Source organism: Gobio gobio, assembly GCF_949357685.1.
Source record: "Gobio gobio genome assembly, chromosome: 24".
NCBI lineage: Eukaryota > Metazoa > Chordata > Actinopteri > Cypriniformes > Gobionidae > Gobio > Gobio gobio.
In genome coordinates, this window is record NC_137120.1 from 24365515 (window position 1) to 24430087 (window position 64573).

A 64573-nucleotide genomic window follows, 5' to 3' on the forward strand; every position below is an offset into this window, starting at 1 on the left:
ATCTGGGAATGGTAAGTAGGCCTCCATGGATCCATCAAAGAGCTTTTTAAATTCTTTTGACTACCCATGAAAATTACTTCCAGAATCTTCAGGCCTTTGTTCTCCACCACATCTGATTGAAAAGTATGGTGGAATCTAAAATAGGTTCATTTTTGGATGGTTAAAGTGTAGTTAGTTGAACAACGCTAAATGTTTTAATATAGGCTACGTTGATTGAATAACGGAGCTCACATGTTGGGTTACTTGGTTTTGTAAGGCCCATTAATTAACGCAGCAACTGCCACATGTGAAGGCGATGCTATTTTATTAACAGAGTTTGTGTCACCAACAGAACATATCACATACGGTATTCACATAACTCACGTGCATACTTGCTACATGCACAGAGGGGGAAGTTCGTTCTTAAAGAGCCAGACACTTTTAGAGCACAGCATATTATAATACACAAATCACACTGTAATGCTGTACAGATCATTTATCACAATGATCTATACTTTGTTTATTGTATGTATAATGTAAATATATCCATTGAGTATATATTTTCTTACTATACACCATATTGTATCTATATTCTCTAGCTTTTGAGCACAAAAGTGTATTCCTGTGATAGTGGTTGCTAAGACCTGAAGAACTGTATACTTTATCATTCTAAAGTTTGGGACAATTACGTTTTTTTTTTTTTTTCATAAATTAATACTTTTCAGCAAGGATAAATAAATTGATCAAAAGTGTCAGAAAATACATGTTTAAAAAGTGAAAATTTTGTCCTCAAACTTCAAAAGAAGGAATGGGCAAGTGTAAGGATTCGAGCATGTTTGACAAGGTCAGTATCTATCAAAAGTGGTCCAAGGAAGGAACAGTGGTAAAACGGCGACGGGGTCATGGCCAAGGCTCATTGAACTCAATCGAGCATCTGTGGGATATGCTGAACAAACAAGTTCGATCCATGGAGGCCCCACCTCGCAACTTACAGGACTTAAAGGATCTGCTGCTAACGTCTTGGTGCCAGATACCACAGCACACCTCCAGGGGTCTAGTGAAGTCCATGCCTCTATGGGTCAGGGCTGTTTTGGCAGCAAAAGGAGGACCAACATAATGTTATGCCTGATCGGTATAGAGGAGGTCGAACAACGGGCTGTCTGGTGCAGTCATAACCTGCAGCTGAACACACTCAAAACAGTGGAGATGATTAATGTGGACTTCAGGAGAAACATCCCATTACTCACCACACTCACCTAGTGTCTGTGAATATTAAACCGCAAAAAGACTATTTAAATATGAATCCTGCGTGTCTCTGTGTGAATGACTGCCGCGTGTTTCCATCTCTGCCGTCTCATATGAGGACATGAACGCACGAACGATCTCCAGAGCCACTGAGAGTCACTTTAAGAGCATTTTACCGTGTCATTTGAGAAAAACTACCGTCATATCATAAACACAGAAACTCAAAGGAACGGCAACCCGTCAAAATAAAAGTCCGGTTTATCTTGACAAATACATCACTGTTGTACAGTAGAATTTCGATACGTCTCAATTAATAATACTAACACAAATGTAATAATAATAATCAAAACTTTATTTTTAAAGTAATAAAAAAAATGTTTTAATTTTAACCATAAAGCTCAGTTGTGCAGCACTTTGTTTGACAAAAAAAGTTTAATTATATTAAAAGATAAATTCAATTAATGTCTCATATCATTTGATTACCAGAAAATACACAGCTCATAATTTGTGGGAAATTTTTTCATAGAAATGAAATTAAAAAGAAAAAAATTATATGGTTGTTTCTATTAATTAAATTTAAGTACCTAGTAGCTTACTATCTAGTAGCCTAAATATTACATTATACAAACATTACAGACAATGGCAGACAGAGACCAGGGAAGCTCTGGCATAATGTCAATAACACTTCTATAAATTACTTACAGGTTATTTACAGTTATTGATATAAATCCCTAAAGTACCGAAAAAAGGTACCGTTGGGTACCGGTACCGAATTTCGGGTACCGGTACCGATTAAAATGTGAACGGTACCCAACCCTAACTACAACGGTCAGTCCAGACTGCAGAGAGGATTATTGGTGCCTCCCTTGCCACCCTCAAGGATCTGTACTCTTCCAGAGTAAGGAAAAGGGCAGAAAAATTCATCACAGACTCTTCACCCCAGCCACAAACTATTCGAAATGTTGCCGTCCAGACAACGCCTCAGATCACAGGAACAGTTTCTTCCCACATTTCCCTCTTGAACAGTTAAATGCCTTCGAGTTCAATACCCCACTTTTTGTTAAATTAATTTAGTCCTATTTATTCATATTATTATTCACAATACTATAAATATGTTCATCATCTGTAAATGATTCTGACTAAACCTACACTGTTAAAAAAGTGTAATTTTACAAGTAATTGTCAGTTTTTTTAGAGAAAAAGTCCATCCTGTCCATAAAGTCCATACATTTTGTCATGATGACTTGCTGCCTCATAAAACATACAAAATCTTAATGGAACACATGAAAATGGGCTTAAATCTCTTGAAGGGATAGTTTCCCCCCAAAAAAATATATTTTTTGTCATCATTTGCTCACCCTCATGTTGTTCCAAACATGTATGGGTTTCTTTCTTTGGTTACTGCCAACTGTCTGGACCCAAATTCTACAAAATATCGTTTTTTTGTGTCCAACGGAAGAAAGTACCTCATTCAGGTTTGGAACAACAAAGGTGAGTAAATTATGACAAAATTTTCTTTTTGGGTGAACTGTCCCTTTAATGAGGGTTTGGCTTTAAAGCTTTGGCAGCCTCTGCTGGTAAATATTCTAACTACACCATGTGGACAAAGATAAAGAAAAAAGCTAACAGATAGCTCTTTCCAGGTATTATAGACATCCTTAAAATCTCTTTGTGTATCAGCAAGTTTGACATGCTTAGTCTGTCTTGTAATATAAAAAACTTGCCGAATATAAGACAATGAAATATCCAGTCAGAGGGCGATCTTCCACCGCCTATGTCACAGAACACCTATTTTTATTTACATCTGTACAACTGGGTGTCAAAGCCTGGAAAGCCATCATCTGTTCATTCAAAGTCAGCATTACACAGAAGTTGTATTACAACCCGAATTCCAGAAATGTTGGGACGCTTCATGTCTGCCACAGTTCGAGCTCTGCTTACCTTAGATCTAGGCATTTTGTGGCTGTTCTCACCTCCACATGTTCCTTTCTGAAAATGATCACACCTATTTTTTTTAAAGCATTTTGCAGAAGTGTGAATATGATTACAGAAATGAGGGGATTTCATGGCACTTTAATTCAATAAGAAACATGGTTGAACATGGCGCATTAGCATTAGGCTAGCTGAAATATTTATGGCCTTGTGTTGCTGTGAAACATCCAATACTTAAAATATTAACAAATATCATAAAATATCACACACTTGTTGAGAACTCTGAAGCACAAATGTTAACATCACAGAAGACAAAGAGGAAAAACTCTTCACTGGGCTAAGGTGCAGACCACTTGTCTATATGTGCAACACCTTTTCTGAAGCAAGCCACACATCATTGGACAACCAGCGTTTCAGTTTTCTTTTCTGTGCTTGATCAACCGCTATGAAGTCAGTACGTATGAGGTCTGCTGTACGCTTGTGTTTATTATTTTGGCAGTTGTAATGTAACATAGTTGCTATGGACTGGACCGGGATGAATATTTGTGTGCAGCATGGAAGAGTCTGCCTCAGTATGCTGAAAGAACAATGAGGAAAAGCATATCAGAGAGAGAGAGAGAGAGAGAGAGAGAGAGAGAGAGAGAGAGAGAGAGAGAGAGAGAGAGAGAGAGAGAGAGAGAGAGAGAGAGAGAGAGAGAGATAGAGAGATAGAGAGATAGATAGATAGATAGATAGATAGATAGATAGATAGATAGATAGATAGATAGATAGATAGATAGATAGATAGATAACATAATGTACCTGTAATTGATTTGGATCTGGATGCTTTTGTAAAGCTTGTGTCAGCTGTACATCAGTATCATGAAGTTGTTGTTCTGCAGACCTTCTAACAGCACAAACCTTCAAAAGTGCTGAGAATTGAATAAAATCAATAACTTTAAATAATGTATGCTTATTCAATTAAACACTTACAGCATTAGGACCTATTTTAACAATCTGAGCGCATGGTCTGAAGCGCAGGGCGTGTCCGAATCCACTTTTGCTAGTTTAACGAATGGACAAAATGGTCTACGCATCAAGCGCATGGTCCAAAACGGTTGTACCTATTCTTTTAACGATTAATGGGTGTGTTTTGGGCTCAGCGTGTAGTAAACCAATCAGAGTCTCATCTCCCATTCCATTTAAAAGCCAATTGTACTTGCACCATGGCAGATTCGCTATTTGCATGGTGGAATATACACACCCTCAACCTGACAGAGTCAGTTTAAATACATGTGTATTGCCACGAATGGTCAAATAATTGAGCAATTTCGTTCATCATTACTGAAAATAGGTAATTCTGATACATGCAATGACTATCCATTATGACATGTAGGCATTTTTATCTTTATGTTCACAATAATAATCTTTTACATTGTAATCCTTTTAATTTTTAATATTTAAAAATGTTTATGTGCTGCTGCACATCCCTGTGTGTGTAATAAGCAGAGTGTACGCACGTTGTGCACCTGCCTATAAGCACATATTACTAACACGCCTTTTAAATAACACAAAAAATACTGTGCTATTGACTTTAGACCAGCTTTTTGTTGGTCAATTGTGCAGTTGTTTTCAGTTCCTCAAAAAAGCAATGCGCCAACAATGCGCCTGAACACACTTCGTTTTTCAGACCAGCACACCCTGAAACTAGCAAAAAACATTATGTTGATATTTTCACAGATGGAACACTGTAATTTTAACATTAACATTTTTTGGACAATATTAGCAATATAATGTTTCATATCTATTGATATTTGTATAGTGAATGCTTATTTCCTCTATATATTTTATTTAATTATAGATTACCTTTGCCATCATCCAACTCTCACTTAAAGTTAATCTATAAAAATTATTTATGTTCACTGTTAAAAGTAATTTTTAGCAAATCCATTTTAATCCATTTTTCATACTGTACATTATAATGTTGTGAGTGATGCCTAAATTTACTTTTCAAAATGATTGAAATATAAATATAGAATTTTAATATGGGCCATTTATCTGTTATCACTCATAACATGAAAATGTATAATTGGCTTATTGGTATCAGTGCGTCTCTGTATTTAATTTTACTTACACTGATGAAAACTCACCTATGACCACAACGACCAAAACAGCATTGAACAGAGCAGATATGAGGGTAAGAGTCTGCCATGGTGTCTGATTCTGCTGAATGTACTTCACCATCGTCTGATTCTGCTGAATGATCTTCACCATCGTCTGATTCTGCTGAAACTGCACGACTGTATGATTCTGGCTCTCAGTTAGTGAAGTTGGTTCTGTAAAGAAAGAATTCAGATATAATGTGCTAATAATCTCTAAATAATCACTGTTCTGAACAATATGAATAAAAAAGTGTACTCACCAATGATGTGTAGTCTGATGCCATTGCTGAATTGTGGTTCTGTGTCTGTGCTCATACAGTAATAAACTCCTAACTCGTCAATAGTGACATTATTTATGAGCAGATGATGTTTAGAGTCCACTAAAGTCACTGAATATTTGTGTGTGAATGTTTTATTGTAATAATAAGGTATTGGTTTTGAGAAAGAGCGCAATATCACAGACGATCCTGGGAGTTTCAGTAAAAACCAAATAACCTCTTTTTTATCAAGATCACAGTTTATGGTCACATTTTCCCCCAAATCTGTTAGTTGATCTGGTAAAGTCTGTGCTGCTTGACACCATGCGAGTAGATCTACAAGATAAAAATCAAAGAATCGCATACATTTTTAAGTATCCTCTTCACTGCCAGTAAGCAACTGTACACACATTTTAATTCTTTGTCATCTTTATCATTATCATGCAGCTATTTTTAAGTTTTTATGTATCGAGATAAATTAATCTAGTGCAGTGTGTCTAAACATTTGACTGGATGTGTACATGAAATAAAGTTACATGAATAAAGCACATGAAAAGCTATCCAAAATGCTCAAAGATACTCACAGAGATAAAGTTGAATTATCTTCATGTTGAAGTTGTAAATAAAAACTTGAATATGAAACCGACAGCGATGAACTCCAGTACAGAGCAAAGAGACGGAAAGTTCAACCACATCAAGCACAGGAAGTCAGGTTTTTTTCATCCTTCATATGAACTTCATAAGTGACTGAGTGGGCAATGTATTTTGGTGGAATTATGAGCCACAAAAAAAATAATTTTGAATTGAGGCAAAGAAGAATGAATAAAACATTGCAGTTAATATCGAAGCATCCAGCCCCTTGATAGCATACATCCTGAAGACGTCTATTTGATGAGCAAATTTTCATCTGGAAGAATTTTTTTTAGCATTTGCTCATCTGCACTTTGTCTCTGAGGCCATGTCCACACAAATACGTTTTAATTTGAAAATGCATATTTTTCTCTCTGTTTTGGCCTTCTGTCCACACTAAGACGATACATTTGAAAACGCTGTCTTCGCATCATAGTGTGGATAGTGAAGACGGAGGTATTTGAAAACGATGACGCTTGTGACGCATATTTGAATAGATATGTATGTTTATACCGCTATTGTGCCAGTTATGTGCTATTCACTTTCACACAGTTGCTAAAATATGTTACTTTGCACACTTCATATCACAGTCCTGCAAGGATAACAGAAAATACTTGCATTTGCTGTCCTGTGGCAAAACACGAGTGGAGTTGCGTTTTAGACCAAACATACAGTAATAATCAGTAACGCATCAGTAAATGGTGAGATATTTTGCTAAATAAAATGATCCTGCCAGAAGAACTGTTTGATAACTTTATGATGTCTGTATATCATCTCAGTGAGCTTTTATGAGGTTTTACGCATGCGCAGTAAGTTGAATTTGACGTTTACTGACGTTTCAGTGTGAATGAGAAACTTTTGGAAAATGTGAGTGTGGACGGAGAGCATTTTGAAATGAAAACTCCGGATTAATGTAAGCCATAAGCCATAAGAAACATAGTTGAACATGGCGCATTAGCATTAGGCTAGCTGAAATATTTATGGCCTTGTGTTGCTGTGAAACATCCAATGCTTAAAATATAAACAAATATCATAAAATATCACACACTTGTTGAGAACTCTGAAGCACAAATGTTAACATCACAGAAGACAAAGAGGAAAAACTCTTCACTGGGTTAAGGTGCAGAACACTTGTCTATATGTGCAACACCTTTTCTGAAGCAAGCCACACATCATTGGACAACCGGCATTTCAGTTTTCTGTTCTGTGCTTGATCAACCACTATGAAGTCAGTATGAGGTCTGCTGTACACTTGTGTTTATTATTTTGGCAGTTGTAATGTAACATAGTTGCTATGGACTGGACCGGGATGAATATTTGCATACAGCATGGAAGAGTCTGCCTCAGTATGCTGAAAGAACAATGAGGAAAAGCATATCAGAGAGAGAGAGAGAGAGAGAGAGAGAGAGAGAGAGAGAGAGAGAGAGATAGATAGATAGATAGATAGATAGATAGATAGATAGATAGATAGATAGATAGATAGATAGATAGATAGATAGATAGATAGATAGATAGATAGATAGATAGATAGATAGATAGATAGATAGATAGATAGATAGATAGATAGATAGATAGATAGATAGATAGATAGATAGATAGATAGATAGATAGATAGATAGATAGATAGATAGATAGATAGATAGATAGATAGATAGATAGATAGTGTCGTGGCAAATCTCGAAGTACCAAGTGTCCCCTCAGATCAGTCAGTGAAGAAGAAAATCTCTCAGAGGCGAAGTTCCAGGTTTCAGAAGGTTAACTTTATTGTCAGAACAACAAAGTGAGATGCCAGCTGAACATCTGAAGCTTTTGGGGTAAAACATCACTTTATGTACCTTTTTCTTATCGCTATGGATCCAATGGGCACTTTTAAGCTTATCTCTAGCTTTTGGCTCCACCTTAGGTTTTGCCACCATTATAATTAAGCCATACATTATGTTTCTAATGGTGGAAAGTCCCATGCTTTCCACTTTTTTAAAAACCATCTTTTTACTCAACATTACATGGTTTCCATACAGACATACATATTTCAGGTGGTTTCCATGCATACATACAAGTGGTTTACATTAAGGACCTTCTTATCTGATGACCTTTTTCCCTTTATGCACTTAAGACTATTCACCTGCTTCCATTATAAGCATGGTGATGCAAAAATGTAATCATTATACCATGAAACATGCTTGTGAATTTTCCCAACACATCCCCCCTTTGGGACTTCAAGCAAGTCCCATACCTATGCCCTCTGGTTAAGTCCTGTCCCCACAACTTCAGTTTTTTCCTTTATCCATATCCTGGCTGAATCCAGCCACCCATCTTTTCCAATAACTTCCCTCATGTGGACAAGACTTAACTGGAGTGTGAGGCCAAACGTCTCCCCCCTTTTTTGGCTAGAGAGGAGTAAAAGACCTCACCTCCCTACCTAATAGACCTAGCAGGGGATGACAACCATTCACCAATTTTCAGTGCATTACTACAGTTTGATTATTATATCAGTGTATCACTACTTCAGTAGATTAATTTTCCAGTGACTCATACTATTAATCAGTAGATTATACGTCTTTTTCGTTGCCAGAGGAACTCACAGACGCTTCCGGTGGCCTGGAGCGCTATCTGGGTTGCTCCATCGCTGCCAAGTGTACTCAGCTTTGCTTCGAGTGCTAGGTGTTGGGGCTGACAGCGGGTTTTTAAACCACCAGTAGAGTCTAGCCCAGTTGCTAAGCACTGTTGTGCTCGTCGATCCTCTTCTTCTTTGGCTTTTTCATAAGACTTCACATTATTTCATCAATCACAGTTTATCAATATCTTTGGATTATATGCTTATATGAAGAAAAACTTTCTTAACATTCCCTTAAATTCTGGCTTTGTGCCACGTTCACAAACAGAGCCCTGTTTCCTTCAATCATTCCCTTCATTCGTAAAATAAAGTGAATACCATATGAGTATAAATATGAGTACATAACATAAAGAAATAGATTGTACTGGAAAGGGGGCCTTAAAATGCATCCTAGTCTACCTGCCTACTCTATCCTTTTTCTGATCACTTTCTATTTTCCCAAAATAAAATACACAGTGGGGCTAGCTCCCTAACCCTTCAAAAACATAGTATTAAACATCAACATAAAATTGAAAAATAAAAGCGGCTCCCCTTTCCTTAACTTCATGATGGGCCCATTACAGGAAGTCATCCAGCTCATCTATTTCCGGCCTATGGGGTACACTCCGGAACTGGCTCCAATGTCCACCCCTGATCTCTTTACCGATATATTGATCATCTGTTTGGCTGCAGCATTGGACATCATTGTTCTGAGGAAAGGCATAACACAACAAAACAACAAAACAAAAATTCCAACTGCTATTGCTGCAATTACTCCCACCTTCATTAACCACTCTTGCCATGTCCCCAGCAACGAATCAAACCATTGTCCCATGGCTTTTTTGGCTGCCTGCATTCTCAGTGACTTCCTTTCTGAGGGCCTTCAGTTTCTTCATGGCTCTAGTAAAGGATCCATTAGGTGCTGTATTACTTGGAACATAAGTACAACAGTTAGCTTCAAATACTATACAAACACCCCCTTTCTCCTGCGAATGACCAATTTGATGTTTGTCTGTTTTGCCATGTCATTTTGCTTATAGGTCCCCAACTGTTCTCCCTAGGCTATCTATGTGTCTTCAGCGTGGTTGATGATCTTCTCTTGATCACATTAAATGTAATTCATAATTTTTATCACCAAATTATCCACATAAATATACTCAAAACCTGATTTTACTTAATCTCTAACTTAAATTCATTTGGTATTTCCCTTGGGTGACCACTCAAAATCGATGTACACACATCTGACATTGTTTTGGATACAAATGTTACATTCGGCAAAAAAAAATCATCGGTTCTGGTTTTATTCTTCTAACCACTTTCCCCCCTTGCGCAATGGTCAACTATGCGCATCTAAAATTAAGATAGTAAAAAGTGTTGCTGATGTCCTCATGTGCCCTTTTATATCTCATTTGTCTATCGATCAAAAGTTGAAGTGGTCTGTTTGCCTTCTAATTGATTTATCAATATGGCCTTATTTTTATGTTCAATTGTCCATAGACAACTCTGATGACAAAAGCTACTGAACATATGCAATGTGGCATTCCCCTTGCGACAGTGTCTACTTTTTGGGGAATAATACTGCTGGGTAATATCAGTTGCCATGTGGTTGTGTTAAACACAGCTGATGTATCCCCCAAATTTTTCAGTTTCTAATAGAACAAATGATCTGGTTGCTCTGGACATATCGCAATTTTGTATTTTCTCAAATCTAATTTGCCATTAATTTGTTCATTTAATTAATTAAGTAATTATTTTTACTTATGAGACGCCTTTTTATGACTGTAGATCTCAACATTATCTCAAATTCATGACCAATAATATTAACTTCACGTAATCCCTGGTAATGACAGTATTTGTGACATTATGAGTTTGAAATTTGATTACTATTTTAGATCTAGCCCTAAAAATTAACTAATGACCAAGATGGAGTGACCACTCCATATCTGATTGAGTGCTCAGTATTATACTTATATTTATCATATCAAGCTTATCAGTTCTGTCTTGAAAGCAGATCCCAAAATCTCTCTCTTTATTTGACATCATCAATGATCTAATGATGTGTTTGCCCCTAATTGGTTAATACAATAGTCCCTAACTGCATGTACTAAGTCCAGTCCCAGTTGTAAGCAGATAGAGAGTGTTAGCTTTACAGAATACAGAGAACTGCTGTTGGACCAGTGAATAATCAAATCCTACTATTGCCAATCAGTAAAATCTGAAGCGGTCTCTGTAGTGATCATTGAAAAGGTATCACCTGTGCTCAGGATGAAGTCCTGCTTTGGATCAGCGATCAGTCTGAACTGGTTGGGCTGCTGTTTGAGTGTTTCCCTCTTCATCCGATGCATTTGGTCTGATGGCGTTCACGGGCCTGGTGTCATGGTGTGACAGTGGTTTGACTCTGGATGCTGTTGTCCTTTTGCCTCTCCACAGTCTGACTTTTGATCAAGCCATGGAGGATGCAGTTTGCATAATGACAGCATGTTTTCTTCCTCATTTCTGCATTGACTCAGTCTTTGTCCATACTAGCCCCTCAGAAGTTTCAACTTTCTTTTTCAGCGAGGATGAATGCCTATCAATGCCTCCTTTTCTCTCTGCAGCCATGTCCTTCACTTATTGCACAGTCCAGTTGCTTTCATTTAGTATGTCAAGGCAGCTGCCCCAGACGTCATCTGGTGTCATCCTGAAACTGAACACTCAGAGATCCGCATTAATCAGATTTATTTTTATAAATTCTACAACCATCTCTTTTAATCGTCTCTTAATCTCAGATGTATCATCTGGTTGATAACAACAGTTTCCCCATGCTATTTTAATAAAGCAAGTTCTTCTTTGCAGAAAAGAGCAAGCATTTTTCTTCTTTGCAGAATGCAGGAAACAGCAGCTTTTCAGTCTGTCTGGGGTGCCTTATATTCAGTCTCATATATACTGTAATGTTTTATCTCTCGTTATATTGATTCCTATACTCTCTCAAACCCTGTTAGGATTAAATCAATGACTCTCATTATTGTAAAATGTGTATATCATGTCTGTTAAAAATGTCTGTTTAGCTTGGTCACCCAATCTTGCTCATCCAACACAATGCAAAAGTTATTTTAATTAACATAATCAAAAATCTCTGAATATCTGCAATGGATACAATTTTATTTCTCCCAGGGATAACGAGATAAAAACTTCAGACTTTCAAAATTGTATTTTCATATAACAGGTCAATGTATAATACAGTCATAGTTCCTACATCTAGCTTGTCTCTCTCTCCATATATTTTGCAATACAATACTGTCACATTATAACAACGCTCTCCCATATGTTTTGCTATTGTAACTGCGCTTATTTCCAGATGAGAAATGTACAGTTTTCTAGAATCTTGCTGATGTTTATTTAGTCATTCCGCAACCCTGCAGTCTGAACCACTGTTGGTGATCCACCCTTACAGCACTGTGGGCATGTGACTGTTACTTATGTGTGACTAGCTTGACATTAAAACTCATCTTGGCGAGTATTCATATAAGCACATTAGGTTATATCATTTTAGTTTTTAAAATATAATTTATTTATTTTACATCCTTAAATCAATATTATGTCTCATATAATATTTGCATGATTTAATAGGTTTAATAGGTTAATCAATTTGTCTTCAGTGTCAAGCAGCCCTACCTCCTCCTTCTACTGTTCCTGTTATGACAGACATTTGCTCCTCCAAAGTGTCATAGGGTGGTGCATCTTTCTGTTTTATTTCTCTTTTTGTCATTATATCTCACTTTTACATCTTCCAATTTTTAAATATGTTTCTTAAATATTTCTCCCTCTCTCTCTTTTATATAAACTAGGTCTGTACTTGTTGTTCTTCCCTTTTTGCTTTTCCCTTCTCACTCTTTTGACCTTTATAATTTTTACCAATGCCAGGGTCATATATTGTCTGACCTCATAAAAACATAAAAATTCTATCAGAGGACTTTATTTTTCAATTTGTCATAAATTTGTAACTTTAGTGAGTTTTCTCAATTGTTCTTCCTTCTTTTCCTCTGTTAATTCTCTTTTTTGTCCCTTTTTGTCTATATTATCTTATTCTGTACACTTTGTGTTTTCTCACTCATTTATAATTATCAATTTACACAATATCCTGCTGTTGCATAATGCCAATGCTCATATGGCAATTTGGTTAAAATTAAACTAAGTTTTCCTGTTTCTCTATTCAAATATGGTCTCCAGCGTGGGGCAATAAAAATTAATATAACCTTTCATTCTACTAAAACATCTTCAAAATTTGACAGATCTTCTAATTCCTAAAGACACATCTCTTCCAGCAGCACCTCACCAATCAAGAATAGCACTTATCATTCTATTCATTCTCTGTCTGTCTAATTTAATTAATAAAAAAAAAAAATAAAAAAAAAACTGTCCTGTGTGTTCTGAGCTAGATTAACTGAGACTTGCTACAGCACTTGCATTCTGTTGCCCTTGACTGTTCTAGTTGCTTCTTTTGCTCTCATTTGTAAGTCGCTTTGGATAAAAGTGTCTGCTAAATGACTAAATGTAAATGTAAATGTAATTCCCAGCCTCTTCTTCTCATTTGATTATGCTCGTGGTCATTCATAAGCATATATGTTGGTATTCCAGCCATGCCACACATACAATACAATTTATTTAACTCCTTTCCCTCTCATCTATTAGCTGCTTCTCAATCTCCAACAACTCACCCTTCTCTCTGCCCCTCTCCTTGCCTGTCTGCAAGCACACAGGGCCCTCTGCTAAAAATACTCACTCACACAGCCTGGGAGTTCCCTCCCCACAGTCACACACACACAAGCATGTCTTTTTCCGCACACACTTCAGATCAGATGCTCCTTCACTCTACGCGCGCACATATACACACACATACATGCCTTTTTCTGCGCACACTTTAGATCAAAATGTTTATTCACTCCACATTCACACATATACATTCATTCAGGCCCGGGCCAACATTCACACTTTTTCACCCCTTTTGTGTATTTTCTGATGACTTCTGAGAAGAGCGAGACTGTCTTTAATTTTGTTTTTCACTATCGGAGGTTGTGTCTCTCCGTCCGGATCACACCACTTACAGCTTGGAGAATGCCCAAACAGATGGCACGGACAACTTTTTGGACTATTTTTAGTTTTTATTGGACTTTTCACCAGACTTATCTTATTCTGTACACTTTGTGTTTTCTCACTCATTTATAATTATCAATTTACACAATATCCTGCTGTTGCATAATGCCAATGCTCATATGGCAATTTGGTTAAAATTAAACTGAGTTTTCCTGTTTCTCTATTCAAATATGGTCTCCAGCGTGGGGCACTAAAAATCAATATAACTGTCTGCCCGTTATTTAATGGTGACCTTCTACTCATGGTCGCAACCACTGATAATATGGCTGGATCTGTTGCTATTACTTGTTCAATTTGTTTCCCTTTATCTCTTCCCAAAAGCCTCAGACAATACTGTACTCCCACCGGAGCAAACAGATAGTTTTTATTCCACACAGTATCTGCTCTTCCTAATCCCTGTTCTTCCACTGTAATTGGGACAACTCTTTTCCAAGGTATGCAAACACTTTCAGTCATTTATTTTCCACCTGTCCTTATATGAAACTAATTCTATTCTACTTTATACAGTGCAATTTACAATTTTACAAGGCCTTTTTAATACTTCCACCTGCTAGCTTTTCAATATAGTTCTCAAATAAACACAAATTTTATGCCGGCTTCTTTCCACACAGCCTCCTTTTAGGCTACACACACACACACACTCTATAAATAGTGCACCTCTTGTGCTGGCCTCTCCCTGGGCCGCATGCACCTCTTGTGCATATAACGCGTCTCCCTGCGCGAGCGCCTCTTGCGCTTGGCCTCTCCCTGGGCCGCCTCTCTCTGGGCAGTTGCACCTCTTGTGCTGGCCTCTCCCTGGGCCTGATTAAATACAAAAACTCTGCGCGCTTTTCTGAGACCTGGAAATTACACCTTTTTATCAACAACAATGCGTACTTTTTAGTCTTACCCCAATTTATTCGTTTTGGCAAGGCTTTTAGGCAGACTCCCTAGGCAGCAGCTCACCAGGGACCACACAAAACAAAATATAAGCAAATTTGCTTACCTTGTTTTTATGGCGCCCTTTTGTTTTGTGAGGCCTCCTGCCAATCCGCCCACCACAGGATCTGCCCGCCTTTCCCGAATCCTGCCGACAACGCCAATTATGTCGTGGCAAATTTCGAAGTAAAAAGTGTCCCCTCAGATCAGTCAGTGACGAAGAAAATCTCTCAGAGGCGAAGTTCCAGGTTTCAGAAGGTTAACTTTATTGTCAGAACAACAAAGTGAGATGCCAGCTGAACATCTGAAGCTTTTGGGGTAAAACATCACTTTATGTACCTTTTTCTTATCGCTATGGAACCAATGGGCACTTTTAAGCTTATCTCTAGCTTTTGGCTCCACCTTAGGTTTCGCCACCATTATAATTAAGCCATACATTATGTTTCTAATGGTGGAAAGTCCCATGCTTTCCATTTTTTTTAAAACCATCTTTTTACTCAACATTCCATGGTTTCCATACAGACATACATATTTCAGGTGGTTTCCATGCATACATATAAGTGGTTTACATTAAGGACCTTCTTATCTGATGACCTTTTTCCCTTTATGCACTTAAGACTACCATTCACCTGCTTCCATTATAAGCATGGTGATGCAAAAATTTAATCATTAAACCATGAAATGTGCTTGTGAATTTTCCCAACGATAGATAGATAGATAGATAGATAGATAGATAGATAGATAGATAGATAGATAGATAGATAGATAGATAGATAGATAGATAGATAGATAGATAGATAGATAGATAGATAGATAGATAGATAGATAGATAGATAGATAGATAGATAGATAGATAGATAGATAGATAGATAGATAGATAGATAGATAGATAGATAGATAGATAGATAGATAGATAGATAGATAGATAGATAGATAGATAGATAGATAGATAGATAGATAGATAGATAGATAGATAGATAGATAGATAGATAGATAGTACCTGTAATCAGAGCCGGATTAAATAAATGGACTACACTAGGCAGGCTGCATTTTTTTGGGCCCCCTGCCATCGATGTTATTTATGAATTGAAATCTGAAAGTCACCAAAGTTACTAATAAAAGTTAATTCACATTTTACATAGCCTAGTCTTTGTTAACAAATTGGTTGTGTTGTATATTAAACAGTCTATCAGACTATTTTTTGATATTCATTATTTATACGTCATTACACGGCTCTATTAAATGCTTTTAAATTATCCTCATCCATTGGGAGTGTCATTGTTAAGGCAGTAGTACCAGTAAATAACCAATAGGTTTCAGTAAACTATGTAAACAGAGCAAATAAGTTTATCTTATTTGCTCTGTTTACATTTAATCAACACATTTAATTAAGATTTTCTGCTAAATACAATAGCTTACAACATTTATAAATGTTGTAATTAAGATTTTCTGCAAAATGCAATAGCTTACAACATTTATAAATGTTGTAATTAAGAACAAGAAGGCAAACATGACCCCTTCACATTCATCAAGACCATTTAGAAACTGTCTAACAATAAATAATAATAAATATAAGGATGGAGGATTTAAACTATGGAAAACTAAAGGTATTCAGACTATTAAAGACTTGTATATGGATGGAATACTTCTTACATTTCAAGAATTGTGTGATAAACACCAGATTCCCTCAAAACATTTTTTTTTAATATTCACAGCTTAAAAGTTTTATGTCTTCCAGGTCTACAGATATTGTGTACATTCCCAAACTGTCATTAATTGAGGAAATAATTGAAAAAAGAGGTGAAAAGGGCCAATTGTCAAAATATTATAATTTAATAATGTCTAACTCTAAAGAGTCTGCTGTAGACAAATTAAGCGCATGGAGGAAAGACATTCAAGAAGAAATAGAGGAATTTGAATGGACTGAAGCATGTTTAAAGGCGCAAAAACAAATCATAAACACACGGCTTAAATTATTACAGTATAAATGGTTGACAAGGGTTTATATAACACCTGAAAAACTCTATCATATGTCTAGCAATATTCCTGATGTACAAAATGCCAAAATTATAAAGGAACTATAATTCACTGTCTATGGGAATGTTCTGATATACAGAAGTTCTGGAAGGATGTCATAAACGGTTTGTCAAAACGGTTTAATCTTAAAATACCACATTGTGCCAAACTTTGTGTACTGGGAATATATCCTACAGGTTTCTCACAACACACTAGACTATTGTACTTTGGATTGTTATGCCAGAAGAGCCATTGCTATGAATTGGAAGAGCATGGAAGCACCTTCTATAAAACAATGGATAAAAGAACTTTCAGAGTGCATTGGACTGGAAAGGCTGACTTATATCTCCAAGGGTAAAATAAAGGACTTTGTACAATTATGGGAGCCATACATGATTATTATATCATATGTAAAGTAGGGCCATGCCATTATTCTTTTTATTGATTTATTTCTTTTTTTTACATTTGTTTTTATCTCTTATAATCATTTTGAATTAGATTTTCTTGTAACTTAAAACTTGACACGGAAATGTTGTTTTACTTATTTTACAGCCCCCCGCTGTCTCTTCTTTTGTTCCTCTTCATTTTTTTTCTTTTTACGTTTTGCCGCACCCGAAAGCATCTTGAATGTTAGCCTACTCAAAACACACCTGCCTGCTAGCTTTGTTGTCCCGCTCTGACCTGATTATAATAAATACAGTCATGGGCTGGCGTTAATGTGACGTAATGTAACAGTCTATGGTTAAGATAAACATCGTCACTATTTTTAGTTAATTAATAAATATTGAAATAAATTGTAGATAGGACATTTGTACATTTTATTTTTATTTTATTATTATTATTATTTTTGTCCCTCTGTCTGGGCTCCATCCCGCCAATCGGGCCCTAGGCACGTGCCTAGTTTGCCTTTGCGTTAATCCGGCTCTGCCTGTAATTGATTTGGATCTAGATGCTTTGTAAATCTTGTGTCAGCTGTACATCAGTATCATGAAGTTGTTGTTCTGCAGACCTTCTAACAGCACAAACCTTCAAAAGTCCTGAGAATTGAATAAAATCAATAACTTTAAATAATGTATGTTTATTCAATTAAACACTTACAGCATTGGGCCCTATTTTAACAATCTGAGCGCATGGTCTGAAGCGCAGGGCGTGTCCGAATCCACTTTTGCTAATTTAACGAATGGAAAAAATGGTCTGCGCACCAGGCGCATGGTCCAAAATGGTTGTACCTATTCTGTTAAAGGGGGGGTGAAATGCTGTTTCATGCATACTGATCTTTTGGCACTGTTAAAGACTTGGATTCCCATGCTAAACATGGACACCGTTTCATAAGCTAAGGTGGACGTTTAATGGGAGTATTTCTTTGCCAAAATTAGTACTTCCTGTTAGTCATAAGTTTCGGAAAGTTTTTTTCGATCATGGGTCCGCTTGACGTCAACAGGGCGGAATTTCCTTGTATGGGCCGTACGGACAATTCTACCGGAAGAGCGCGCGCGAGAGAGAGAGAGAGAGCGTGAAAGCAATAGGCAACGCCCATCAGAGCGCTGGCTCGTACAGATGGAATTTGCTTTTCCGGATCAACAACTGAGTTGCGCAAATATTTATGTCTGTTCCCTGCATTTCGGTGCCGATTGTTTTATAAACAAGGCCCAGTTCGACGCCGGATTTTCAGATCGCCTAATACTGAAGGATGGAGCGGTCCCAACGATAAAGGTCCCAACGTTGGAACCGCAGGTTTGACTGCTTCAAATGTCTGTTTTTGCCTATGCCCATCAAGTAACGTTAGCCCAAACATGATCACGTATTGATCAATGGAGCATGCGATGTATAGTGTGTGTACATTTGTTTAGCTGGCCACTATATGTGTATGTTTGTGTATTGTAAAAGCACTCCAAACAACAATACACAAAGAATGGGGAAATATGTTGAACTAAATAAGCGCGGTTCTTCATTCAAATGCGCTACTATTCCATGTCTTTCTATGTAAACACTAGCCTGACGCGCAAAACCAGTCCGCTTACTACAAATCATGTCTTCACAAACCACGCGTAAACACACACACACATACACACACACACACACACACACACATTGTAACACTCGCGCTTGACATGGTGTTCTAAATAACACAAGCCGCTAAACATATTATATAGTTAGTGTAACTTATACCACATAGTCGCCGTCCTGCTCTAGTCGTTTTTGCTGCTGCTCCTGTTCAACTTCAGTCTCTGGGTCTGATTCCGGATCATAGATGTATGGCTGTATCTGATTAAAAGCCATTTTTTATGTTGAATAAAGTTTTTCCCCGCTTTTAGGGATGACGCAGCTTTCAGACGCACTCAACACTAACAGCGGCGCGCGCTCGACATTCTTTAGCTCCGCCCACACGATACGCCCCCAGCCGCACTGCTTTTTCCGGAAAGACTCGGAACAGCGCATCTTTCTTTTATAATTATAATAAAAATAAAGACTTTTCGGAGATATGCAGGATGCAGTGCTACTCTATAGGTACTCAAGATTGACATGAGACTGACTGAAACTGAGTGTCCCCCCCCCCCTTTAATGATTAATGGTTGTGTTTTGGGCAGAATGAGCAGTAAGCCAATCAGAGTCTCATCTCCCATTCCATTTAAAAGCCAATTGTGCTTGCACCATGGCAGATTCACTATTTGCATGGCGGAATATAGACACCCTCAACCTGACAGAGTCAGTTTAAATCAGGGGTGGACAAAGTACACAACTCCGTTACTCGAGTGAAAGTAAGAGTACTACTGGTCAAATATTACTCTGTTACAAGTGAAAGTTGTTAAAAACAATTTTTACTTAAGTAAAAGTGCAGAAGTACTTGCTTTTAAAAGTACTTAAGTATCAAAAGTAAATTTCCTTTATTTCAATGCATTATTTTATTATTGTTGCATTATTGTATAAATGCACGCTATGCCATGGTAGTTGAACCCAGTCAGTGATGCTCCATACGGCTACCTTGAACTAATTTAAATACTTAAAAATTACAAAGCTTTTTACAAAGCTGCTGTCACTTTAAGGCAGAATGCACAAATCCTACACACTGATACACATCCGAAATTCCCCCAACTGTTTACGTTCACTTAAGACATAATCAACTTTGTTTACGTGAATACTTTCCAAAATGAAAATTTTGATTGGACTAAGTGCGCTAAGAGCTAAGAGCTAAGAAAGCTCTATTCAGTACTCGTGCTCTGGCATCTCAGAGGCACAAAAAAACAGACTGAACTGAACTCTTTCATCATGCTTTTTCAGATTCATCCATACGTCTATGCTTCTCTTTCTCCCAGACATTTACATTTTGCAAAAAAAAAAGACTTTTAAAGAAAAAAAAAAAATCATCCACTGACTTGCAAAGCTGCTACAGAAACGTCTTTCGATTTCGAGGACCTTGATAGAAATGTAGTGGAGTAAAAAGTACGATATTCGTCTTTCAAATGTAGTGAAGTTAAAGTAAAAGTTTCCATAAAAAATAATACTTCAGTAAAGTACAGATACTAAAAAGTGTACTTAAGTACAGTACTCAAGTAAATGTTCTTCGTTACTGTCCACCTCTGGTTTAAAAACATGTGTGTATTGCCACGAATGGTCAAATAATTAAGCAATTTCATTCATCATTACTGAAAATAGGTAATTCTGATGCATGCAATGACTATCCATTATGACAGTGGCATGAAAAAGTATGTGAACCGCTTGCAGAATCTGTGAAAATGGAAATAATTTTAACTAAATAAGAGGGATCATACAAAATGCATGTTATTTTTTATTTAGTACTGTCCTGAATAAGATATTTTACATTAAAAATGTTTACATATAGTCCTCAAGACAAAAAAATAGCTGAATTTATTAAAATAACCCTGATAAAAAGTTTATGAACCATTGATTCTCAGTGCTGTGTGTCGTTCCCTGGACGATCCACGGCTGTTTTTTGTTTTGTGATGGTTGTTCATGAGTCCCTTGTCCTGAGCAGTTAAACTGCCCAATGTTCTTCAGAAAAATCCCAGACCTGCAAACTCCTCAGAGTAAAAAAGGTGACAGTGTTGCGAGGGGGGGATGTGCCCTTGGTTCGATTTTTTTTGTGATTTTAATGTGCAAATGACATTTCTGAGCGTGACTTAAAGAGAATGACAAAGATTTAATATTTAAAAAATGATTTTATTTACAACACGGACACGCCTGGAACTCAAGGAAGTGTTGTAAGCATGACACAAAAAATTAAAACTGAAAGTAGGGGTGTAACGGTACACAAAACTGATGGTTCGGTACGTACCTTGGTTTTGAAATCACGGTTCGTTACGAGTTCGGTACAGCAGTTTTACAAAATTGCTTTTTATTTATTTATTTTTTATATTTAACAGGGGTTTACTGAAGAAGAAAAAAAGTGTCTGTCCTTGAATGATTTTTCTGAAGAACATTGGGCAGTTTAACTGCTCAGGACAAACAAGGGACTCATGAACAAAAACAAAACAAATCACAAAACAAAAAAAACAGCCGTGGATCTTCCAGGGTCCACACAGCACTGAGAATCAATGGTTCATAAACTTTTTATCATGAGGGTTATTTGAATAAATTCAGCTATTTTTTTTGTCTTGTGGACTATATGTAAAAAAAAATTATGTAAAATATCTTATTCAGGACAGTACTAAATAAAAAATAACATGCATTTTGTATGATCCCTCTTATTTAGTTAAATTTATTCCCATTTTCACAGATTCTGCAAGCAATTCACATACTTTTTCATGCCACTGTAGGCATTCTTTTACATTGTAATCCTTTAAATTTTTTATATTTAAAAATGTGTGTAATAAGCAGAGTGTACGCATGTTGTGCACCTGCCTATAAGCGCATATTACTAACACGCCTTTTAAATAACACAAAAATTACTGCGCTATTGACTTTAGACCAGGTTTTTCTTGGTCAATGGCGCAGTTGTTTTCAGTTCCTTAAAATAGCAACGCACCAACAATGCGCCTGAACACACTTCGTTTTCAGACCAGCACACCCTGAAACTAGCAAAAAACATTATGTTGATATTTTCACAGAGGGAACACTGCATTTTTAATATTAGCCGATATATCAGTGATATAATTTAATTGTTTTTTGGACAATATTAGCAATATAATGTATCATATCTATTGATATTTTTATAGTGAATGCTTATTTCCTCTATATTTTTTATTTAATTATAGATTACCTTTGCCATCATCCAACTCTCACTTAAAGTTAATCTTTAAAAACATTTATGTTCACTGTTAAAAGTAATTTTTAGCAAATCTCAAAATGAATATCCATTTTTCATACTGTACATTGCAATGTTGTGATGCCTACATTTACTTTTCAAAAGGATTAAAATATAATATAGAATTTTAATATGGCCCATTTATCGGTTATCAACCATAACACAAAAATGTATTATCAGCTTATCAGTATCGGTGCATCTCTGTATGTAATTTTACTTACACTGATGAAAACTCACCTATGACCGCAATGACCAAAACAGCATTGAACAGAGCAGATATGAGGGTAAGAGTCTGCCATGGCGTCTGATTCTGCTGAATGATCTTCACCATCGTCTGATTCTGCGCAACTGTATGAATCTGGCACTCAGTTAGTGGAGTTGATTCTGTAAAGAAAGAATTCAGATATGTAAGGTAAGGGATAATGTATATCCAGCCGATTGTTATCGCAGAATAAACCCAGACAGAATGACACAAATATTGTTGTGAGTTTAAATATTTTATTAGCTCTTACGCAAAGCTTCCGCGAAGAAAAACAGTTCCAAACTGCTTTAAATCTTTATCTATTGCTGAAAAGATTAGTTTTTACCATATGTTGAAATTAATGCTGAAAGGGATAGTTCACCCAAAAATGAAAATTAGCCCATGATTTACTGACCCTCAAGTCATCCTAGGTGTATATGACATTCTTCTTTCAGACGGAGTTATATTAAAAAAGTCCTGGCTAATCCAAGCATTATAATAGCAGTAACGTTAGTTGTAGGCCTGTTTTTGAAGTCCATGAAAAATGCAGCTGTCTGTCAAATAACATGCTCCACACGACTCTGGTGGGTTAAAAAAGGCCTTCTGCAGCGAATCGATGCGTTTGTGTAAGACAAATATCCATATTTAAAACTTTATAAAGTAAAGTTCCGGCCGTGAAACTTTTGAAGTCTTCCATAGTAACCCGTGGTGGTTAAAGGATTAGTTCACTTTTAAATAAACTTTTGCTGATAATTTACTCACCCCCATGTCATCCAAGATGTCCATGTCTTTCTTTCTGCAGTCGAAAATAAATTAAGGTTTTGGATGAAAACATTCCAGGGGTTTCCTCCATATAATGGACTTCAATGGGCCCTTATGGGGCCCTAAGCAGAATTTTATTTGGGGGCCCCTCGGTGCCACCAATACGATTGACTATTGTCAGTTCTTGATAATTCGCACACCAAGTATCAATGTTAGTAGTTGTAGCTATGTTGCTTACATCATGTCTGGCTGTCATGTTTTTATCCCTATACGGTTTTTAATTGTACCAGTAGCAAACCCACAAGGGTGGTCAGGTGTTAATATTCAAAGCCTTACAGTAAGTCTTACAGTAAGTCTACAGTACTGCAGTTCAGACTGGGATGTTTAATTTTTTTTTATAGTAGTCTCTTATGCTGAATATGCTCACTTTCCCCCAGGATACTTTGATGAATAGAAGGTTCAAAAGAACAGCATTTCTCTGAAATAGAAAGCTTTTAAAAAATCTTAAAAACATTGTACACAACTGTTTTCAACACTGATAATCATAAATGTTTGTTGAGCATCAAATCATCATATTAGAATGATTTCTGAAGGATCATGTGACACTGAAAATTGGAGTAATGATGATAAATTCAACTTTGATCACAGGAATAAATTACACTTTACACACAAAAAATGGTGCTATATGGCACTAAAAGTGGTTCCCTTTCATTCAGTCACTACGACGTAAAGTTAGCGACTAACGACTGGGGGTTTTGCCTAGAAGCCAATCATCTTCGAGATCTTAGAAAACGCCCAATGGCGGAATTTGCATACATAACTCCGCCCCACCGTGTGGGTATATAAGGAAGTACGTGGGCAATATCGCATTATGTTTCTGCATCGGAGCCAAGAGCATCTCTTCACTCCTGCAAGCCTGAATTCTGAAGTCCTCTCTTCAGTCTTCGAGACGAGCAGTTCTCCAGGGTGTTGGTGTGACGGCGCGTTCCAGCGATCTCACATTGCCTGCCTGCAGATCTGTGCAGTGATCTGCAACTGCTGTGTGTGTGTTTCCCTGGGTGCTTCGGCACTCTGCAGAGCTTTCCTCTCACAAAAAGAGCTTGCGCGTGGCACGTCTTTTTCAAGACGGCTCGCCCGCGCACTTCCGGGTGCGATCGATCTCCGTTGCAGTCTATGGGCACATTCACTGCTCAACGTGTTTGGGCTTTGGCACGTTCAGGCAGTGTTTGTGGATGTGTCATGTTCCCACTGTGGGAACGTGACCATCGCGATGTCGCGGTCGAGACTCAATGATCTCCATGAGGAAAGAGAGTCCCCTCTGCCACTCCCAAATCTACCGTCTCTGAGTGAGGTGGTACTTTGGCTGGTGGTCAGGGTGACCTGAGGGCAATGCTGTGGTATTAAGAACCCCGACGATACGTTCCTCGGGCCACACCTCCCTCTCGCACATCGCTTCCCGCGAGTGTTGGACTGAAACAGCGGCCCGTCTCTGATGCCTCTTTCGTTTCGTTCACACTCCAGATAGCATTGAGATGTCGATCGCCGCATCCCAAGGTGGGCTAGAGTCCTTTGGGGATGACGATTAGATTGTGCTCTGCCTTCGGGTGTGCCAGCGCTGCCTGATCCGACCTGGAGTTGACAGCCATGTTATCTCGGGCAGCCGCGAGCCTCGTGCTGGTGTGGAACTCTGCCCTGTCGTGAGTGCTCGTGGTTGCGCAATTGGTTTTTGGGCCCTGCCCCCAATGCCTTTCGCTCCCGAGGTGCATGAGGAGATCACACGGTCCCGGAAGTCCCTGTGCTTCCCGTGACCGTTTGGTGGCCTCCTCCGCCTTCTCTGCCCTTGATGGGGCCACGGCCTAGGGTACACTGGGGCCCCCTCCCCACTGTTGAACTCTCTGTTGCGCACTACCGAGGGAGCGGGTGAAGGTGGCCACACGCTCCCTCGGTCGGGCGATGTCCACTGCTGTGGTCCGGGAGAAACACCTGGCCTTACCTGGTGATGTGGGGGGGTTGAGTGAGCCTGTCTCCTCAAATCGCCCATATCCCAGGCTGGCCTCTTCAGCGGCGCGGCTGAGAACAGCGCCCAACGGTTCTCGGCCACCCCAGAGCAGACTGAGGCTGTAACACGTACTGCCCCGGTGGCTAGCTGCTGCACCCATCCGCCGGCTCAGTCGCGTCAGTTCGCTCACTGCCGAGTCCGCTCCCCGGCCTGGTTAAACGGCAGGCTGGAGGTGGACAACTCAGAGATGGGTCCCAGTTCTTTCCAGGGGATGGTAGCAGGGCCTCTCCTTCCCCCGGTGGAGGGCCGGGGGAAAATCCTTCTGCTGCTGGATTTAAGATCAGTGGATCTTAAATATTTGTCAATGAAGACAGCGATCCTGACTGCATTGACCTCCGTCAAGAGGGTCGGGGACCTGCAGGCATTTTTGGTTGACGAAGCGTGCCTGGAATTCGGGCCGGCTAACTCTCACGTGATCCTGACACCCCGGCCTGGATATGCGCCCAAGGTTCCCACCACTCTGTTCAAAGACCAGGTGGTGAACCTGCAAGCGCTGCCCATGGAGGGGGCAGACCCAGCCTTGGCACTGCTCTGTCCAGTACGCGCTCTCCGCGCCTACGTTGACAGGACGCAGTGTTTCAGGACCTCAGACCAGCTCTTTGTCTGTTATGGTGGAGAGCGGAAGGGAAGAGCTCTCTCAAAGCAAAGATTGTCTCATTGGATAGTGGACACCATTGTTTTGGCTTACCAGCAGCAAGGTCGACCATGTCCCCTTGGGGTTCAGGCCCACTCTACTCGGAGTGTCGCCTCCTCTTGGGCTTTAGCGCATGGCGCCTCGCTAACAGACATTTGCAGAGCTGCAGGCTGGGCGACATCTAACACATTCGCCAGATTCTAGAATCTCCGAGTGGAGCCAGTGTCCAACTATGTACTCGCCCAACCCCCCCGAGGGGCCGGTAATGGACCAGGCTCAGGTGTCTTCGCTTGCTCGCCATTCCACTCCACGGACTGGATACGTGCGATATATTCCTCAGGTGAGCTCCCCGAGAGCCCTGAGTTCCTCCAGCACCGTTTACGTCGATACCTGTGTGTCTGTGTTGTCCTCTAACGAGCCCAGACCCTCGTGTCCGGCCAGGTGCCCCGTGTGCATGGTTCCCCTCCGGCGACCCCCACAAGTGTATTTCCACCTTAAGCCTCCGCTTGAGCAGGTGTCTTTCCCTTGGCAAGTCCCTGCCACCCCTAGGGTTAAAAATCCACCTTCGGCTGGTACCCTAGAGTTTCCCATATGCAGCCCTTAGCGGGTCATATGTGTACTCTCTAAGTCCTCCCTACGGGTAGGCATCTTGGCATTTCCTCCCTGGAATATGCATCCCAGTGTACCTTGGTATTCCTGTGATAAGTGGGAGTCCTTCGTCCGTACTAGTCTTACGACAGGGCACTCGCACTTACGCAGGGCACTGGAAGACAGCCGACTGGCGTGATTATATTGGGACCCCCATTCGTTTGTCAATGAAAGCTTTAGCATAAGTTCTGCCAGGAAGAATTAATTGTCACGTCACTTCAACTTTTTATCTATCCAATCACATTCTAATACTTGGGTATAAAAGATCGGTAACTACTCATGTCTGAGTTCGCAGATGCTGACGCTCCAATTCACCGCCATCCTCCCCACCACCTCCAAGTCAAATCCTTCCCTACATCCACCCCACCACCACCAGGATGGTCCCTTCCATACCTCACGGGGGGGTCGGCTGCGCCTCTGCCTTCATCTTCAGGCAGGATATGCAGAGTCCGGACCCTCAGATTGCGAGCTACGGACGGGGCCTATGCCAAAGTACTTTATTGCTTGCTGGGTTGTTAATAAATGGATAATTGTCACAGTATTTATTCTCCCGAGTCTTTCTGGTAGAACTAACGTTATGTCGTAGTGACTGAACGAAAGGGAACGTCTCGGTTACGGATGTAACCCTCGTTCCCTGAGGAGGGAACGGAGACGTAACGTCCCTTTGCCACATTCGCTGTACTTCTGGAACGGCCGGGAGTTCAGTCTTGGCTCCTCAGCAGGTAACATAATGCGATATTGCCCACGTACTTCCTTATATACCCACACGGTGGGGCGGAGTTACGTATGCAAATTCTGCATGCCCATGGCAATGGCACTGCCATTGGGCTTTTTCTAAGATCTCGAAGATGATTGGCTTCTAGGCGAAACCCTCATTCGTTAGTCACCAACGTTACGTCTCCGTTCCCTCCTCAGGGAACGAGGGTTACATCCGTAACCGAGACGTTCTCTGTCGTAATCATGAGGAACCACTTTTGGTGCTATATAGCACCATATCTTAACAGGTTCTGTATATGGTACCATTGCTATATAGTCAAGTCAAGTCAACTTTATTTATAAAGCGCTTTTAACAATGCAGATTGTTTCAAAGCAGCTTCACAGTGTTAAACAGGAAGATAATGCAAAATAATTTTATTCAGCCGTATAGCCGTTCTGGAGAAAGCGGTGATATCATCAGCTCATTTCAATTATCATACAGTGACAATGTGGGCTTTAGATCAGTAATTAGTTCAGTAATTTAGTTTATATGGTTAATTTAGTTTAATAATTAGATTTATTTGGATATTTAGTTGAAAAATTTAGTGTCCCCAATATAGCACCTCAGCCAAAGAACCGCTGAAGAACTGCTGAAGAACCACTGAAGCACCAAGATTGGTGCTATATAGCACTTAAAGAGGTTCCCCTTATGATTACGAGCCAAGAATCCCTTTTAGTGCTATATAGCACCCTTTTTTTTAGAGTGTACTATATATTCACATAGAAAACAGCTGTTTTACATAATAATAATGAATATTTTTGCTGTATTTTTGATCAAATAAATGCAGCCTTGGTGAGCAAAAGAGACTTTTTTTAAAAACAAGAAAGGTTGATTTCTTTCGAACATTAAACAAAGCTTTTATTTTGCCGGAAATAAAATATTTTTTTTTGCATTCCATTCGAATGTGTAGAAAGAACCTTTTTATTTTCTAAATATAAACTTCCAAAATGTAGGCTACACAATTTATAATTCCAAGGGGACGATATAGCACTTGCAGAAAAACATTTACTGAGAAACTGGAAGCTATGCTGTTGCCTACTCCGTCCAAAACATGCAGCACGTCAGACAAGATAATCGCACTAAACCATATCACATTCTCAAATCCATCCATTCATAAAAAGGTTACTGGGCAACGAACCAGTACAGTTTAGCGCAGATTTTTCTCGCACTTTGGACTTTGAACCCTGGCTAACAAGCGAATAGTGTCCGATGGCGCTGCGAGCGTATGTAGAGCTGTCAGAATCAATCCGTGCATATATTAGAAAACTTAACATTTTGCAGTTTATTTAGTAATTTATTAAAGCCATTTTGCGATTTCAATCATCAAAATAACATGCAGCAAAAAGTCAATTCATGTGCACTTGGGGGCCCCCTGGTGGCCAAGGGGCCCTAAGCAGCCGCTTAGTCCGCTTATGCCTTGGGCCGGCTCTGCTTGATAGCATACATCCTGAAGACATCTATTTGATGAGCATGTTTTCATATGGAAGTATTTTTTTGAGCATTTGCTCATCTGCAATATGTCTCTTTGAGGCCATGTCCACACTAATACGTTTTCGTTTAAAAACGCATATTTTTCTCTCTGTTTTGGCCTGCTGTCCACACTAAGACGCGTCTTCGCATCGTAGTGTGGATTGTGAAGACGGAGGTATTTGAAAACGATGACACATGTTTAGTCATGTGACGCATATTCGAATAGATATGTATGTTTATACCGCTATTGTGCCAGTTATATGCTATTCACTTTCACACAGTTGCTAAAATATGTTACTTTGCACACTTCATATCATAGTCCAGCAAGGATGACAGATTTAAATTTACTTGCATTTGCTGTCCTGTGGAAATACACGAGTGGAGTTGCGTTTAACATAATAATGGTTGACCAAGTGCGACCTGGATGCATAAATAAATGGTGAGATATTTTTCTAAATAAAATGATCCTGCCAGAAGAATTGTGTGATAACTTTATGATGTCTGTATATCATCTCAGTGAGCTTTTATGAGGTTTTACGCATGCACAGTAAGTTGAATTTGGCGTTTACTGACGTTTCAGTGTGGATGAGAAACTTTTGGAAAATGTGAGTGTGAACGGAGAACGTTTTGAAAAGAAAACTCAGTTTTCAAATCTATCCGGATTAATGTAGCCTGAGATGCTTCCTGTCACATGTTAAATATACATTTAGAAAATGGTGGAACATGTCATTATTCAGAAATATAGTGTGTAGAAAGAAAATTTACTTGAGGATTTCAAGAGGAAAGGGGGAAAGGAAATAAAAAGGGGGACAGGATGCCCCTCAGCATCGTCTATAATATTGAGTGGTATGCCAATTCTTGCCAATTTCACCCAGACAGCAACATAAGCCGCGTTTCCACCGTTGGAACTTTCCCCAGGAACTAGGGATTTTGGGGTGGTACTCTGTGTGTTTCAACCGCAGGAACCGGGGTCTAAATGAAGTTCCGGGTAAATATTTGCCCCTCAAAATGGCCCTGCTCGTGAGGTAGTACTTTTTCAAAGTTCAGGAACTTTCGGGTGTGGGACTTGTGCACTGAACATGCTGATTGATTGAGTTCACACAGCATTTTGATTGGTCGACTCGACGCAGCATTTTATTTCAACCACTATTTTTAAATATCTGTTGCGTTGCATGCAGAAAGAGTTGATTGCTATTCGAATTAACAATAGATTTTAAAAAGTACGAACGATGGGCCGACGACGAGGTTCAGGCTTTATTCAATTTATTTGCAAAGGACGAAATCCAGTGGGAACAAATTGTTCTGGGTAATTTTGGTGGAAATGGGGCTATAGTGTCCACCAGATCTGGCCCACATCTGGTACATGTGGATTCCACGTGTACCAGATGTGTGCTGGATCTGGGCCGACCGATACTCAAAAACGCAAGTACAGAGGACCATAAGGGGCTTTTGCATCGGGTGGTTCTAAGAATGCCAGAGCCTGAGCACACAGCTGCTCACATTCTCCGTCTTCATTTCTTTGCGATCTGTTTAACAGTCCTGTCTTATACGTTATTAGATAGAACTGTTATACAAAGAGTGTATGAAAAAGTATTAGCTTTTGCCATGTGTCTGATGTCTGTAGTGACGTTCGTGTGGGTGTGGGAAGGAAGAAGACGGGGTCGGCGTACTGGGACTCGTGAGTTCTCTTTTATTTTGTTTTGCTCAATACTCAAAAGGGTGTGCACATCGCACAACATAAACGTTCACATAAACTGTTTCTCTGGATCAATCGTCGGTTTGGGCAGGTCCTCTCTGCATACGTCCTCCACTCTCGAGTCCCAGTTTCCGTGTGTCTCTCTCTCCCTTTCCCTCGTCCCGCAGCGGCTTTTATGCGGCCTCTCCACGGCAATTACTGCAATGAGACACAGATGTTTGTGATCTGCACTTGACCTACTTACTCACCGCTCGGCTCCGCCCTCTCTCTCTCGCTGCAGACCTCATGAAACCACGCCCCCTCCGCCACATACCCCCACTGCCCGACTCAGGACGGGGAGCCATCTAAACTCACAGCACATTCACTGTGAATTGAGCCGTTCTGAGACGCGGAAAACAAACGTGTGCACTTCACTTTGAAACATGCAGCACAGACTATATTTATTTATCCCATTTTGGTCTTAGGTCTTGGACAGGTCGCAACTGCCGCGGTCTTATCAATTTGGGGACGCACCTGACCATGACCCAAGTGGAAGCCCAGGTACCTTACCTCCACCCGCCCAACCACACACTTCTTCGGGTTGGCCGTGAGCCCCGCCCTTCTCAGCGACTTCAGGACAGCACGCAGGTGCTGCATATGCCGCTGCCAGTCTGCGCTGTAGATGATGATATCATCGAGATAGGCAGCGGCATACGCAGCATGCGGCCGGAGAATTCTGTCCATCAGACGCTGGAAGGTGGCAGGAGCTCCGAACAAGCCGAACGGAAGAGTGACAAATTGGTGCAACCCAAACGGCGTGGTGAAGGCGGTTTTTTCTTTGGTCATTGGAGACAAGGTGATCTGCCAATAACCCTTAGTTAAGTCCAGTGTCGGATAAAATCGAGCGGTCCCTAGCCGATCAAGCAGTTCGTCAACCCTTGGCATTGGGTATGCATCAAATTTCGACACCGCGTTTACCTTTCGGTAGTCCACACAGAACCGGACCAAGCCGTCAGGCTTTGGAACCAAAACTATCGGGCTGGCCCAGTCACTGCTGGACTCTTCTATTACTCCCATCTCTAGCATGGCCTCTAATTCAGTCTGAACTACTTTTTTTTGTGTTCAGGTAAACGGTATGGCCGACTACGAACCACCACGCCCAGCTCGGTCTCAACGTGGTGTTGAATGAGGTCGGTGCGGCCAGGTAGGGGCGAAAACACATCGGCAAACTCGGCCTGCAATGTTTTTACGTCAGTGAGTTGGGACGGCGAGAGGTGATATTGGAATCATGGTTTTCAACGTGCGATTAAAACCACCAGACCGTCTGTTTGTGGGTGATAGACGCTGGTGCGAACGGATTTAACGCCCAATAACTCATATAGTTCGCGGATTGTCCGTGACATGAAAGCCGTGCCTTGAACGGTAAGAATCTCTTTGGGGATTCCCACCCGGGAGATTAATGAAAACAGCGCACTCGCAACACTTTTCGCCGAAATAGTGCGGAGTGGAACTGCTTCCGGGTATCGCGTTGCATAATCCACCAGGACTAATGCAAAGCGATGCCCCCGTGCTGACCGCTCTAATGGCCCGATGGTCCATACCAATTCGCTCTGACCGGACCTGATTAAACGCATTTTTAAGCGTGTCATCCTGGGACTGTTCCAGGGGAAAGTCATCGCGCTCTGTGAGCACCGGTGTCTCCAGCTCGCTCATTTCCCCTGAGACCGCCGCCAGAGGTCCCGGTTCCGCCTCCCCCAACTGAGCCACCGCCATCTTCCCTTCCGAGCGTTTTCCCCAAGAAGCATCCGCGCACAAATGCCCCAATAATTTGTTAAAAGCTGGCCAATTGGTTCCCAGAATTAGCGGATGCCGGAGGTGCGGGTTAACTGCAACCTCGACACTATGCGTTTGTCCCCTAAACTGAATAGTGATGGGCACTAACGGATAGTTCACCACTTCCCCGTGCACACACCGCACCGTAACCACACGGCTATTACCCAATTCCTTAGGCTGAATCAGGCTTTGGTGGATAGAGGTCTGGTTGCAACCGGAATCCACCAAGGCCTGATACGTACCCCCCTTGATACTCACGGGTATTAGGTACAATCCAGCTTGATCAGGGGCGGCTTGCGGAGCGTCGGGATGCCGGACCAGCGTTCCGACCTCCATCACCGGACAGCGATCAATAAAATGGCCCAGATCCCCGCAGCGCCAACAAGCCGGCCCAGACCTTCCCGCTGCCCTAGTGGCCGGAAGTAGGTCGGCAGTTTGGCGTGGAGAGAACGCAGGGGAGGAGGAAGAGGGGTAGGGATCCGGCAGTGTAGCGCCTCCCCTCGGCGAGAGAAGAGAAGAGGGTAGAGAGAGAGGCAGAATGAAGGGGTTCGCCGACCCCGTGGCACGCCACCATCTGATCCTCCGCCAACTGGATGGCCTGGCTCAGCGACGTCGGGCGGTGGCACTGGACCCACTGCGCGGTCTTTCTGGGAAGCTGCGCGACGAACTGCTCCAGTACCATGCGATCGATGATAACCTCGACGTCGCTTCCGTCGGCCATCAGCCACTTGCGGCAGGAGTCCCGGAGCTGGTGCACAAAGGAAAAGGGTCGGCCGGACTCATCCAGGGACAGTGTGCAGAACCTCTGGCAATACTGTTCGGGGCTCCGGCCGACCCGCTGCAGAATCGCGCGCTTGAGGTCATCATAAGCCAGGAGATTATGGACTGGCAGTTGGTGGGCGGCTACCTGCGCCTCCCCAGACAGTAGTGGCAGGAGCCGCATCGGCCAGTTGGCTTTGGGCCATCCCGACTCTGCGGACCTCTCGAAGAGGTCGATGAACGCCTCCGGATCGTCCTCCGGGCCCAACTTCGAGAGGTGCAGGGTGGCTGCCGAGTCGCTGGTGGATTGGGGGATGGCCGGAATTTAAAAAAAACTTTTTAAAAACGACTTTAAAAAAAAATTGTGGATTCTGGTGTTTTGGATGTGTTCGGCCAATCGGCTTACACTTACATCATTGGTAGTTCCTATTAGGGGCTTTCGCAACAGAGGAACCTTTTCACAGTTCCTAGAACTATTGGCGGAAGTAACTGGATTTTGAACTACCAGTGACATAAGTGTGCACTTATTGGCCGAACGCACACGGAACACCAGCACTCGCAATTTTAAAAAAGCTGTATAAACACACAGATTATGGTTTAAATATTTACTCCAGAAACTAACTCTACGAACATGGAAAAAAGCGATAGATGGACCTCTCAACCTTTACTCTAAAGAGAAAATCCAACACAACTTTGAGGGGACCGAGCGTATTATAACATATTACACAGGACTGTTAAACAGATCGTAAACCAGTGAAGACGGAGAATGTGAAAACTGTGTGCTCAGGCTCTGGCCTACTCTGCGCCATCAAAATAAAGGTGCAGCTTACGTTACTTCAGAGTTCATACTGCCCTAATATTTGCCTCAACCAGGAAAATAGCCATAGGGGAATATTTTGTTTTCGGGGAACCACCCTGGTGGCTAGTTCCTATAACTAATTACGCTTTTCCACTGCAAGTACGGATCAGCACGGTTCGCTTTGGCGCTTTTCCACTGAATGGTACGGGTTGGTATGGTTTGGCATGGTTTGGTTCGCATCACTTTTCCACTGCATGATACGGCTTGCTTAAACAGTACCACCTCGTTTGGGGTTGCCATCCCGATACTAAAATGTGACGTGTAAACACTACAGATCACTGATTGGTCAGAGAGAATCGTCACTACTAGTGTCATTGGATTTGCGACACCAAACCTGCTAGCAGTAACAGCCACGGCAGTATCGTTGGCACGACTTGCTTGAAAGGAAAACTAGTTAAAAAATAAAAAATAAATGTCTGAATCTTGGTCGGTAGATGAGGTGCAGACGCTCCTCTCGTTGGTAGCCGAGCCGAGTCGTGTCACGCAGTGGAAAAGCAAACCGAGCTGTGCCGGGCCGAGCCAAGCCGAGCCATACCAAGCTGTACCACACAGTGGAAAAGCGCCATACGTTTCTGGAACCACCCGGTGCGAAAGCCCCTATTGTGCTGGGTTAGATCCTACTCTGAAGTAGGAGCTAATTCAGTTCCCCCAAAAGGCGTTCCTAGAACTAAAATAGTACCTAGTTCCTGTGCTAAAGTCCGGGTACTTCCACCAATTGTTCTAGGAACTATTAAAAGGTTCCTTCGGTGTGAAAGCCCTATGGCCTAATCTGTGCCACCAAAGTTTCATAAGGAACCGAAAATGATAAAACTTCTCATAATAACATAAAAAGTGGCTAACGTTGTTTTGCGGCATTGCTTTGGCAAAGTATCTGTTAAATGAACTGAAATCGAAAGTGCAAAACCCTTATAAAATGAAATTTCGTTAAATAAATATAGTCTGTGCTGCATGTTTCAAAGTGAAGTGCACACGTTTGTTTTCCGCGTCTCAGAACGGCTCAATTCACAGTGAATGTGTTGTGAGTTTGGCATGCATTTGGGAATGTAGTGGTAACTTGCTAAAAGGGTTGGGAGGGTTACTTTTAAAATGTATTCCATTACAGTTACAAATTACTTCATAAAAAAGTATTCAGTAACGTAATCCAAGTACCACAATATGAAAGTAATGTAATCTGATTACTTTTGGATTCCTTTAAGGTCACATAAAGTAAATAAAGTCAAGTAAAAAGCCATATCAAAGTAGGCTATTATATAAATTTAAAATAAAACCTAATAAAAACTATACATGGATTTCTCTGCGACGTCATCACTGCTTGCGCACGCACCCGAGAGGCAGAAAGAAGAGACCTCTCGTGTTGTAGGTTAGTAGCGGCGTGTCTGTAAGTCAAAATGCCAAGGAGTTGCTGCGTGGTTAATTGTACCAACAGAGCCAGTGCTGGGTGCCTGATGTTTAACATACCTAGGGGGAAGCATGCGTTTGCCAAAAAATTATTTTTGTTATTGCAGGTACATTTTGATAGGTAGACGTACCCTGCCATGCATTTGCAGTTAGCTGTGAGGATGTACCCAAGGGCCTTGTGGACATACACCCAGGCATCATAAGGCTTGGCTTTAATCCCTTGCCTTTGACTAGGGAGCACACCTGACCTCAACACGCAAAAATCCGGTGCAGCATCAAAGAATTTAACAAACTGCACATGATCGCACGTAGTTGTATGCATCGAGGGATTTGTACGCTCTAATACTTTCTCTAGTATACACATTTGGTGTATAGATAATTGTATATATCAGGCCATTCAATTGCTGGCCATTTTTTGTCATCCACAATCCACAGATCGTCATGTATAGCGTAAGGATCTGGCAAGATCTCACCATTGCTGAGAGTAAGTTTTTTTATATAATCGGCACGGTCGGAGGTACTAAGGCTTCCCACGTAATCCATTGTCAAATATTTTATTTACAGTTTAGTATTTTGTGTATATATGTGCAGTCATGAAATGTGGCAGGTCGTAAAGTAACGTAAACAAGCTTAACGTAAATAAAAACAAATTCGCGCTGTCCAGTAGATGCGGCTAGTACATTACTAGCCTAACATGATCATTCATACATGTATCACAGCAACACTGCAAAATTAAAGACAGACAAACAGATCCAACTAAAATCACGTTTTATTGAGTTAGCAGTTATATACAAACAATAAGGAAAGCTTCAATACTTAAGGTTGTTGCAGTAGCGGACCAGCTCAGCGATCTGTCTTTCTGCCTCCAGGATGCGCACGCACCCTGTAATGTTTGTATACAGGAAACCCGTGTATTAAACTAAGCAATCATGTCTTGTTTCACCAACTAGAGATTACACATCCCCGTATATACATTTATAAAAGGCTTCAGACATCTAGTGGCTACAGTAAGGTATTAAAAATTGTTTTATTATTTTATGTTAATTAACATGCACAAGGAAAAAAATACTTATAGTTTATACACAATATTTAAAAAAGTTTACACCATCTACATATGAGTCTATTTTAAAATACATGTTGATCAAGGCTGTGATATTTGTGATATTTGTCTATTTTGCTGACTGCGTCAGTGGTGGGAGTTCCCCTTTTTGGGGACTCTCTTGTCAATTTCAAAATTTTCCAGCTCATTTTAAGATAAACTTACATACACCTGTGATCATACAAACTATGGAATTTTAAATCACAGACATTGATAAATGGAGCGGTGGGGGGTTGTGGTGCATTCACCTGGACCCCCCTACATGGACCAAGGTCCACCCCACAAAGTCTCACAAAATCCTATGGGAAACACTGTATTGAGGATGGCAGTGTTTAAGTGATGGGTGCTTCTCATTTCTAATTTGTGCATCTTTGTTTCCTTTCCTCACTTTCTTTTCCCGTGTCTCAGCTTCATGTGAGGGAAGGATGCAAGGAATGCATGCATACTCAAATATGCATACTCGTGTAGCCTACACAAATACACACGGTAAAATAAAAATATATAAAATAATATGAAAATAATGTAAGTAAATATTTGAATAGGTTTTGACATTCGTGATGTTAGTTATTATGCATGCGGTAGTGCTGTCCTACTACATAAAATGTGGAGAAAGGTCAGCACAAACGTGATCATTATTTTCAACCAATGGCAAGACCAGCTGCTTTTCTTTGCTTTCATAGACCTGAGAAACGGCAGCAGTCCAGTGACAGCTCTCAGTTGAGTCGGAGAAGAAGAAAAACAAGAAGTGTACATATGATTGCATTTGCTGTGTGAGAGTTTGCAACATGATAACCAGGTATAGCGTGTGTTTTATATGTTTCATATGTGTTAGGTTTTATGTAAATTATCAGTAGTAATACAATACAGTAGATTGATGTTTTATTATTAATCATGACTAGTTCTATAATTCTATAATTTAAATTTGTTGTTTGTTCATTTGTTCCAAAAAAGCAGCTCGCTTCAAACTGCAGCAAGTCAGTTTCTAATTTTAGATTCGTTCTGTGAATGTCCCATTTTAGTGCGCTAATAATATCATGTCCTTGTATTGCACTCCAGTGTAGGTGTAATACACTGAACTGTGGTTGTATTTCCCTGAATTTTGTACTGTAATGAACTGTGATTTATGAGGGGTACGATTATTTCACTACAATAAGGTGTAGTAGGCTTTTAAAATTCAGTTCAGTTTCTGTGCAGTAGTTTGTGCTGTCATTGCACCGCTGCAGTTTTACAGTTCCGCATTGACTCAGCTATTCTTCAAAGTCAATAACACTAGCATGTGCTCTAACCTCCAGTACAGACCACCAATACATAAATTATTGAGGTGCAAATAGCCAAGCCATGTCAGTGATGTGTATACCTGGTGCAAATAGTCACTTGTGTGATGTTAATTATTTTTTGGTGTCATGGCTGTAAATATATAAATATTATATATGTGTTTTTTTTTTACAGCTTCTGTATTTGTGTGTTTGCAGTATTGATAAACAAAGGTGAGTGTGGCAGGAACCACATTTTCTGTAATTTTAATTGGCTAAGTCTGACTATTTTATATAATGCATCAGTAACAAAAAATTACTTTTTTTTTATCAGGAAAGAGGTAGAATTGATTTTCAAGGCAGTGTCTCTCATTTTCAGTGTGTCTGCAGGCCACTGTTGAGGGAAATATTGGAGGCTTTGCTGTCTTGCCTTGTTCTTCCATTGACAATGACCTTAAACATAAAGATATAACAGTTTATTGGAGATATAACAGCAGTCAAAATGTTTATGACATAATTGAGGGTAAAGGTTCAATAGAGGGGCAGGATCCAGCATACAAGAAAAGAGCTGAAACCTTTCCTAAGGAGTATATAAAAGGAAACTTCTCTCTCAAACTCAACAAACTCCAAAACAGTGATACAGGAAAGTACACCTGCTACATCACAAATGCACATCAAAATCCAAGCACACAGCTTTTTGTCAAAGGTATGTGAAATATCATGAATAATAACTCTTTCTTTAAATTGTCTTTTTTATTATTTTGTTGATGACTGATTTAACCGTCTTACAGGCAGAAGAAACTGTGGAGCGGAAACAAGAGCAGAGTGGATTGTGTCGTTTTTAATTCTGCTTAATATTCTACAATTAATTTGAATAAAGGAAGAATATGCTGTGAAGAAACTGCATTCTTCCATCTTAAAAATATATCTAAACTATAACACATGCTCTCAGTGCTTAATGCGGAACATTGCATACATTTTAAAATCTTGCTAATTACTTACAAAGCACAAAATGTACTAAAATAGTCTTGCTAGCATTGTTCGGGAAGCAGACACACTCTGGCAGTTTAAATCTAGGCTAAAAACACATCTCTTTAACCTTGCATACACATAACACATTATAAAGTTGAATACGGACGGCGGTTTGCCGGAAGCTAAATATTTTAATTTATAAAGTGTTGAATATGGATATTTTTCTTACAAAAACCCATTGATTTGCTTCAGAAGGCCTTTATTAACCCCCCAGAGACGTGTGGAGTACTTTTATAATGGATGCACTTTTTTGGGCTTCACATTTTAGGCTGCCATTCACTGGCATTATAAAGCTCTGATTGTATTCGTCTGAAAGAAGAATGTCATATACACCTAGGATGACTTGAGGGTGAGTAAATGATGGCAGTAACATAGGCTGTTTTGATTTATATGATGTTTAATGTTGATGATCACGTTATTTTACATATGCATCTGCTTACATACGATCGCTTGATTTTTTTGCATCTCCTTCACCTGTGTTTTGATCAGGAGATTCTGTACTCATTAAAAAGTTGCCTAATAGCCCCCTAAGGTATAACAGTAAAAACACGGTAACCTGGAAAATTCTGTGTTTGACAGGGAAGAGTTTTCTCACAAATAACGGAATATTCCATGTTTGGCAGGGAAGAGTTTTCTCACAAATAACGGAAAATTCTGTGTTTGGCGGGAAAGAGTTAATGGTCATTATAACGTAGTTCAAACAGCATTTATTAACATTATTTTTTAGGATCGCCACTAAAGAGAGTACCTATTAAACGCTATTTGAACCAATGGGATGGCTTGGGTTCTAAAGGAGGCCTTGTGGGGGACCCAATTTGTCACCACAGCAGAATAAATAGTCTGTGCTGTGCGGTTCAAATGAGTAGAGCAGTTTCGTTCTGCTTTTTGTCGTGTTTAATGTTTCCTTGGTCTAAAATCTAGTGCTGTCACCTTGTGTTGACATTATGAAACTATACAATTTTAAATTATGCTGGCAGTCCACATATAACATTTTAATAGACAAGCTGTGGGACATTTGACATTCATCCTCGGGCCATATTTGGACACCCTGATCTAACCCACATTAAAATATGGCCTAAATGAGTATAAACAAATAAATAGATAACTGCAACAATTCATAACATTATAATATAAAATATAATATTATATTTAATAGTTCACAAGTAAATGTGTTCAAAGTAAACACTCATTGAGAGTTCAGGACGGGCGTTTCTAGGATTTTCATTTTAGGGCACTGCAAAAAATGCTTTTGTTACTTAGTATTTTTGTCTTGTTTTCAGTCAAAATATCTAAAAAATCTTACATTAAGAAGCATTTACTAGACCAGCAAAAGTTTTTGCCTTGTTTTGGGGGAAAATAACTCAAAATAATCTGCCAATGGGGTAAACAAAATAATCTTGTTTTCTGTTTGAATTAAGATTATTTTGCTTACCCCATTGGCAGATTATTTTGCTTATTTTAAGCAAAAACTCCCTTAATTTTGAGTTATTTTCCACGAAAACAAGACAAAAACTTTTGCTTGTCTAGTAAATACTTCTTAATGTAAGATTTTTTAGATATTTGGACTGAAAACAAGACAAAAATACTAAGTAACAAAAGCATTTTTTGCAGTGGGGGGCTCAGCCCCCAGTGAGGTTATGAAAAAAAAATGGTAACACTTTAGTTTAGGGCCCAATTCTCACTATTAAAGGGATAGTTCACCCAAAAATGAAAATTAGCCCATAATTTACTCAGCCTCAAGTCATCCTAGGTGTTATATTACAAAAGTCCAGGCTAATCCAAGCATTAGAATTTGATTCATAGTTGCTCTGTTTTTGAAGTCCATAAAAATGCCTCTGTCCGTCAAATAAAGTGCTCCACGCGGCTCTGGGGTGTTAATAAAGGCCTTCTAAAGCGAATCGACACGTTTGTGTGTAAGAAAAATATGAATATTTAAAACTTTATGAAGTAAACTTTCGGCCCACCGCAAACCCTAGAGCCTAGTGAAAATAAAAGGGCTTAGTGACGCCCATGGTCCAGGATCATTTGAATAAAAACAAACCTATAAGGAATTGCATTGACACTTCCCCTTTAAGAGATTCGCTCGCGCTAGTAGGTACAGATACAGAATAGGTACAAATAAAAAGTAGACTCCCCAGACCAATGTTCAATCTTAAAAGATTGAGCTTGGTCTGGTGATAGCCAGACAACCAATTACAATTTTTTTGTTCATGTTTGTTGTGCGGCAGTAAAGTGTTATTTCTTTAATCATCATCTGGTCTCCTGTATAAGTTTTATATCTTTTCCCCCACTCCTTCCAAACCTAGAACTGGTCAAGTCTTGTGTTGGAGGACATAAGTGCTACACTTAGTTTAGGGGTAGGGGATAGAAACAATTTGTACAGTACAAAAATCATTATGTCTATGGACATATCCCCACAAAAAAAAAAACATGAAAACCTAATGTGTGTGTAAGTATCAGATGCATGTACTACAAACACGATGGCCGTAGCTCAGCTGAGCAATGAGTGAACTCAATGTCCAGGGTTCCCTTACGAGAGTACTCTCGTATTGCGTTTGCTAAACGCTTATGGGGAAATTCCTTTCCTCGAGATATTGAAGCAAATTTTTATCCAAAAATACCTTTTGCACGCAGTGCAGCTGCACAACTCTCAGCAGGAAGCAGCTGCGTGCTGATTGGCTGTGCCGCTGCAACTGCAGCAACCTATAGCGAGACTGCGGGGCGGGACGGACCAATCAGGTCCTTCTAAATTCCCGCCACAAGGGGCAACAGAATTTGCATAGCCAACACTGCATGAAAACACTGAAATCCGGCACTATCCGGGCATGGTATACTCCTGTGTAATTTGATGTTTACCGGATGTATGTGGGAAAAAGCGGATCAGAGTAACACGGAACAGTATATTTCCAGAAAAACCCGGAAACCTCACGTATGCGGACGTATACAGGAATCCGTGAAATTTCACGGACATATACAGCTGAAACACTGCTGGGTGTGCTAGGACTGAAGACTGTTAGGTGTGAAGAAGACCTTTCATATGTTAATGACTGACACTTGTGCTGGCTGTTCTCAGAAGGAGGGGGGCAGGGGAGCACTTCAGGATTGAGAATTATCTCTGGTCTACTGTAGGCTACAGCAAACAAGCTTTTTACACAGAAAAAAGAATTCTTAAGGCCCTGAAACACTAAACTGAACTAGCAATGACTAAAGCTGACTGTGGGGTTGGTTCATGTTGCCTGGGTCTGGGCCAAACCATCAGAATGGTGTGTCAGGGCCTTAAAACCACTGCATGAAAAGAGTCTCTAAATCAAATATTTTTTATAAAAACAGTACAAAATAAAAACCCTGTCTGAACATATACGTTCACAAAAAAATCTGAATATGTAATGAAAAAAACAAAGAAATGTAATGGAATTAACAAAGGATAATTAACCAAACATTTTAGACTATCCCCAAACAATTTTTGCAAAGTTTTACAAATTGTAGGCAATAATAGAATTAAATAAAAAGGAGATGAAATGTGGAAAATGAAAAAGTTTGTTTTAAAAACACCAAAAACTGATATGCTCAAAATAAAAATATGGAATAAAAAAGAGCAGGGATTCACTTGCTCAAGAAACACAGAAACACAAGCAGATCTTTCAGCTCTGCAACTGTTAACAAAAAATGTCAATCCAAGATTCTTAACTTTAACACGCTGCAAAAAAGGGGTGTTTTAAGGTTTGAAATCCACCACTCACAATAGATGTAGGTGCAACCAATAAGGTTACCAATAAAAATAAGGCAACCAATAAAAATAATCCTAATTTTACAGAAAAAAACAGTTTTCAGTTTTTTACAGTATTTTCTTGTAATTTTGAATTATGTTTAAAACGATGTAAAATTACAAACAATATCTAAATAAACAACTTGACTGTTATTTTAAGGATTATATCATTAATGACAAATTACAGTAATTCTCATTTTTTTATACAGGAACATCACTGTATTGTTTTTCTGTTTTCATAAATAACAAATTCATGCAAAATTACAAACAATATCTGTAAATTAACAACTGTAATACAATATTTAGCTCATTATATTAAAGGTTTATGTTTGTGTCCATACTAACAATTTAACATTATTCTTTGTCATTTTAAAGTAAATCTTATTAGTTTTATATTTACACTGTAAAAATAAAAACCTAAAAAAAACAGCAGCTACAGCTGCAAAAAAAACCCCGTAAAATAAGTCAAATATCTTAAGTCAAATAAAGTTAAAAAACTTCACAGAAATTTACATTAAACGTTTTAGAGAAAACTATTAGTTTACAGATTTTTCCTTATTTAAATTAAGATATTTTACTTTAATTTTCTGTTTTACAGTGAAGGTGTATTTTTACATTCAAACTGGTTTTACATTCAATTCTGGATACAAATATAACAAAATATATAGCAAACTAAATATCAAACAATAATTGTTTTTAAAGAGTACAAATCTGCACTGCTCTCCAGGTTGAAACTTCCAGGCATCTGCCCACACCACAAAACACCATTTGACCAATTAATTAAATATAACAGCAAATAAAAATAAATATACACATTTTCTAACTGTTGTTTAAAACAATTTTTTTTCTATATTTGCAAGGCTATTTGCTGTCTTTCCGTGTTCTTTTGAGCGTGATTGGTCAATCTGAACGTCATCCAGAAATCTGGCCAATGACAGTGCGCGCCTTCAGTTTGAATTATACACCCGTTGCTCGTGGCTCGCGAGTTGCTCGTGGCTCGCGAGGACGCGACGCGATCTCGGCTTCTAATCTTCAACAGGACGGGTTCTTCTGTCCATTAATGGCATTACATGGATCATTTTAAACCTGTTAAAATCTTATTTTGGACGAATTTTGATTGTGGGATGTCGACTGAGAGAACAGACTAAGTTTCCAATGGCGGACAGCAGACGGCAGAAGGTTAAGTAAATCCCTTTATATTTTTTCTACTGCTTATCAAGATATAACGTTAGTGCATTAAAGTCATATGCTAATCGTGATTAACTTACATATTCTGTTTCTGTGTTTTGTTGTAATATTGTTAAGATAGGGCTGGGTGTTATGGCGATCTGATGATACTGACTATTGTTAGCGATTTTGTGTAAACGTTAACATTACCTTTTTATATCGCGAAATGGGAATATAGCGTATATAACGCAGCACTGACAGTACTAAAAGTTTTTGACATTTTGACAAGGAAACATGCATGAATGTAGAATAATGAACGGGACATGCATGTGTTAAAATAAGCCTCTCTCAGACAGCATGCGATCCCGAAATCAATTATCTTTCTGTAAAATGCACACAATTATCTCAGAAACCTTGTCATGTGAGGTATTCACTTGATTTAAACAGTCAGTTATGTCTTAAGTAAGTTAAACAGTTCAAGTTAACGTGGGGAAACCCGGATGCGTGTCATTCTGTGCATCCGTTCTTAAAGGGGCTGCAGCTTTGTCATAATTTTAATAAAACAAAAGAATAGAGAAGACCTTCTGCTTCTTTAAGAATCAAGTGATATTAATTAATTGAATATCATACAGTGAAGACTTTTAAAGCAGTATTATTCTGTAGCATTTTAATAAAATATCCATCAAAATAAATATATTGTGATATTGTTATTGTAAAATAAAATTTCTCATGTATGTATAATAATATGGTCATAATGCCCATCCCTACTGTCAGCTAGTTTTAAGATCAAGCTTTTCATAAAATGTAACAGAGCTTTGGAATGAGTAATCTGAGAACACTGTCATGTACACTCATTCTGCAGAGAGGACAGGAAACCACCATCCTTGGACTCTGAAGAATTATAGGCAAACCAGGATTTTGGATCTACTGTAAAGTTTTTGTATGGGCCTGGTGAGTATGTTTTGCAAGTCCATGTCCGTAAGTTGATAATTAATATTAATGTTTTATCAAACAAATTAATATTCATTTGTGTGTGTGCATGTTTCTTCCCCCCTCATGATCCAGAAGTTTTGGATCCATGATCCTGAAGAACTTTTACAGACGTTGACCCTGAATGTGTAAAAGGTAATCTTAAAAATGTTGTCATTATTTTAATGTTCTCTGTTTTTTTCTGTAATGTAGACGCATGCATTTTCTGTGAAGTTGCATTTAAACAATATCAGGGTTTTTCCTACATTGAACATTTTTTGCCGGCCGCCAAAACAAATTTTTGTCCCGCCAAAGCCTTATTTGTTGAGTTATTGTGATTTATGATTGATGTAGTAGATAACTGCTGCGCTTGCGTTAACTGAGTGACAGAGAGAACGACCAGTGAGCTCCTACCCCGCTCGCACGCTCTCTGTCTTCAAAATAATCATTCTTAGCTTTCTACTGTTTCACATTTTACGTTAATCAAAATCAAAAGGTCGGAAGACCGAATCCATGTTGCACGTGGCGCTATCAGACGTCTTCCTTTAATTACCGCTGGGTGTGAAATGCGCTCAAAAAACATTGACTGATTCTCTGACCAGCTGATATAAAGCATACTTTAAATAAACAGGAAACAAATCCTATCCGGTTATGAAGTGTTTTCTGTGTCTTGACAAATCTTTCGCGATTTTCTAAAGACGGGATTCGCACACAACGCGTCTGCTAATGTCCGATTCGCCACCTAATGACTCCTTTGAACCGAATCATTTTAACGACTGGTTAGAATTGATCTGTCCAACACTGAACTCACAAATTAGTTTAATAATTTACTCAGAACAACACCTGAAATGAGAACACAAGTGTGCTTACCCACTTTAGCAAGAGTGGATAGTAAGAATTATTTTTAATTATCAACAGTCTTTCAGCTTATTTATGTGGACAATGTGTAGTAAAATAAATAGCCTAAAATCATTTAGTTTAGACTGGAGTGAGGTGAACCCAGAACAAATTTGTTGTTAGCTAGCTGATTGTATATGGCAGAAAATTGTATATGTCAGAAAATTAGGCTATTTGTTCATTTTTTTAATACTATTTTTTTAATATTGATATGATTACCAAAACAATTATCAGTAAATAGTGTAAAAATGAGGAACAAAAACAAACCTCAAGGTATCAAAATAAGATAAGCAAAAGTTACAAACTTTCTTTGAATTTATTTCAAATTTATTGTCAGTATTGCGCTTGCAGATCAAGTGGGTAGGGTATTTTTTTTTTTACTGTGTGTGTGTGTGTGTGTGTGTGTGTGTGTGTGTGTGTGTGTGTGTGTGTGTGTGTGTGTGTGTGTGTGTGTGTGTGTGTGTGTGTGTGTATGGATGACCATGTCTGTCAGCCACCACCGAAGACCATTTTTGACCCAGGAAAAACCCTGAATATGTATTGTGAAAAGCGCTATACAAATACATTTTAATTGAATTGTTTTACTTACTTTTATTGGCATTAACTATATATTATTAATGTATTATTTGGCAGGTCGCAAGATGTATTTTATTTTGTGAGACTTTGCTGAGGAAGTATTCTTTGGCTCAGTCTGAAAAGGCCCAGAAAAGAAACACTATGAAGAACATCACACAGAACCGTCAGAGAAAGAGACGGGTAAGTTAAGAAACCGGTTAAGCTTTTTCCCTCCAGAATGTTACTATACTCCTCTCTGAGTTTTAGTGGTTAATTCACTGTCATGTTTTGCAGTTGCTGGAGACCAGGTCCAGGGTGGCACAAACCAACACAGAACCTGTGGAAGACCGCAACTATAGACCTGATGAAGATGATGATGATGCTGTTGTTGATGGAAGACCAGTGTGGATGGTTAGGCTAGCTACTACAAACCAGACTAGGCTGACCCACGCTACGCATCACATCACCAGCCCATCATGCCAGTTTGAAAAAATGTTCAAAACTCAAACAACATTGTGTTAGAGTTGGTCACAATTATTTTATAATTATAATTTTAATATTCAATTGTTCCATTTTATATTTTCTTTATTCCTATGTTTATATACTTATACTTTTATTGGTTCCCATATATAGAACATTTACATATACTTTATATACACTTTTTAATTTATAGATTTCTTTGTCTCGTTTTATATTGTATACTTTGTATGTTTGTTCCTTTTTAGATGTCCATGTTGCTTTTGATCTCCACGTCTTGTATTGTTGTTCCTCTTATGTCGCCTTCCTTTAGAAACATTTTGTTCACTTATCTTTTCCCCCATTCATTTTAATGTATGTTTATAATGCTCTTTGTTCTTTTTATTTGGTTATATTGTTTACTTGGAATATTTATATGTATTTTAATATATTTTATATACACTTTTTTTGTCTTATAAATTTATTGTTCTCATTTTATATTGTTTAATTTGTATATTTATTCTTTTCCTTTTTATGTTCACTGTGTATTTTATTCCTTTACATCTCTGTCTTTTAAATGCATTTTGTTAATTTTTTTTCCCCTTTTTGTTTCTTTACCAATTCATTTTAACGTATATTTATGTTCTTTGGACTGTTTATATTTTTACATTTGTTCCTTTACATTTTCATCCCTTTTAAATACATTTAGTTCACTTGTTTTTGTTTCACCATTGTTTTAATGTTCGTTTATAATGCTGTTAAGAATGTTATTTTTTATTTTTTATACCTTTTTAATAAATATTTCAGACTTTCTCAAATTGTTCTGTGTGTATTTTTCTTTTGGGAGGGAGAGGGGATTATTTTTTATATATATATATATTATATATTAATGAGCAAAATCTGCATAGCTGGCCTATAACCAATCAAGTCCCTATGCTACAAAACCTAGCCCACCCTTAGCCTTAGAAGTAACCAATAAAGTCACTTGACTGGGTTTTCAATGCGTCCTGTCATCCAATAGCAGTCTGGGTTTTGGGAGTGGTTTTAAAAAAAACAACCAATCCAGTTTGAGATGAAGGACCAATAGGGGGTGGAAGGCAAAGCTGTTTAGAGGTGTGAAAATGTCTCCTGGGAAAAACTTGATGGGATTATTTGCCATGGCAACAAATGGCTGTAGCATGGGAGTATACGGCCACAACATACATCCGATTTGGTACCATTTCGGATGTATACGGACATATACGGATCCATGGAATTTGACCTATCCGGCCAGTATACTCCTGGATTCTTCCGAATTTCAGCAGTGTATACAGGAGTATCCTGGTCCGGATACACCTTTTTTCATGCAGTGCAAGGGCTATATAAGACCCTGTCTCGCAAGGTTAGTCAGATTAATTCTTCTTCAGCGACTTGCTCTCGCTGAGCTCCGGATCGAAGCCTGCCGTCGACACGCACCCAGCGGAACTCTGCAGCCTGAGGACGTCGGATTCTCCGCCTTCAGCCTGCCTTCCAGCTGCGCCATCCGGCACATATCCTTTTAATACCTTCTGTGTTTACACATTCTAAAAGAGCTGAGACGTTGTTTCAAATGTCTCGTTCCTGCCACTCGTGCGGAGGTTTTATCGCGGACGAGGATCGGCACATCATCTGCGTGTCATGTCTCGGACGAGACCACACGCAGGCTGCACTCAACCAAGGCGGCTGCCCGGAGTGCGACGAACTGACGCTGCAGACCCTTCGTGCTCGGCTCGCCAGTTTCGACCCGAATCCCGTCCCTTGCTCTCAGCCTCTCGAGCCACGGAAGAAGAAACGTCGCGACCAGAGGCCCCCGGAGCGCTCTGACAAGCACACGCCGGGCATGTCCCCATGTGCCTCGCCATCGCCCGTATTGTTCGTCGAGGAACAGCACAGCTCCCCTCACCTGGCGGCTGCTACTGTTTCCTTCGGCGGACCGGAGGAGGAAGAGGATGACAGCCTTTCCCTTGCTGCATCCGAAAGCGGGTGGTCGGATACTGCCTAGGAGCACGCCACTTCGACGCGGACTGCCAGCGGCGCCATAACCTCAACCCGAGGAGCCCACGAGAAGCCGACTGGATGAGTGGTTTTTCGAGAACCGCCGTCAACCGACCGCTCAAAGGCCCGCTCCCTTCTTCCCAGAAGTCCACGAGGAACTAACAAAGTCGTGGAAGGCGCCATTTTCTTCTCGCGCCAAATCCTCTTTTTCTTCAGCGCTCTCGGTGGTTGATGGTGCTCAGAAAAAAGGATACCAAGCCCTTCCTCCCCTCGAGAAAGCCGTCGCTGCACACCTTTGCCCGCCCTCCGCCAGAGGATGGCAGTCAAAGGCTGTGCACCCTTCCAAGGCCTGCCGCACTACTTCCAGCCTCGCCGGTCGAGCATTCGCCTCCGCCGGCCAGGCGGCGTCAGCGCTACACTCGATGGTGGTGCTTCAGGTCTTCCAGGCCAAACTCCTCCATTCCCTGGATGAGTCTGTCCCTGATAACGAGGCTCTGAAGGATCTGCGCGGCGCCACTGACTTGGCCCTGCATGCCACCAAGGCCAACGCTCCGGCGATCGGCAGATGTATGGCCAGCTTGACGGTGTTGGAGCGCCATTTGTGGCTCAACCTAACCGAAATGAAGGACGCTGACAAGACCGCTTTCCTGGACGCGCCCGTGTCACCTTCAGGATTATTTGGTCCCTCCGTGGTTGGGTTCACAGAGCGCTTCACTGAAGCACAGAAGGCTTCGCAGGCAATGCGACATTTCCTGCCTAAGCGTTCCAGCTCCTCTGCTAGCTGTCACGCTAAAGCTGGACCAGCCCAGCCCACCAAGGCGGCGCCATCAGCTCACCAGCCTCGCGCGGCTTCTAAGCCCGGACAGCGTTCCCGCTCTACGATACGCAGCAGACCACCGGAGCGTTGAGGTCCCCGACCCAGCAATGTGTCAAAACCTGAGCCTCCGAAGCCGCCCTAGCCAGAGGTATAAAGAGAAGGTGGATAGCGCCCGCTTCGGCCGGTGTACCACCTCACTCTCTTCTAAAACGTTCCCCAGCTCCCTTCAAGGTGGCTGGGAACATCACATGTAAAGCCAACGAGCCCGCAAGCAAGCGCGCTCGCCTGTGCACAAACGCCGTTTTCACGGCGACCCATATGAGTCACAAAAAGAGCTTTTTCTCTGTAGGCAGTGTGCCAGCATTAAAGCATGTACCCCTACACTCAAGCACTCCCCCATGTTCCCCAGCCCCCTTCACTCAGGTGGCTGGAAACATTATTCTCACAGTCAACGAGCCCGTGCTCAAACCCGCTCGCCTGTACACAAGCACCAATATTCTATGCCCCCCGGCCCCCTGCACGGCGGCGGGAAACATTTCCCTCATAAGCGCCAACTTGGCACAAAATTATCGGGCCACTGAGTCCCTGTTACTCAGCGACTCGCCCCACAGATTAATTCAGCCCCTGGCTTCGAAGGCCGAGGCCTGGCAGGCCATTCCCGGCATTTCGAGATGGGTGTTGAACATAATAGAACAAGGTTACTCGCTACAGTTTGCTCGCAGACCACCGCATTTTCGCGCCGTGGAAGAGACAACGGTGAGAAGCGACACAAGTCACGTGCTTTGGACTGAGATATCAAAACTGTTAATAAAAGGGGCGGTGGAAGCCGTACACCCCTCACAGAGCGAGTCGGGCTTTTACAGTCGTTACTTCCTTGTACCAAAAAAGGACGGTGGTCTCAGACCCATCCTAGATCTCAGACATCTGAACAAAGCCCTTATGAAGCGCCCGTTCAGAATGTTGAGAATGAAACAAATCCTCGCGCACATTCGCCCGGGAGATTGGTTTTTCACTGTGGATCTAGAGCAGGGGTGGGCAATTCCAGTCCTCGAGGGCCACTGTCCTGCAGAGTTTAGCTCCAACCCTAATCAAACACACCTGAACCAGCTAATTAATGTCTTCAGGATTACTAGAAGGCTACAGGCAGGTGAGTTTTAACAGGGTTGGAGCTAAACTTTGCAGGACAGTGGCCCTCGAGGACTGGAATTGCCCATCCCTGATCTAGAGGATGCCTATTTCCACATACAAATAGCCCCTCATCACAGGCCATTCTTGAGATTCGCCTTCGAGGGGAAAGTATACCAATACAAGGTGCTACCTTTTGGTCTATCTCTGGCTCCCCGCACGTTTACGAAGTGCATGGAAGCGGCGCTAACCCCGCTGAGGCTTCGGGGAATGAGAATTCTCAATTATCTCAACGACTGGCTCATAATAGCTCAGTCAGAGATACAGTTATTAAACCACAGATATTGGCTTCTCAACCATTTAGAATGCTTGGGACTCAGAATCAACGTGGCAAAGAGTTCATTGTCTCCCACACAGAAAGTTTAGTTTCTGGGAACAGTATTGGACTCACTGCAGATGAGCGACTGACGTCACAACGCGCGCTCTCTGTTCAGAACCGAGCATTTTCCCTCAGGTCCGGTGCATGCATTCCTCTCAAACACTTTTAGAGGATGCTGGGTCTCATGGCCTCGGCGGCGCCAGTTCTCAGACTAGGTCTGTTACACATGCGCCCCCTACAGCACTGGCTGAATCGCCGTGTTCCAGCTCACGCATGGCTCTCGGGCCGATTGCAAATCAAGGTAGACCACAGCTGTGTGTTGGCTCTGGCTCCTTGGAAAAATCCTGTCTGGTACCAGACGGGTGTGAGTTTGGGCACTGTTACGAAGTGGAAAGTTATCTCGACAGATGCATCCAACCCAGGTTGGGGAGCCCTTCACGAGGGCAGGCCAGTCTCTGGTCTCTGGTCAGACTCGGAGAGGAGCCTTCACATAAACTGTCTAGAGATGAAAGCGGTCACGCTATCGCTAAGGGTTTTCCTTCCGTACATAAAGCACCACCATGTCCTGGTCCGAACGGACAGCAGGTCGGAGGTAGCCTATATAAATCGCCAAGGCGGTCTGATTTCTATCGATCTGCACACAATGGCGGAAGAAGTCCTAATATGGGCAGAGCACAATCTGAGCTCGCTGAGAGCGACTCATGTGCCAGGCATTCTGAATTTGGGTCCGGACATGCTGTCCAGGGGCAAAGTGTCCCCTGCAGAGTGGTCTCTTCACCCACATGCAATTCAGACAATTTGGGGCAGTTTTGGAGAGGCAAAAGTGGATGTTTTCGCCTCACAAGACAATGCTCAATGCCGAATATATTTCTCCAAGCACAAGGATGCGTTGGCCCACGAATGGCCCAAACTTCCTCTTTATGCTTTTCCCCCAATCTCAATGTTACCTCAGGTCATAGAGAGGATCAGGGAGAGCAAATGCGCTGTGCTTTTAATAGCCCCGCTTTGGAGAAATCAACCTTGGTTCTCACTATTGAGTCAGATGTCAGATACAGATCCGTGGCCGATCCCGCTGAGGAGAGACCTCCTCATGCAGGCGGAATGGCAGATCTGGCATCCCGTCCCGATCTATGGGCGCTTCATCTATGTCTGGCCCATCAACGGGTACATGAGAACCTCTCTGAAAATGTATTGAATACTATTACTGAAGCTAGAGCCCCTGCGACCAGGCAGCTCTATTCAGGCAAATGGTCAGTCTTTTCGGACTGGTGTAAAGCGCGAAATCTGACCCCACATGATTGTGAAGTGTCAGAAGTGCTTACATTTTTACAAGAGCTTCTGGATGCGGGTCTTTCCCCCTCCACGCTAAAAGTTTATGTGGCTGCTATAGAAGCGTATCACATTCAAGTGAACGGACTGTCACTAGGAAAGAACGATCTCATTGTTCGCTTCCTTAAAGGGGCTATATGCAACTTTTTCCCCAAAATAAACGTAACAATAGCCTTTTTATTTTACCATTTATGACTCAAACATCTCCTGAGGAGCATACTGACACCTTGTCCGCTCACAGTGGGTGCAGCTATAAGCCTGTATCCTATTTTTCCTATTTTCTGGCGGGTCGTCTTTTCCCGCGCTGTCTGCGGATGTGACGTCACCACCGCTGCGAGAGCGAGCAGAAAATGAGAGCAGTTCTGTTTTTTGGCCACAGGTGTCAGTCGCGAGTTTAAATTTCAGAAAAACGCATATAGCCCCTTTAAAGGGGCTAGAAGGCTTCACCCACCTCGCCCCCCTTCAGTCCCTATATGGGACCTGTCCACGGTCCTGGATGCCATGAAGAGTTCTGCATTTGAGCCTCTGCATTCGGTGAGCTTAAAGCTCCTGTCACTAAAGACCGCTTTTCTGCTGGCGATCGCGTCAGTTAAGCGAGTGGGTGATCTGCATGTGCTCTGTGTGAGCGCCTCGTGTCTGGAATTTGGGCCAAACGACTCCAAAGTCATCCTCAAACCAAGACATGGATATGTACCTAAAGTGCTTTCAACTCCGTTCAGAGCACAGGTCATTTCACTCTCAGCACTTTCATCACCGATAGATGAAGAAGATGCTAATTTGCTCTGTCCTGTCAGAGCGCTGAGAATATACATAGAGCGTTCCGCTGCTTACAGGCAAACTGAACAGCTCTTTGTATGCCTTGGCGGCCGCACCCGAGGGTGCGCGGTTACAAAGCAGACCTTGTCACGTTGGATAGTGGATGCTATCTCACTGGCCTATGAGTCTAAAGATCTCAGCTGCCCTTTAGGCATCAAAGCCCATTCTACTAGAGGCATGGCCTCTTCGTGGGCTTGGTCTACTGGCATTTCTCTGAGTGATATCTGTGCGGCGGCAGGCTGGGCCTCCCCGTCCACTTTTATCAGATTCTATAATTTAGATGTTCCGGCCTTACAAGCTGGGCTTCTTGCTGTGTAAACAGATTTAACCCCTTAAGGCTCGAAAAGTCCGGTCTGGGTTAAATATTGTATTAGTCATAAGCACATTCCTTATACGGCTCGAATTATCTGGCCATTCATTATTCCTGGCCCGACTATGTCTGGTCTATACATTTTATTATTACACGTATCTCACTGATACGTTCTCATTAATTCATTCACTCTTAATTCATTCTCATTAAGGGCCCGACTCAGGTCTGGCTCATTTTAGGACTTCTTGATATCATATTACGGGCCCACCTAGGTTGGCCTGGGTTTGGTGTTGTCGGCTTTAGAGCCGTTTAGCAAGCACGGCGTTTTGCATTGGTCCCCCATAAGCGTTTAGCAAACGCAATACGAGAGTACTCTCGTAAGGGAACGCTTCGGTTACTAACGTAACCTCGGTTCCCTAAGATGAGGGAACGAGTATTGCGTTTGCTTGCCGTGCTTGCTTACTTGCTCAGGAGTCGCTTCAGTCGATTAACCTGACTAACCTTGCGAGACAGGGTCTTATATACCCTTGGCTATGCAAATTCTGTTGCCCCTTGTGGCGGGAATTTAGAAGGACCTGATTGGTCCGTCCCGCCCGCAGTCTCGCTATAGGTTGCTGCAGTTGCAGCGGCACAGCCAATCAGCACGCAGCTGCTTCCTGCTGAGAGTTGTGCAGCTGCACTGCGTGTAAAAGGTATTTTTGGATAAAAATTTGCTTCAATATCTCGAGGAAAGGAATTTCCCCATAAGGGTTTAGCAAACGCAATACTCGTTCCCTCATCTTAGGGAACCGAGGTTACGTTAGTAACCGAAGCGTTTTTTAATATGGTTATCTGAGCTATACATGCTAGCTATCACAGGTGAAACATGTAATTTACTGTAGTTAAAATGAATTGAATTGAATTGAATTGAACAAACTACTTTTGTCCTACATGTTTTTCGAATTGCAACTACTTGTATTTCCCTTTCGAATGGGAACTTGCACTGCGTTCTCTAGAGCAGTGGTTCTCAACCCTGTCCTAGGGACCCCCCACCACTGTCTGATGAGGGAGACATACAAAATGCGCAGTGGTGGGGGATCCGCAGGACAGGGCTGAGAACCACTGCTCTAGAGGACACTATGGGGAATGCATCCAGCATGTCCGGTGTCTGAAGTGCATGATTCAGATCCAACAATGTCATTGGCCGGTGACAGCCCATGACGTGATTACAGGTGCAACCGTGAGTACAAGAGGGCACCTGTAGTACACGACATCAACTTCTTTGTCTAAAGGAGACATGAGCAGGAAATGGCAACAACACAGTGTCTCATTCCCCTTCTTAGGGAACCATGGTTACATGTGGAACCTGAGATGATTTACAGGGTAAAGCTCTATTCGGACGGGAATTGTTTCTCATATGGACGTCCGTAAAAATAAATTTGCTGTGAATTTAGAAATGATCTCTTTTTGAATACTCAGAGATGTGGATCTGGACAGCAATTAAATGACCACATGTCCATAGTGTTTGTCTAAAAACAGTAGGTAATTCGGCCGGGGATTTTTACGCGGGTGGTGGGATAAAAACACTGACATTCTGGATTTGGACAGCAAAAAAATCACAGACTAGCCCCTGTAAATGATAAAAAATACCTTACGATCCCACGAGAAACAATTAATGTCCTGTAGGGCTTAAACAAGTATATTTTTGTATTATTTTATTTTATACATTTTGTAAAGTATTGTAAAGTATTGTAAACTGCTTTTCCACATTTGGAGAGTAGTAAGGGATAGGTGAGGTAGTTTGTAAGTTGGTGAACTACCTTTTTTATGGAGAGTTTGTCTTGCTAATTTCTGCACTATAATTGACTATTTTTTTTAGCAGAAACATTAAGCTCACAATACACATAAGCTAATAAAAACTTCAAATAAATTTTTCATGTTTCTAAATATTTATTTGGTATGTAAAAAGTGTGATCATGTAGAGTGAGCTGATCATTATGTATAACTTTCATGGCTGACTGTATTTTACCTTATGCCTCTCTACATAATTTAAACTCTTGTCCAATATCAAGCAATTCAAGGTTTGCAAGAAAAAAGAAACCAGAGGCTTTTTTTATGGATGTCAATGGAGAAGAGGCTTCACTACACTGATTAAACTACTTTTGTGAAAAAAACAGCATGTATATTTAAAGGTGTCATGAACTGGCTTTTTTCATTTTTTTATGCTGTTTTCTGAGGTCAACTTATGACATTTGTGTGGTTTTTACATTTAAAAACATTATAATGAATAAGTAATAGGCAATTTTCTGCCCTGGTTTTGAGGCTCTCTCAAGAAACGCTCGGTTTTTATGGGCGTGCTATGAATGGATAATATTTGCATATTTAATGAGTACACATGAGGCATTGTTTTGAAAGTGTTTGGGGAAACAGCAACCGGAATGATTCGTCCCATAGCTAAGGCTCGCATAATGTCTTTATCAAACAAACTCAATGATTTATCTCTCATCCACCCGCAATTAATTGGAATGTTATTTTTATATTACTTGGCCCGCATGATCGGTGGATATAACCACGAACCGTGCATCACACACACACACACGTGCCAAGTACGTTGCAGACAGCATGATCAAAACTTGCGCGATTTTTTTTTTTTTTTCAAATATTAAGTTCATTCCGGTCAAGAGAGTGAACAACGCACATCAAGAAAGGAATGTATTTTCACTATATAAGATGATATGTATTGGTAGCCCGTCTGGAAAACATATAGCCCCATGACGTTGGACTTTGCAAGCCCTGTGACAGTAGTAAGTTATGTTTAGTTAGACATGTACACATAATAAATAGATATCAACTGTTGAGGCGGCGTTTCATTTTACATTTACATTTATGCATTTAGCAGACGCTTTTATCCAAAGCGACTTACAACTTGGGGGAACAATAAGTGATTGGTCGTGAAGAGTCGAGTGAGCGCAACAAGTGCCTGAAATACTTGGTCCGTGTACATTTCTCAGTGTAGCACAGGTTAGAGTAGGGAGGGAAAGAGGAGGAAAAGAGGAAAGGAAATTTTTTTTTTTTTTTTTTTTTTTTAGGAGGTTAAGTGCTCACGGAAGAGATGAGTTTTTAGTTGACTTTTGAATGTTGTCAATGAATCCGCATTTCGGATGGCGGTGGGCAGATCGTTCCACCAGCTGGGAACGTTGAATGAAAATGTTCTGGAGAGGGATTTTTTGCCTCTCTGTGATGGTACCACAAGCCTTCGCTCCTTAGCTGAACGAAGGCTTCTGGTGGGGGTGTGGCGACGTAGAATCGAGTCAAAGTATGCAGGAGCTGAGCGCGTGGTGGCTCTGTAGGCAAGCGTCAGCGACTTAAACTTGATGCGAGCAGCGAGTGGTAGCCAGTGCAGAGAGATGAAGAGTGGTGTGACGTGGGTCCTTTTGGGCTCGTTGAAGACCAGACGTGCCGCTGCATTCTGGATCATTCGAAGTGTTTGGATCGCACAAGAGGGGAGTCCAGCCAGAAGCGCATTGCAGTAGTCAAGTCTAGAAATAACCAGGGCCTGGACAAGAAGCTGTGTTGCGTGTTCTGTTAGGAACGGTCTGATCTTCCTGATGTTGTAGAGCGCAAACCTGCAAGAGCGAGCTGTCTTAGCAATGTGATCTCTGAAGGACAACTGGTCATCAAATGTAACTCCAAGATTTCTGACTGATTTTGAAGGGGAGATCAGGGATGCACCTAGCTGGATGGTGAAGTCATGTTGCATAGTGGGACTGGCGGGAAAGATGAGGAACTCAGTCTTTGCCAGGTTGAGCTGTAGGTGATTTTTACTCATCCATGCAGAGATGTCAGCCAGACAGCCGGAGATTCGTGCAGCTACTGTGGGGTCGTCTGGTTGGAATGAAAGGTAGAGCTGAGTGTCATCCGCATAGCAGTGATATGAGAAGCCATGTGCCTGTATGATGGGACCTAATGAAGTAGTGTAAATGGAGAAAAGGAGAGGTCCAAGCACTGAGCCCTGAGGAACCCCCGTGGTCAGTTGATGCGCTCGGGATTCCTCTCCTCTCCAGGCAACCTTGAAGGACCTACCTGTGAGATAAGATTCAAACCAATGGAGCGGAGTCCCTGTGATGCCCAGTGATGAGAGGGTGGACAGAAGGATTTGATGATTTACCGTGTCAAAGGCAGCAGATAGATCAAGGAGGACAAGGACTGATGATTTGGACTCAGCTTTAGCTATCCGCAGGGCTTCGGTGACCGACAGTAATGCGGTCTCTGTGGAGTGGCCCCTTTTGAAACCGGATTGGTTCGAGTCCAGCTGGTTATTCTGTGAGAGGAAGGATGAAACCTGGTTGAAAACAACTCGTTCAAGAGTTTTTGCTATGAATGGCAGGAGAGAGACAGGTCTGTAGTTATCTATGAGTGATGCGTTTAAAGTGGGTTTCTTAAGCAGTGGAGTTACCCGAGCCTGCTTGAAAGTGGTAGGGAAAGTGCCAGTGCAGAGCGATGTGTTGATGTGCTTAATGTACTAAGACAGTGTTATTAAGAGACCAAACTCAGGAAACATAACAAAAATACTGTTCGATTGAACTTCTTGGTTTGTTACCACAGTTATCTGCGTGCTTCCTCAGCGATGAAGTTCCACATTTGCGGCTATCTTTTCTTCATCTCCTCATGATTCATCTCGACGACTGCAGTGCAGGCAGATCGCGCGCGGTTGTGATTCTTCTGGGAGGGCGTGCGCGGCCACAAATAAACTGATATGGATTTGAAATTATTTTATCAACTTGAAATACAGGCAATGTGTTACAAGCACGCCAGGCTCCACCTCCTCACTACCACAACGATCCCAATCACCAGAGTACTGAGCACACACACCTGCACGTCATCACCACAGTAATCACCACCTGCACTTAAGCCCCACGCTCACACTCTGTCACTGTCCGGTATCGTTTGGACATGACCCTACATGCTTGCTTCCTCAGACTCACCTGATAACCTACCTGATCTCCTACGTACCCTGAGTGTCTCCTCGTCTCGTCCTGTCTCCTGGTCCTCGTCTCCTTCGATCCATTGTTCCTGTGTTCAAGATTCCAAGACGTAACGTATCCTCAACATATCCAGCATTACCAGATACTCTCACTCTGACTCTCACCGCACCTGCTCACTTCCTGGTTCAGTAATAAACTCTGCTTTCACTTGCCTTTGTTCTCCGTGTCACCTCTGTTTGTAACACAAGGCATATGTTTGTATATGCATATTTTTAGGAACATCTACAATATACATGCATATATTTTTAATATATATGCTTATATTTGGTTGCACGTGACTGTTTAAAACCCGTGTTTAGACTCGTGTTTCTCCCTTGTCCGAACCGACCCGCACCCATATCCGACACAGAAGGATGTTTTTCACCAGTTTCAGCAATTCACCCGTACATGACTGTGTGGAAGGCTGGAGCGGGCTCGTGGAAGGCTGGAGCTGGCTCGTGGAAGCCTGGAGCGGGCTAGTGGAATCCAGGAGACACGAAGCGGGCACAGGAGAGTCTGGAGCGGAATCCAGGAAACCCGGAGCGGGCACAGGAGAGTCTGGAACGGAATCCAGGAGACACGGAGCGGTCACATGTGAGTCTGGAGCGGAATCGAGGAGACACGGGGCGGGAACAGGAGAGTCTGGAGCGGAATCCAGGAGACACGGAGCGGGCCCGAAATCGATGAGCCAGCCGTCCTTGGCAGGCTCTTCCGTGGGAGAGACCCTCTTGGCAAGGGTGGTCGTGGTGGAAGGGCATGTGGAGGGTTCTGTACTCGGACAAATGAAACCAGGAAGTACATGGAACAAAACACAACCAAAACAGACCAAACATGTGACAACGTTAGAGCTAATCCGCACATCTCTATGCCCATCTCTACTCTTGTTCTTTTTCCAAGTTACCTTCCTGTCCAATATTTTTTGCTTCTTACAAAAGCCACAAAGCCTTCCAAGAAGACAGTAAAGGCTTATGTCATGCCTGAGCTGAAACTGAAACTTGAAAGTTAAGTTGCACGATATAAATGCAATGTTTAGGCATTGTTATTATTTATATTACTATTATTTATACATTTTGATTTATTTGATTTATTAGGTTGTAGGTTTAGTTTAAGGTTGTACTATGTTTACCTTTTTAAAGAAATTTGAAATAGATTTTTTAATGATTTTTTAATATATATATTTGCATTTGCATTTTGAATATACTATAGCAATTGAATGCACTAAATTGGTTTAGTTTTCACAGATATTAATGTATGCAATTTCAGCAATAAAACTAAAAAAATATCTAAAAAAGGAAACAAATGAGTTCTTCATTTTAAGATACCGGTCTTATTTTCTCTTTAGTATTGCTGGCCCCATTTTATATTAGGTGGCCTTAAGTACTATGTACTTACATCAAAAAATAAGTACAATGTACTTACTGTGTTTATATTGTATTGCAAAACACTTTTGCTGATATGGAGTTGGGATACGGGTAGGGTTAGGGATAGGTGTGGTGGTATGGGTAAGTTTAAGGGTAGGGTTAGGTGTAAGGCAGTGGTTCTTAACCTGGGTTCGATCGAAACCCATGGGTTCGGTGAGTCAGTCTCAGGGGTTCGGCGGAGGTCCGACTCATATGATTCGTTATGACATGCCCCGCTTGGCCATCATTGGCTGCAGGTGATCACCTGACATCGCTTGGACTTGTGACTGTTGTGATGGTATGTCGTGTGATTTCTTTCTTAATATTTGAATCCCTTCATACTAACTATGTCGAGCAAAAAAAGAAAGTGGTCGGACGAATATGTACAATATGGATTCACATGTATAACGGAACGTGATGGGAGTCAGCGTCCTAACTGCATGATTTGCAATGCCAAGTTGAGCCATTCTAGTCTAGCACCGGCAAAACTAAGGGACCACTTCCATTCGATGAAAAGGCTACTCTGCCTGTTCTCGGCTTTGTACCCACCAACAAACCGATCCTCAAAGCATCGTACGAAGTTGCTTACCTGATCGCAAAGCAGGGCAAACCACACACCATTGGTGAAACACTCATAAAACCAGCTGTGTTGAAGATAGCAAATATCATGCTGGGAAAAGCGGCTGAAAGTAACTTATCCAAAATTACTCTTTCAAATGACACCATCAGTGACAGAATAGAGGACATGAGCAAAGACATCTTGCCTCAAGTAGTTGCAGATCTGATTTCAAGCCCGGCAAAATTCAGCCTCCAACTCGACGAGACCACAGACGTTTCCAGTCTGAGCCAGCTTGCTGTATTCGTGCACTATGTAAAAGACAATGTGATAAAGGAAGATTTTTTATTTTGTAAGCCTCTTACAACAACAACTAAGGCAGCCGATGTGAAGAAACTTGTGGATGACTTCTTCAGAGACAACAATCTTTCATGGGATATGGTTTCTGCAGTTTGTTCGGACGGAGCTCCAGTCATGCTGGGAAGAAAGTCTGGTTTTGGTGCGCTAGTGAAAGCTGATGCACCACACATCATCGTTACGCATTGTATTCTGCACAGACATGCGTTGGCAACAAAAACCTTGCCTCCAAAACTGGCAGAAGTATTAAAAATTGTAGTGGAATGCGTGAACTATGTGCGAACTAGTGCTCTGAGGCATCGCATCTTCAGTGAACTGTGTAAAGAAATGGGCTCTGAATTCGAGGTACTTCTGTACCATTCTAACGTTCTGTGGTTATCCCGAGGACAGGTGCTGAATCGTGTTTTTGCCATGCGTGTGGTATTAGCCCTGTTTTTGCAAGAGCACCAACATTGTCATGCAGATTGCTTCAAAAATTCTGAGTTCATTCTCATTTTAGTATACATGGCTGATATCTTCGCAGCTCTCAATCATCTCAATCAGCAGATGCAGGGCGGTGGAGTCAACATCATCGAAGCGGAAGAAAACCTGAAGGCTTTTCAAAAAAAGCTGCCGTTATGGAAACGACGAACAAAGAACGATAACTTTGCAAACTTTCCCCTGCTGGACGACTGTGTAAGTAAGATCGAAGATGTATCTGGAATCGGAGACATTTCTGTACGCGCGGAACTGAAGCAAGCAATTGCCACACACTTGGATGAGCTTGCAAAGTCTCTCGACGGATACTTCCCTACAAGAGAGTCATATCCAGCGTGGGTGAGACAGCCGTTCACGTTTATTGTTGAGACAACAGATGTCAATGATGAATACCTCGACGAAATAGCAGAACAGCAGCAACAGCAGAAGTCACACTGATTTGAGTCACACTGATTTTTCAGTCACACTGATTTTGATCCGATATTGATTGTATTTTTGTGTGAAAATCAGGTTTTGTTCATTGAACACAGTGATGTTGATGCACAGTTCATTTTGTGCACCAGTAAAATATATACCTGTTACGCGCTCCTCCCTTCCATGCTCAAGTGGCCTAATGAGCTGATGAGTAGCACGTGGGGCAGCCTTATAAAAGTGGCTGTCTTCAGTGTCTTTCTCTCCTGACCAGAATAGACCTTTTGTGTATTGTTCCTTCATCACTCTTCATTTGGTTTGTGTTGTCCTTTGATACATATTTGATTCTTTGATCCTGTTTTGATAATAAATTTCACATTTGTTATCATTTCAAACCGGTGTTGAGTGCTGCCTTTTTTAAGTTATGGCTTGAGCCATATGCCGTAACAATACCTATGTTTTGAATTTGAAAAAAATAATATTTTATTTTTCAAAATAAGAAGGGTTCGGTGAATGCGCCGCATATGAAACTGGTGGGGTTCAGTACCTCCAACAAGGTTAAGAACCACTGGTGTAAGGGAAGGGTCAACAGAGTAATTACATATGTAATTAATTTATGTAGTTACATTTGTAAGTACAATGTAAAGACATGTATGTACATGTCACCGGGTGAAAACCTGGTAAATCCAAAAAGATTCCTCATTGGTTCTAAATCTGGCTCTGTTGAGTGTTGGCCATAACGAGCGCCAGCTGAAGCAAATCAGCTGTGCTTCATTGAAGCATGTGCTCAGGAAAAGGAGCATAAAAAGGCAGTGTTTGCGCAGTGTGGGAGGACGGGTAGGCAGCAGTGTGTGTTCTGACAGCGGCGGTGAAAGAGGAAGGCTGAAGGTTTAATGCCGGATCTGAGTTCTACTGTGAGATTCCCCGAGGCATGCTCATTTAGTGAGTTTTCTGAAGAAACCACGAACAGCAACGTAATGAAGTAAGTGAGAGAGGAAACCACTGCAGGATATTGAGTGACTCACCGAGGAAAAGTTAAGTGTACCCTTCATTTGATTACCCGTTGAGAAAACCACAGTTGAAGATTGACCATCGAGTACCACACTCCACGAGCACTGTCTCTCACGTCCACGAAAGTCCAGTCTCACGAACTCTCCCAACGACGCCGCTCTGCTACGCACGGAACGAGAGTAAAGGCGGGTAAATTACCACGGTCCTGTCTCACTTGTTATTGCCTGATCCACCGTCACTGTCTGGCCCTCAGAAGAGGTGAGGAAGCTGCTGTCATTCGATCGGCTGTTCTATGAACACATCCACAAGCCGAGTCTGAGCACCGTCACTGTCTGTCCCTCAGAAGAGGTGAGGAAGCTGCTGTCATTCGATCGGCTGTTCTATGAACACATCCACAAGCCGAGTCTGAGCACCGTCACTGTCTGTCCCTCAGAAGAGGTGAGGAAGCTGCTGTCATTCGATCGGCTGTTCTTTGAACACGTCCACAAGCCGAGTCTGAGCACCGTCACTGTCTGTCCCTCAGAAGAGGTGAGGAAGCGGCTGTCATTCGATCGGCTGTTCTATGAACACGTCCACAAGCCGAGTCTGAGCACCGTCACTGTCTGTCCCTCAGAAGAGGTGAGGAAGCTGCTGTCATTTGATCGGCTGTTCTATGAACACGTCCACAAGCCGAGTCTGAGCACCGTCACTGTCTGTCCCTCAGAAGAGGTGAGGAAGCTGCTGTTCATTCGATCGGCTGTCCTAAGAACACCTTCACGGGCCAAATACTTACCTGCTCTGTCCGTGGGGAAAGTTGAAGGCGAGAAGAAGCCTCTGTCCGTCCTACAAGCACCTTCTGACGAGTCGAAGAAATTACTGTCCCACCCACGAGTCAGTAGAGAAGAGGAATATCCCCCCCCCCCCCCCCCAGTTCCTCTTCCCAAATCGGGTTCCAGCCACGAACATTCTCAGCACTGTTTTTATTGTTTTAAATTAATAAAAAAAAACTTACCTTTGAAAGTCATTCTGTTGTCCGCCTCTTGGTATCCTCAGGTGTCTGCTCCTCCGGAGTGTGGTAATCGTCCCTCGGCCCTAACACCGGTTACATACACAGTAAGTGCATTGTATCAAATTATTCATTAAAATGTTAGTACATAGTAGTTAAGGCCACCTAATATAAAGTGGGTCTGTATTGCTCTTTATTAAAGAATAAGTACTTCTTATCCGATTACACGATTAATCGATGGAATAATCGGTGGAATACTCGATTACTAAACTATTCGATAGCTACAGCCCTACCTATGAGTACTATGAATTCATACAAACTCCTTGGTTCATATACTGATAAAAAGGGGCGGAGCAAAAACACATCCGGGCATTTGAACTATTCCTGGCTAGATGTGAACTTTGAATTGGAACAGTACTTGGACAGCGACAGATGACAGTTCACAAGTCCACAAGAACAGACAAGATTGCGTATTGAGAAATGGCTGTTGAACATTTAACTCAGAAAACACAACTTAAGAGACAGCGTGAGACTCAAGGAGGAAAAGGTAAAAAAATAAAATAAAACATCTCTTCTTCAGGTTTTTCACACAATGCTTTGCTTTCAGGTTCTTTTATTGCTTTATAACTTATTACTTTATGCATGTAAGATTGATTTTATAAGTTTGTTGTTTTTTTGTTTTTGTTTTTTGCCATGAGAGGGATTTCATATTATAAGAATATTACTGTAAAAGATAGTAAAGAGTAGAGTAGAGCAACATTTCACAATGCACAGCTGGTTCAGCACACAATAATGGGTGTCTGACAGAGAATTACATGACACAGAGAGATTGTATTAATAACAAAAGCTGCCTTTAGGACTGTGTTCCTGTAGGAGGTGAAAATAAAGAGTCAATCCAAAGTAAAGTAACATTAATAGGCCTATTTTGGAGTATACAATGAGGAAATTGATGGTCTCAGGAAAGAAGCTCTGATTGTGATGGGAATTCCTAATCACTGTGTAAAGTCTAGTGTCTGTTTAATACGTGTCAAGCAGCAGCAAACAAGAGAGGCTTGTCTCCGATCTTCTCTCACTATAGCTGATGCTGAAATCTTAATTCACGCATTAATCACTTCACGTCTGGACTATTGCAATGCCTTATTTCATGGTCTTCCCAAAAAACTTATCGCAAGATTACAGTATGTTTAA

General features: G+C 41.1%; 1 protein-coding gene and 1 long non-coding RNA gene across 2 annotated transcripts; both read left to right on the plus strand.

Annotated features, from left to right (window-relative positions):
- Positions 1-36971: 36971 nt before the first annotated feature.
- LOC307120628 (V-set domain-containing T-cell activation inhibitor 1-like) lies at positions 36972-39812 on the plus strand. The gene is made up of 4 exons (XM_079807749.1): positions 36972-37097; positions 37751-37788; positions 37934-38260; positions 38346-39812. The coding sequence occupies exons 1-4, from the start codon at positions 37087-37089 to the stop codon at positions 38426-38428; spliced, it is 459 nt and encodes a 152-aa protein (XP_079663875.1). The 5' UTR covers positions 36972-37086; the 3' UTR covers positions 38429-39812.
- A 353-nt stretch (positions 39813-40165) lies between these two features.
- Positions 40166-47209, plus strand: LOC307120629. Its single transcript, XR_013815830.1, has 4 exons — positions 40166-44470; positions 44585-44644; positions 46019-46141; positions 46235-47209. It is a non-coding gene; the product is annotated as an uncharacterized lncRNA (long non-coding RNA).
- The last annotated feature ends 17364 nt before the right edge of the window (positions 47210-64573 follow it).

Excerpts from the sequence above, each read along its gene's own strand:
- LOC307120628 (XM_079807749.1), top strand. Across the intron at positions 37,789-37,933 it reads TGCAGTATTGATAAACAAAG|TGTGTCTGCAGGCCACTGTT; the intron begins GTGAGTGTGGCA and ends TCTCATTTTCAG. Across the intron at positions 38,261-38,345 it reads CACACAGCTTTTTGTCAAAG|GCAGAAGAAACTGTGGAGCG; the intron begins GTATGTGAAATA and ends ACCGTCTTACAG.